The 71545-nt window shown below is 43.4% G+C and overlaps 3 protein-coding genes across 3 annotated transcripts; 2 read left to right on the top strand and 1 right to left on the bottom strand.

Annotated features, from left to right (window-relative positions):
- The first annotated feature begins 2491 nt into the window (after window positions 1-2491).
- On the top strand, window positions 2492-25735 carry ATP6AP2 (ATPase H+ transporting accessory protein 2). The gene is made up of 9 exons (XM_019417294.2): window positions 2492-2658; window positions 9658-9788; window positions 11444-11575; window positions 16999-17094; window positions 17724-17861; window positions 18722-18775; window positions 20222-20371; window positions 21163-21282; window positions 24664-25735. The coding sequence occupies exons 1-9, from the start codon at window positions 2619-2621 to the stop codon at window positions 24856-24858; spliced, it is 1056 nt and encodes a 351-aa protein (XP_019272839.1). The 5' UTR covers window positions 2492-2618; the 3' UTR covers window positions 24859-25735.
- A 21608-nt stretch (window positions 25736-47343) lies between these two features.
- Window positions 47344-49251, top strand: MPC1L (mitochondrial pyruvate carrier 1 like). Its single transcript, XM_019417295.2, has one exon. The coding sequence runs from the start codon at window positions 48401-48403 to the stop codon at window positions 49097-49099; it is 699 nt and encodes a 232-aa protein (XP_019272840.2). The 5' UTR covers window positions 47344-48400; the 3' UTR covers window positions 49100-49251.
- Window positions 49252-53362: 4111 nt separating this feature from the next.
- Window positions 53363-71235, bottom strand: CUNHXorf38 (chromosome unknown CXorf38 homolog). The gene is made up of 7 exons (XM_019417300.2): window positions 70985-71235; window positions 70680-70814; window positions 64808-64927; window positions 62790-62939; window positions 62089-62268; window positions 55429-55591; window positions 53363-54979 (listed from the first exon to the last, which is right to left on the bottom strand). The coding sequence occupies exons 1-6, from the start codon at window positions 71198-71200 to the stop codon at window positions 55430-55432; spliced, it is 963 nt and encodes a 320-aa protein (XP_019272845.1). The 5' UTR covers window positions 71201-71235; the 3' UTR covers window positions 53363-54979; window position 55429.
- Between the last annotated feature and the right edge of the window lie 310 nt (window positions 71236-71545).

Genomic DNA, 71545 nt, shown 5'->3' with positions numbered 1-71545 from the left:
CGCTTAACCGACTCAGCCACCCAGGTGCCCCTCCTTTTCCTGTTTCTTTAGGCTGGATGAAATGGGGGGAGTTCTCCACTTTTAGCTGATTATGCTCCTAAATAAGGTTTATTTTTTCTTTCAGGGCCTTTGGTTAAGAATGTGTTCTTGGGTATGAAGCAAGATGGACAAAGAATACAATTTTAGTTGATGCAAAGAGAAATGATTCCATCATGCGTAAAAATGAATTTTTAGGGGTGGCAAGGTGGCTCAGTTGGTTAAGTGTCTGACTCTCGGTTTCAGCTCAGGTCATGATCTCACGGTTTCATGAGTTTGAGCCCCGCATCGGGCTCTGTGCTGATGGTGTGGAGCCTGCTTGGGATTCTCTCTCTTTCTCTCTCTCTCTCTGCCTCTCCCTCTCTCTCAAAATAAATAAACTTAAAAAAATTTTTTAAATTAATTTTCAAAAAATGATTAAATTCTTATCGATCTTTTTTTTTTTTCCAAGCCAGTCATTTCAGAGTTGATGCTTTGGGAATTAGCTGCTTTAGACATTTTGAGGAATCTAGTAATTTCACATCCCTAATGGAAAAATTTCCCTTCCCCTTTCAGATTTCTTTAAAGTCACTTTTGTGTAAATTCTCCTCTGAAAGAATGCAAATTTGAGAGTCAAAAGTTTCCTGAAGTTGAACGAGGAGATTCAGATTCCATTCTATAAATTGAGAGTGGCTTTGGTGAGTATAGTGGGTTCCATAAATTGAAACCCAAGTATTTGGGTATTTGGGGAGTGTTCTGATTCCAGTTTTGAGTAGGGCAAGTTTTTCCTGGGGTAGGTCTGCTACCTGAACAACTCCTGGGATCACTGCTTCCAACTCACCTCTTTTTTTTTCCCCCTTCAATTAATCCCAAGAAGAAAATGGAAACGGGAAATGTAAACAGTGGGGTATTTTACCCCCAACAAGTCTGTCTTGTTTTTGTGCACTTTACAAAGCTCAAACACCTTCGATGGCTCCCCATTTCCTGCAGGTTGATGTGCAGTTCTTTTATTTAGCATTTAATATTCTCAATAAACAGGTGCGTAATTGAACATTTTAGCTCCATGTCCCCCCCCCCCCTTCCCCATATAATCTCTTCTTTCATTAAATCAAACGGTTAATGCTCAACCTGACAGGCTTTCTCCATGCTGCATCTCACGGTTTTTGCTACCTGACAGAACCTCTTCTTCTCCTGTACTTGCATATTGAAACCACAAACATTTTTCAAGGTCTTGGGCTGGGGCATCCTTTTCTGACCTTAGGTGTTAAACTGTGTCTCTTCCTGCAAAAAAAAAAAAAAACAAAAACAAAAAAAAACAAAAAAAAAACTAGGCAAAAAAAAAAAAAAACCCTGAAAAGGGGGAAGAATGGATGCAGGTATGATTAGTAGGTCTAGCCCTCACCTAACACTGAGCAAATGGATGAAGGAAATAATTAATATTCTTGTCCCATCACTCCTGGTGACAGGAGGGTCTTAGGAGATAGGGTTGCCAGATTTAGCAAATCAAAATACAGGATGCCCACTCATCTGTGAATTTCAGATAAACAACAACAACAAATTTTTTTAAGTAGGCTTCACGCCCCATTGCAGAATCCTAAGTGGGACTTAAACTCACCATCTGAGATCAAGACATGAGCTGATATCAAGAGTCAGAGGCTTAACCCCTGAGCCACCCAGGGTCCCCTATGAATACTTAATTTTTTTTAAGTTTATTTATTTTGAGAGAGAGAGCAAATGGGGGAGAGGCAGAGAGAGAATTTCAAGCAGGCTCCGCACGAGCCCAATGCCAGGCTCAAGCTCACAAAATCATGACTTCAGGACCTGAGCTGAAAGCAAGAGTCGGCACTTAACTGACTGAGCCACCCAAGCGCCCCCCAGTACATATATTTTTTTAAGTATAAGCATGTTCCATGAAATATTCATGACATTTATAATAAAAAGTATTCGCTGTTCATCTGAAATTCAAATTTAACTAGGCATCTTGTATTTTATCCGGTACTCCTACTTGGAGGGCCGGGGTTCCAAGGCGCCTGGCTTCCAGCAGGTGCTCAGCATCTGTGCAATTGTTAGAAGGAAATCCAAATCAGCCCGTAGCTTCCACAGCTGCACTCGTAGCGGGGCGGAGCCATGCGACCAGGAAAGACAGACACCCCGGTTGGAGACCGTCACCAGAGATCGGCCAAGGGGTCCGCACCTGGGAGCCAGTCCCACCCCGTGGGCACTCAGGATCCTTCGACTGGCTCCGTCATCCCCCACATCCCCGACCCCCTGCCCTACCCTCAATCTCGTGACTGGTGGTCACGGGCCGGGGGGCGGAGCTGCTCGACTCTTCAATCACTGCCTACCATTGGCAGGTCCTCCCATCCATCACGTTAGGCCCCGCCCAAGAGCCTGACGCTCCCCAGCCTACGTCTCTCCCGCAGGCCGCGACGTAGCTGGCGATTGGTGGAGAAGGCGCCAGCCGTCCCAGCGGAGGCGACGACGGGGCGGTCTCAGGCAGTCGGGACGAGCCAGAGAGCGTCACTCCCTCCCGCTGCGGTGGTCGCTCGCGTTCAGCCGGCCGGGTCCGTGCCGCCTTGCACTGCTGCGGCCGCCGCGGAACCATGGCTGTGCTCGTGGTGCTCCTGTCCTTGTTGGCGGCGGGTGAGGACCGGGGCGCGCTCGGGGTGTCCGTGAGCCTCGGGGGTCGGGGGCGGCCTCAGGTGGGCGGCAGCGGGGTGGGTGCCGCAGTGCGGGCAACCGGAGGCGGCCTCGCCCCAGCCGCCTCCCCCTCGACCTTCTCTTCGCACCGACCTGTGGCGGCGCAGTCTGGAGGGCCGCCGGGGCGGGGCCGGGCCGGGCCGTGTGGGGGGCACCTGAGCCGGCCTCCGCCCGCCGCCTCTTCCAGGAAGGCGCGTCCGCCGGTCCTGCCGCGGGTCTTTTCCGGCTCCGGAAGCACGGGGATGCATTTCCCAATTAACTGTGGAGCCGCAGCCCTCTGCGAGAAAGGGAAGGCAGACTTCTTAGCTGCCATCAGATGCTGCGTTTCTTGGCATTTTTCTGCTGTCTTCCTTTCTAGCGGTTGTCATCAGTAATTGATGAAATCCCCTCTCTTCCCTTAACGTGTTTCAGGATACAAAAGTTGGAGGTGGAGTAATTGTTTCTATAGGATTCTTTCTAAAGGCAAATTCAGAGTACCTCTCAATAGTTTGTCAGGGTTCTCCATTTTAAGGATTTGGAAACTAAGATGTGAGTCACGTTCTTAGGGTCACATGTCAGGTGAATGGTAGCTTTCAGGGTAGAACCGAGGTTCTCTTGTATTCAGCAAGTCAGCTAATGTTTGGCGTCTTTCTGTGTATCATGGAATTCATTTAATTTTATAGCAGTTCTTAAAGAGGACATCGTCCTCGCTTTACAGGGTGGTCAAGCCTAAATAAATTACCCAACACCATGCAAGTAGTAGGCAGCAAAGCTGGAACTGAACCCACGACAGCTGGCTTCAAAGTGTGGGTCTTTTCCATTATGTGTGTTGTGGTACAGGTAATGGAAATGCTGCTACTGCGTGGGAATGATGGGGCCTGGGGGCTCAGACAGTGGCGAACAAGAGGCCAAGTTGAGAACAACTTAGAGAAACGGGGCTCTGTTCCCCAGTGTGCCTAAAACCTGTAGGTTAAAAATCTTTGTGAGGTGCTGGGGTGACCCGACCCACTTTTGGAACGGTGGTTTAATTCTGCATGAGGGTATAGACCACTGATGTTCTTGAAATCTGTAGGTCTTGGCCATCCCTGGAGGTGTGCTCAGGGTGGTGTGTTGATGATAGCTATACTTATTTTCATACCCCCAAGTTTTAGGGTTGTCTTGTTCCTTTCGTTTCTGCTCCTGGCTCTGGAAAATTCATCCTGATCTATCTGTTACTTTTTTCTTAAGGGTTGTTTATTTCTTTTGAGAGAGAAAGAGTGCACGTGTGTGCACGAGCGGGAGAGAGGCAGAGAGAGGGAGAGAGAGAAGCCCAAGCAAGCTCTGTGCTGAGCCCAACACAGGGCTCAATCTCACGAACCATGAGGTCATGACCTGAACTGAAATCGAGTCAGACACTTAATTGACTGAGCCAGCCAGGCACTCCTAGTAAGTTACTTTGAGGGATGTTTTTAATTCAGTTTTTGAAATTTCTTCTTTAAAAAATTTTTTTTAATGTTTTAATTTACTTTTGAGAGAGGGCAAGCACGGGAGGGACAGAGAGAGAGTGAGACACAGAAACCGAAGCAGGCTCCAGGCTCTGATCAGTCAGCACAGAGCCGGACGTGGGGCTCGAACTCGGGAAGTGCAAGATCATGACCTGAGCTGAAGTCGGCTGCCCAACCGACTGAGCCACCCAGGCACCCACAGATTTTGAAATTTCAGAATCTTCCCTTTGATACTGGGATTTAACTGAGTATCTGTTGAAATTCCGTCTTTTTTTGTTTGTTTGTTTGTTTTTGTTTTTGTTTTTGTTTATTTTTGAGAGAAGAAGAGCATGAGTTGGAGAGGGGCAGAGAGAGAGGGAGACACAGAATCCGAAGCGGGCTCCAGGCTCCGAGCTGTCAGCCTGACGCGGGGCTCAGACCCACCAGCGGTGAGATCATGACCTGAGCCAAAGTCGGCGCTCAACCGTCTGAGCCATCCAGGCACCCCGAAATTCCATCTTTTAATGTTGTGACTGATACTATTTTGATTCAGTGAAGTTTAGGTGTTTTTTGTTTGTTTTTGGTCTGAGGCAAAGTAATTGCTTCTGTACATGGTTTGAACATGCTTTCCTAACTAGAATAGTCTAGTTCATACAGACTAAGAATCAGATCTTGTCAGCTCTGCATTGCTTGGTCTTGTCATGTGAGGTTAAATTACTATTTTCCACAATGACTAAATGTGATTTAGTGGAAAACATCTTTAAGAGATTGGGCTTCTCTATTTGAGAAAAAATAGAAGTCCTTTAAAATGGTGTTAACTAAACTGGAGAGAGACTAGAGGAAGGGAACTAGGGTTATCAATACCATGTCTTGAGGGGTGTTTGAAAAAATTCAGGTGTTTAGCCTGGAGAGGAAAGGCCAAGGGCAAACACGTGGAATTTGAAGGAGTGTCCTGTAGAAGAGGGGTGTGATGTGGTCAGTGATGCCCCAGAGGTCAAAAGTAGGACCTATGTATTATTTTTTTCTGAAAGTTTATTTACTTATTTTGAGGAGGGGAGAGAGCTCAGTTGGGAGAAGGGCAAAGAGAGGGGGAAAGCGAGAATACCAAGCAGGCTCTGCACTTTGAGAGTGGAGCCCGGTGCGGGGCTTGAACTCACGAACTGAGCCGAAACCAAGAGTCAGACGCTTAACTGAGCCACTCAGGGGCCCCTATTTATTTTTTCTCTTACTGATTCCTCCATCCACCGTTCATTGATCACAGCATAGTATGGTGGGAGTTCTAGAGGGAAGGATACTTAACCGTCTCTCCCAGAATGGGGAAGCTGAGGGAAATTTCCCTGGGGGGAGAGGGGGCAAATATGTGAAAGGTTGGGGTGGGGGCAAAAGGCAGTTTAGACAGAAAGGCATGTGTAAGCACAGAGATGTGAGTGCAAAAGAACCAGTAGTTTGGTGGGGCTTGAATGTATAAGAGTTAAGTTGGGGACATCCCAGAAGAAGTAAGTTTGGTGAAGTTCCTTGGGTGTTATGTTTTGGGTTGTTTCCAAAGCTCTGGGCAGCAAGTGAAGGTGATTAAACTGGTGGGTGAATGAGCACACCCTTATTTTGAAAAGGTTCTAGAAAGGCTGGCTCATAGAATGGTGTTACAGGTCATAAGGCGGCCAGTTCTAGCAAACCCGGTAAGGACCTGGAGGGGAAGGGATATATGAGATAAGAAGAAAAAAATCCACAGAATTTGGCAGTTGATTGGCTGTGGTGCTGAGGAAGGATTTAAAGACCTGTTTGAGCAGCTGCATGAAAGGTGGTGTCATCCTTTGAGATAGAGAATACTGAAGGAGCCTGTGAAAAGACGGTCAGTTCAGTTTGGAACCTGTTGAGTTTGAAGGGCCCGTGGGACTTAGAAGGAACTGCTCAGCTGACTGTTGGGTCTGTGGGTCTCAGGCTCAAGGGAAGAATCTGGGAGCCATCGGTGTTGTAGTGTTTGCAGCCTGAGGAGTAGCTGGGCTCAGCCAGGGACAGGGATATAGAATAGGAAAGCGGTGAGGGTCAAGAATGGAGCCCTCAGATCTCAAAAGAGGGGTCTCTTGGGATGCCAGAGGAGGGTACTAGAACGTCCATTTTAATCTCCTGTGTTGTTTTTTTTTTTTTTTTTTTAAGTATATCTATTTATTTTGAGAGAGACAGAGACAGCATGAGCTGGGGAGGGGGAAGAGAGAGAAAGAATCCCAAGCAGACTCTCTACTGTCAGAGTCCAGTGGGGGCTTGAACTCAGGATACCCGGAAATCATGAGGTGAGCTGAAATGGAGTTGGACACTTAACCAACTGAGCCACCTAGAGTCCCCGTTGTTGTTTTTTTTAATACTAACGGTCCAATATTTCATAGAATGTCCCTCCATTTGAGTTTGATGTTTTCTCATGGTTGAATTGGGAAGAATATTACACAGTTACCTCATCCTCTTAAAAAATTTTCTGTTTTGGGGGTACCTGGGTGGCTCAGTCGATGAAGTGTCCAACTCTTGATTTCGGCTCAGGACATGATCTCACAGTTTGTGAGATTGAGATTTGTGTCAGGCTGTGACCTGACAGTGTGGAGCCTGCTTGGGATTCTCTCTTTCTCCCTCCCTGCCCCTCCCCTGCTCCTGCTCTTTCTCTCTCTCAAATAAACATTTTAAAACATTTCTATTTTTGTGTGCTTTGTAATATATTATCAATGTATAGTCTGTCCTACACGTGTGTACTTTATGTGTATATTGGAGCTACTTTCAGATTTTGTACTGAAACAGTTGAAATCTAAAAAGTTGGGACATCACTGTTTTAAAGGATGGAAGAGAAAGAAACCAGGTCCCAGAAGGACTGGGGAAAAAAACAAACAGTAGCCCGGGCTTCATGAGGGTCAAGGCAGGAAGATTTTTAAGGAGGGAGTTGCTCAGTATCAGGTGCTTTGAGAAGTTAAATGAATTAAGGGCTGAGAATTGTCTTTTGGATTTGGTGAGTGGTTTCAGTGGCATGGGGGAGTTTAGGTAGTAATGTGAGATGAAGTAGAGAAGCAAATGGTGGTTAATTACTCTTCTAGGATTCTTCCTCTGAAGGGAAGCAGAGGCTGGTAGGCCCAAAGGAGGGTTTTTTGTGGTTGTAATTTTAGAATGGGAGCGCTCTAAGTGTATTTTTATGCTGAAATGAAAGAGCCAGTTGAAAAGGGGAAGTTGGTAGTGCAAGGTGTGGCTTTTATTCATTAACTCAGCAACTATTTCTTGAGCACCAATGTGTCCGGCACTGTTCTCCCGCTCTTGGGGATATTGTGTGAACAAGACAAAGTGAAATCCCTGCCCTCGTGGAGCTTATATTCAGCAGGGCCAGCTTTTTATGCTTACAACCACATAGCCGCCTGACTCCTGATCGGTTGTCTTCCCAGAATAGTGGCATAATAAACATTGAATGACTAATAGGTGAGCAGATGAAGGTCCCTAAGAAGGCTGAATGCCAGGATAATGTCAGACTCTTGGAGGGACGTCCCTGCCAACATCTGGAGGGAGAGGAGATAAGGCTAGGAGCTGGTGCAGATAAATTTGTGGTAGGGAGAGGAAGCAGGCAGTGGGAGGGATTCCTCAGTTTTCTCTTGAAACTGGAGGTGAGGTTATCTGTTAAGACTGAGTCGGGGTGATAAAGTAAGTTGCAAGAAGCTGGGAGGCTCATTTCAGTTCAGTACAAGGAAGGACTTTTCAGGGGACTGGAATGTTGGCACAGTGGAGATGACTGCTGGCAAATGTAGGGTTTGTAAGTTGAGGTGGTGTCCTCCCTCCCTGGTTATATTCTGGTAGAATTTCTCAGTCTGGGAGCCACAGCGTAAGGTTTTCTAAAGCTCAAGACTCCTGAAGGACTGTTGTACAGGCACAGAAGTGGGGGATCTGCCTACAGTGTTGGGGGCAGGGGCGCCTGGGTGGCTCAGTCGGTTAAGCGTCTGTCCGACTGCAGGTTGTGATCTCATGGTTCGTGAGTTCGAGCCCTGCATCGGGCTCTCTGCTGTCAGTACAGAGCCTGCTTTGGATCCTCTGTCTCCCTCTCTCTCTGCCCCCACCTCCCCCCTACCCTGGTTCTCGCTCTCTCTCAAAAATAAGTAAACATTAAAAAACAACAACAACAACAATGTTGAGGGGCAAAGTCATTCCGTATAGCTTTCTTTGCCAGGGTTGAGTGATTAGGGTCATATTGTAGAACAGGACTGTCTCCAGACCCAAATATGTGTATGGAACTTGGAAAGTATAGGTCTCTTGCTGCCCCATTTTCCTTAGTGTTTGCAGTAACCACTACTTGAGTGAACCAAGGTGTCCATCAGTTACAGACAGCCATCCCATTCTGCTAATTTTTTTTGCCTGCCTTCGGCTAGAACATTTTGGAAATTCCTGCTGTGGCGGCTGCGCTGAATTGAAACTCATAACTCTTCATGTTGTATCAGCACCATCCTGAGGCCTTTTATTTACTGTCAGTACTGCAACACCAAAACATTTATTGTTGCTTCCAACTTTATTCCCATACCCCATAAGTGATACTTTCCTGAGGTCAAGAGAATAACAGTGATGCTTTATTAAAGTCTAATTTTCTCATACGAGGTAAGCATGGCTAAGATTTGTTTTGGACTTGGAGCTAATCTTTTCATAGGAATCTGAAAGTTTCCATTAGTTACATGTTCTTGTGTAAGCTAGACATCATGGGTTAACACAAAATGGCTGAAGAGGCCAAAGACCTCATCCTCAGCCCCCGGAGGGCTTATCAAATAGTCCCTTTATTCTCATCCTTCGCCTGTTAATCCCAGGCTCCCTAGCTAGACTAGTGGGCTTTATTATTACAAAATACCTTTTCTCAGCCTCTTGATACACCCATTGGAAATACTATTTCTTAGACTACTTTGCTTCTGAAGTCTGACGTGTTCATATTCTGTCTGGTTCATATGACGTGTTCATATTCTGACTGCCTCTGCCCGGTGTCTGACAGTCCTTATTTGCTTATGGGATGTAAAGAAAGATCTTCATCCTAGGATAGGCGAACTTGCTAAAGTTTCAGAGTGGAAGACTAGGAATTTTATGAGTTTGCATTTTGAAGACAGGGTTGAGGGCAGACATAATATAGGGATTTCAAGTTTCTTCCTTTTTAGTCTGTGCCAGGGTTTTGTTTGCATTTTTAAATGCTGGAGAAATCCCATTGATTTCTAATTCTTGCTGAAGTACCACATGCCCCCCTGTTTAAGGGCCACCTGTAGGAAGACATGTAGATCATTAGGAGAATCCTGTTTCATAACTGTGCCTCTGTTAGAGCAGAATGTATCGACTTAGGTTCTGAGAGCAGTACTTTGAAAAATAATTTGATGTTTTTGATTCAGTATTTTGTCTAATAATATATAGTATGCTAAGTCAAGAATGGGGAAACGTTCTATATTTAATAATTTTCAACGTGGGTGCAAAAGATTTATGATGTTGATCACTCATTTATTAATCTGTTTTCTTCCAGGTGTTTTGGGGAATGAGTTTAGTATATTAAGATCACCAGGGTCTGTTGTTTTCCGAGACGGAAATTGGCCTATACCAGGAGAGCGAATCCCAGACGTGGCTGCATTGTCCATGGGCTTCTCTGTTAAAGAAGTATGTGTATTTAAAAAAAAGATATTGGGAGCTAATTCTGAAAGTATTTTTGCTGATTTCTGCTAATAGCCCAAGAAAGCAACAAGCAAACATAGGTATATTGGGTACAGATTAGAGAAGTAAAAAAGCTCATTTGTAGTTGGAGAGATTTAGAGATGTGCTATAAGCTTGCTTATGAAACCCAATCATCATAAGTCATCAACTATGTAATTTTTCAGAGTAGTGATGTTCTTTGTATATGAGAGAATGCCTCTGTCCAATTCATAGGATGTATAGTTGTACCTATTTTTCAGTACACGATATATTTTTTTATCTTAGTTCGGGCTATTATAAAATGCCATAGACTGGGTGGCGTATAGAAACAACAAACATTTATTTCTCACAGTTCTGAGGGCTAGAAGTCTAAGATCAGGGTGCCAGCCCGGTGGGATTCTTTGTGAGGGCCCTCTTCGAGTTTGCAGACCCCTGGCTTCTTTTCATGTCCTCAGATTGGCGGGGGGAGGGCTATAAGGCACTAATCCCACCCTGAGGGCTGCGTCCTCATGACCTAATCAGGTCCCTGAGGTCTGTCCCTAATACTACCACATTGGGGAATAGCTTTCAACCTGAATTTGTGTGTGTGTGTCAGGCGGGGTGGGGGGGTGGGGACACAAACGTTCAGCCTACTGCAGTTTATTATGAATGATAAAATGCATGTGCATCTTGCCTGAGTTTAAGAAGATAGTGCGGTCAGTAGCTGTGGGATAGCCTAGGACCTTGGTTTCCCACAATGAAGCCATAACCTGTTGAGTAACTGGCTGCTTACATGATGTAGTGGAGGGGGCCTAGATCCTGTCAGTGTGAGAGATCTGAAGTTAAGGGCTAGAAGATAGGAGATGCAGTTTGCTCTGTCTTGCTGTCATTATCTCTTCCCACTTCATAAATTTGGTGCTTTTGATGTGGCCTCTAGATACCATCAGTTACTCAAAGGAACTTTCCTCCTAGGTGCTGAGTGCCCTTGAAACCAGAAGCCACGCTTGGGAGCTACTCTCTACTGGGCCTGTGGGTGGAGCCCCTGAGCTCCCTGTGTGGCCGGGACTGGTTGTTTACGTATAAGGATGAACTTTGTACCTAATTCTTTACAAACTTAAAATCGACTACAATGGCTGTCAAAATAACCCTTAGAAATAATTATTAGTAAATTAATATGGGTTACTTCCAGCAGGAATTTTTTTTATGAAGAGCTTAGTCTATAGAGAAGACTTTTGTTGATAGTTTTGCTGCATCCCTGTGAAAGAGAAGCCATGCTGTAGATAAGGGCAAGTGATGATGTGGGGGAAGAAAACGTCCATGTTTATCTGAAGAAGGAATAGTTTGTAATCTGGAATTTGAAAAGTGCCTGCATTTTGTTTACTTGTCTGTTTTCTTCCACAAAAGGTGTGAGATGACTGACTTTGTCCTCTCAGATCCATAGAAGTGTACGAGCACGAAGGAGCTTGAAATCTGTATCCTCCATTAGATTACGAACAAAACCTTAAACGAAACCTTTGCTCTCCCTGTGAATTTTCATTGCCAGTGTCATCCCAGAACCCCTTGGCTCTGCTCAGTAGATGTTACTGAGGCAGTGGTTTCTGGACTTAATAATTAAGCACCGTTTCATGCTTTCCAATGTTTAGGACCTTTCTTGGCCAGGACTTGCGGTGGGTAACCTGTTCCATCGTCCTCGGGCTACTGTTATGGTGTTGGTGAAGGGAGTAGACAAACTCGCTCTACCCCCAGGCAGTGTCATTTCATACCCTCTGGAGAATGTGAGTATTTATTATAAAAAATTAAAGGCATGCATTTTTAATCTTGTCAGCTGTCGTTATGAATTGTGTTCTAAGCACACTTCTCTTGTCTACATTTTCTCGAGCATTATCTTGTCACTTTCCCTTCCGAATTTTACCTGATTTTTGTGTAAGAAGGAGACTGGAGGCTATTTTGCTGCTTCACTCTTTCCTTCATTGGCTCTTCAGGCAGTATGGCTGGCTGAGCTGTCGTGAGAGACCCTCCTTCCACTGCTGGCACGTAGAAGTCACCAAAATGCTTTTATGTGCGTAACTGAATTTTCAGACAAGGAAGAAATACACCCAGCTGCCAGATAGGAATGGGAAACTCAAACGCCACAGCGGTGAGCAAGAGCTGAAGCTGGAGTTATGTTCCTTGCAGAAAGCCAGGGGCTGTAGAGTGCTGTCTCGTCCTCAGAAGGAGGACTGCTAAAGCCCCAACTGCCCCAGGGCTGCCATAGAGGGGCTGGCTTACCGCTCTCGGCGGTGGGACCCAAAGAGTCTCCCAAGAGAAATCAGAACTACAGGCTTGTGCTGTGCAGAGTGCTGTGCTCCAAATTCCCATGACCCACCGCATATGGAACTTCCACAGCCCGGGGCTGGTTTGGTTAAAAAAAAAAAAAAAAAAAAAAAATTGAAAATGAGTTGAATTTACAAAGCCCTTGCAAGAAAAAAAAATGTCATGAGAGAGTCAGCAGGTGCCACAAACCAAATTAATCCCTAGAGCTACAGATAACTGACCAATCTCAAAGACATTTGAAAATACATACGTTAAAATTGTGATGGAGTTAAAGGAAGGGATACAAACTATGACACAGTTAGATGATGCTTTTGATAGGTGATGCATTCATTGATAATTCACTTCTAAATATTTCATAATTTATATTGTGATTTCTTTAACCCATGAGTTATTTAGAAGTGTTTAACGTGTGGGTTCTTTTCAAGTAATTTTTGATTTTTCAGTTTCTAATTTCATGGCATTGCAAGACTGGTCTGTATGATGGTTTGGGAGGAATTTTGCAGACTTTCTGTGGTCTAGTATTTCCAAAGCACACGTGACGTGATTACAAAAGGCCATGTACTAGACCACGAGGCAAATCTCAACAAGTAATAATTAGTATCAAACCACTCTCTCTGACCACAGTGCACTTAAATCTGAAAACCACAAAATGATACCTTAAAAATGTATTTGGAGGGCATCTGGGTGGCTCAGTCAGTTAAGCGTCCAGCTCTCGGTTTTGGATCAGGTCATGATCTCATGGTTCGTGAGTTTAAGCCCCGCATCAGGCTCCACGCTGGCAGTGTAGAGCCTGCTGGGGATTCTCTCTCTCGCCCTCTCTACCCCTCCCCCACTCATGCGCTCACTCGCTCTCTCTCTCAAAATACTTAAAAAAAATGTATTTGGAAGGGTAGGGGGGATGAAGGAAATAGGTAAAGGGGATGAAGAGGTACAAACTTACAGTTATGAAACAAGTCATGAGGATGTGAGGTAAAGCAGAGGGAATACAGTCAATAATATTGTAATAACTTTGGTGACAGATGGTAACTAGACTTGCCATAGTGATCGTTTCCTAATGCATATAAATGTCAAATCACTGTACACCTGCAAACGAGTATGGCGTGTCGACTACGGTTCAGTAAGAAATAATAAATAAATGAAAATGTATTTGGAAGTGGTAAAAGCAAAATAGATGACTCCTCAGGTTTAAAGCACACTGAAAATCATATAAGCTGTCACAGAAAAGACATTGTCATTACAAAGGAATGAGAGTAGAAAGATAGCAGATTTCCTATTGCCATTAGGGACTAGAAGAGCAAAACCGAAAAGCAGTAATTGTCTAGTATAAGGCTAGGCTGAGAATATTGTGTAATCATCATAATAATGAAATGATATGGATCCAGTGAAAGTTATGACTGTTGGGAGGGTGAAGATAGAGAAATGGAGTGCATGTATGGGGCTGTGTGGTTGGTGACGTGGGAGAGGTAAATCCTCATTTTCTTTCTTTTTTTTTATTTTATTTTATGTTTGAGAGAGAGAGAGAGAGAGAGAGAGAGACAGAGCATGAGCAGAGGAGGGGCCGAGAGAGGGAGACACAGAATCTGAAGCAGGATCCAGGCTCTGAGCTTTTAGCACAGAGCCCGAATCAGGCTTGAACTCACAAACCACAAGATAATGACCCGAACTGAAGTTGGACTCTTAACTGACTGAGCCACCCAGGCACCCCTGCCTTTTTTTAATAGGCTCCATGCCTAGTGTGGAGCCCAATGCGAGGCTCAAACTCACAGCCCTGAGATCAAGATCTGAGTGGAGATCAAGAGTTGGATGCTTAACCGACTGAGCCACCCAGGTGCCCCTAAATCTGCCTTTTGATTTTTATTGTTCCCTTTCTTCCGTTTGTTCTGAGATTCTTCTGGTTTCTTTAGCTCATTGATTTCCAATCGTTTAAACTAACATGTAGCATTTAAGGCTATAAATTTTCCTTATCACTTTAGCTGCACCCCACTATTTTTTAATATATGGTACATTCACTGGTATTTAGTTCCAAATAATTTCAAAACTCCCACTGTGATTCTCTCTTCAACTCATGAATTATTTGGGAGTACATCTATTCCAACTAACTTTTCCTGTTGACTTAAATTTTTTTTCAAGAGATGTATAGAAAACCATATACAAAGTTTAGGGGTGCCAGGGTGGCTCAGTCTGTTAAGTGTCCGACTTCAGCTCAGGTCATGATCTCATGGTTCGTGAGTTTGAGCCCTGCGTCGGGCTCTGTGCTGACAGCTGGGAGCCTGGGGCCTGCTCTCTCTGACCCCTCCCCATTCATGCCCTGTCTCTGTCTCTCTCTCTCAAAAATAAACATTAAAAAAGAGGCAGATTTTAAAAATGTTTTAATCATAGTAAGATTATTAAGTATGCAATTTCTGTGAAAATCATTGTGGAAGATCCTTTTAAAATAAATATATAGGGGTGCCTGGGTGGCTCAGTTGGTTGAGCATCCAACTTTTTATTTCAGCTCAGGTCATGATCTTCTTGTGGGAATCAAGCCCGCATTGGGCTCTGTGCTGACAGCATGGAGCCTGCTTGGGATTCTTACTTGCCCTCTCCCTCTCCCCCATCCCCCCATTCATACCTCTCTCTCTCTGTCTATCTCAAAGTAAATAAATGGTAAGACATTTTTTTTTTAATGTTTGTTTATTTTTGAGAGAAAGAGTGTGAGGGAGGGAGGGAGACACAGAATCCAAATCAGGCTCCAGGCTCCGAGCTGTCAGCACAGAGCCCAACACGGGCTTGAACTCACAAGTAGTGAGATCATGACCTGAGCTGAAGTCGAACACTTAACCAAGTGAGCCACCCAGGTGCCCCTAAATAAATAAACTTAAAAAAAATTATTAAATATCCAAAATGCTACTAAGAATTTAAATCACATACAATCCGAAACTCAACATTTTTAACCGACCAGCCTCATTTTACATGAGTAGAAGCTGTAAAAAGAGCTCATGTTATTGCTTGACCCTGACTGACTGCTCCTAATACTTTTCCTGGCAGTAGGTGGTGAATGAAATCCAAGGCTCAGAGGACAAAACCTACAAAAGCAGAATGTCTTAGAATTCCCCTTAATGAAGCTTCTATTTGATTAGCCAGCTGTTCTCATTAGAATGTCAAGTCTAAAGATACAGGAATTTCATTTTCTCCGGGACAAACACACACATCCTTCTAATACAGTGGAAGAAAACGAGCCAGATTTTAAGCAGCTGAGCCTTTTCCTTTCTGAGCTTAGTGGTCTGTGTGATTTTCCCTTTACAGTTTGGCTCTTATCTGACTCTAGCTTCTCCAATTTGATTGCTAAGGATATGTTACCTTTAATCTTGCACTTTCCTGACACAAGTGCCATTTGACAAGGGGGAATGAGGCTGGAGAGTGTGTCACGGCTCCTGTGTTCCCTCCAGAGCCTGAGGTGAACTGTGTGACTGCAAGAGGAGAGCACTCGGGGCCGCCTCGGGCACCATGACAGTGTGCATTTGCAAGTGTGACTCTTCCTCCTTCTTCAGTGTCTCCAGAACTTATTTTAAGAGAATTTTGCGAAGAATTAATACACAGCTGGAGTGAGAAAAAGTTGGTTTTATTTCACAGTGTCATGAAATTGATCGATTTCATTTTGATGCTGGGATTTCATCTAAGATTTATTAATCATATTTCTTTCTGCCTGTATACCATGTTAGCAAAGGGAATTACCGGAAAACAATCACTGTAAGGAATCTCCATTAAAAACAAAAATGCTATTATAGTGCTGTTTTACTATAGTAATACTGAGGATAGCATAATTTTTTGAGGGGAAATGTTACTGTAACTTATTTTTAAAAATAACGTGGGGTTGGGGCGCCTGGGTGGCTCAGTCGGTTAAGCGTCCAACTTCAGCTCAGGTCACGATCTCGCGGTCCGCGAGTTCGAGCCCCGCGTCGGGCTCTGGGCTGATGGCTCAGAGCCTGGAGCCTGCTTCTGATTCTGTGTCTCCCTCTCTCTCTGCCCCTCCCCCGTTCATGCTGTGTCTCTCTCTGTCTCAAAAATAAATAAATGTTAAAAAAAAAATTAAAAAAAAAAAATAACGTGGGGTTAAAAAATTTATGCGGATGGAAGTCAATTTTGGTTACCCTTGGGCGTGGAGAGAGTGGATGGGGAGCCTTCTAGGGCTCTGATAGTGTTCTCTCTTGATCTGCCTGGGCTTTATGAGCATATCCATTTGTAAATATTCCTCGAGCTGTTACCCCAAGATTTGTGCCCTATTATATGTATGTTATACTTTTAGTAAAAACAATTTCAAGAAAAAAGTAGATTTTGCTACAATTGGTTCTTTTAATTTGATGTGGTCCCAAGATAGAGGCTTCAAAATTCTTATGACATACTTTATGCCTTGTCTGAGTCTTCATTCTATCTGGAGATAAACCCTAAATTCAGCATTTTAAAAATTTTGAAATGGAAAATGAAGTCTAGTTCTCTTTCAATTAAATTCTTCTGACCTCCTCTTACATACAAGTTAATACCTTTTAGTAGAATATACATTCATTGTGACACACTTAATCCATATTGAAGCCAAATTACTTCCTGCTTAAAATACATGACCTATGACCAGAAAATGATGGTTTGTGCAAGAGTGTTGTGTCCTTCATGTTGGCAAGTTATTTCCCATTAAGGCTTATTGGGAGATACGTACTCCTGGCCCACTAAGGGCTGTTTTGTCTGCACCCTCAAAAGGCTGTTTATGTTTCGAAATGATGGGGGTCTTTTGAATTTACATAGGAAATGATGGGGTTTTTGTTTGTTTTCTTTTAAGGCTCTTTTGTTGCTGAATGATTTTTCTTACCCCTTGGGTTCCAATGATAATTGAGGTCTTACTCTTAAATTTCAGGCAGTTCCTTTTAGTCTTGACAGCGTTGCAAATTCCATTCACTCCTTATTTTCTGAAGAAACTCCGGTAGTTTTGCAGTTGGCTCCCAGTGAGGAGGTAAGTGATACAGTTTTTACTGAAGATGCTTTAAAAACTAAGCTTCCTTGGGGCGTCCGGATAGCTCAGCCGGTTAAGCCTCCAACTTTGGCTCAGATCGTGATCTCACAGTGCCGTGAGTTCAGGCCCTGCATCGGGCTCTGTGCTGACAGCTTAGAGCCTGGAGCCTTACTTCGGATTCTGTGTCTCCCTCTCTCTGCCCCTCCCCTGCTCGTACCTTGTCTCTCTCTCTCTCTCTCTTTCTCTCAAAAATAAATAAATGTTTAAAAAAATTATTTTAATAAGCTTCCTTATTTAATGAAAATTTAAAACTACTTTTATGGAGGTGCCTGGGTGGCCCAGTCGGTTTAGCGTCCATTTTGGTTCAAGTCACGATCTCACAATTCATGGGATCGAGCCCCGTGTTGGGTTCCATGCTGACAGTATAGAGCCTGCTTGAGATTCTCCCTCTCTCTGCCCCTCCCATACACACGCTTTCTAAATAAATTTTTAAAAACCTACTTTTATGAAAGATTGCATATGCTCTGTATATATATATAGTATATATAGCCTATATTGTATTTTGTATTTACTTTGTATATTAGAATTAATCTGCCGACTGTAAAAAAAAGTTTGGATTCTTCTTGCAGAGAGTGTATATGGTGGGGAAGGCGAACTCGGTTTTTGAAGACCTCTCAGTGACATTACGACAGCTCCGCAATCGCCTGTTTCAAGAAAACTCTGTTCTCAATTCACTTCCCCTCAATTCTCTGAGTAGGAACAATGAAGTAAGTGGTGCTGTCACTGAGTGAATAAATATCATTACTAATTTCCCATTCCTTATGCTCTCTGACATGAGAGCAAACTTGCAATTTTAGGAAATGACAAGTTTTACAAATTGACTGCTGGAGTAGATTCTTTTTTTCCTTTAGTGTAATTTTTAAATGAATCTCCTGACTAGACAGACTCTTTTTTGTGAGTTGAGCAAATGAGTATCGCGTTCTCGTGCGAGGGCTGCCACCAGTGAATGCAGACGGCCAGAAGTCACACAAACCACCCGATGGGTGGAGCTGTGTTGATCTGGTTACGTAGAGGCCGATACTCGTTACTCGCTGCCATTTCTGATGTGGTGCCTCCTCTTCCTGATTCTCAGCAATACGGTGGAGGGAGGCACTCACTCTTCACTCCCATCAGCCTCCGCACGCGGCATGCCACCTCTGGCAGCCTCCCCTCTTCACCTCCCGTGGCTGAGCAGGGCCACCATCTTTTCTGCTCTGCTGCGGAACATGTTCAAGGAAGGGGAGCAGGCGGGGCCGCTGGCGGGATCTCACTGCAGTGTGTCAGAGTTCTGTGATGCCCTGAGGGAAGGCCCCTTGAGACTTTGGATGCTTTATCGTGCCTTTATCAGAAACACAGCTGTTGAGTGGTAGTCCCCGTGCTGGGAACGACCATCACCTTTTTGTTAGGAAATAATGTTTTTATGTGCATTTTCAATTGAAGTGAACCTGCCAAATGGAGGACATTTGTTGCATGAAGTCACTTACTGTGCTTAACATTTGTAGTATCTTGTTCCTTACGTGATAAATGGCAAAACGCAGATCTCTGGTGCAGATTTAAAATAATGCTTATTTCCTTTGGTTCTCTGCAGGTTGATCTGCTCTTTCTTTCTGAATTGCAAGTGCTACACGATATTTCAAGTTTGGTAAGTAGGCTACTCTCGTGTTTCAGTTTCATTTATTTTGGTTCCAAAAGACATTTCCTGAGAATCCTTGAATGATAGTGAAACCAACTGAAGTTTGATTAAGTATGCCCTAGAGTTATGATAGCACTAAAATTGAGAAATCAGTGGTGTTGGGAATTTTGAACTCCTCTCTTGTTACAGTGAAATTATTTTGCATTTTTGCTTTTGGGAGAGACAGGGAGTATATCTTCTAAGGACACAGGCCTGGGAGTAAGGCCACCCTCACTGTAGTCCTGACTTGGCCGTTGATTTCTTGAGAGACATTAAGACCCGATTCCTCTATCTTTATCTTTGGGTCCAAATAGAAATAACAGGGGTGCCTGGATGACTCCGTTGTTGAGCATCTGACTCTTGATTTTGGCTCGGGTCATGATCTCACGATCATGGGGTTGGGCTCTGCACTGAGCGTGGAGCTTGCTTAGGAATCTCTCCCCGCTCTCTTGCTCGTGCATGCACGTGCTTTATCTAAAATAAAATTTAAAAAACAAAATAGAAATAACAGTTTGGACTAATAAAGCTGTCACAAGGAAGGAAATAAATATCCCTGCAGTATATTGTGTGTGTGTGTGTGTGATTTTTTTTTTAAATACTTTTGAAATTTATTTATTTTGAGAGAGTGAGCGAGCAGGGGAGGGGCAAAGAGAGAGAATCCCAAGCAGGCTCTGCACTGCTAGCGCAGAGCCCGATGAGGGGCTCAGACTCAACGAATTGTAAAATCACGACCTGAACCAAAATCAAGAGCTGGATGCTTAACTGAGCCACCCAGGCTCCCCTGTGTGAATAATTTCGAAAAGATCCTCCTGTTACTGAAATAAGAAAACTTACCTGTATACTGTCTTCTGAATTTATTGCCCAAAGTTTTCAGCAGGTTGGTTTGGGGAGTCTAGAGATGTATTGCTAGGGGTCAGCCCAGGTGGTCTAGGAGGGCATCTGGGAGGTATCTGCCCTCTGAGCACTGATGGCTCATGCTCTCTTGGGATCGAACTGGTCCAACTGTCTGTTCTTTCATACACCGGCTCATATCTAAGGTTTTTTTATTTCGAGTTAGCTCTGCATAGGCCTGACGTGGGGCTCCAACTCCCAACCCTGCGATCAAGCACTGCATGCTTTACTGACTGAGCTAGCCAGACATTCCCTCCTATCTGAGGTTTTTTAACTAAGGAGTTTTTTAAAGAGCTTTTATTAAATGTTCAAGGAGTCTTAAAACTGCTCTTAAAAATGAGATTTGTGTTGGGTTTCTCGGAAACTCCCATTTCAACTGATTCTGTCTGCCACCATTTTAGTAGACTGTTTGTATGTTGTGGCACACTGGTATGGTTCTGTTCAGCCTAGTCTAGTTAGGTATAAAACTTCAAGTGGCTGTGTCTGACATTACTTTATCCACTTCCTTTTGTTTGTTCTCCTAAGTTGTCTCGACATAAGCATCTAGCCAAGGATCATTCTCCTGATTTATATTCGCTGGAGCTGGCAGGTCTGGATGAAATTGGGAAACATTATGGGGAAGACTCTGAACAATTCAGAGATGCTTCGAAGATTCTTGTCGATGCTCTGCAAAAGGTAAGTTACTGAGCAGTTAGAATGTAACCATTTCACTTTTAGCCTCTCAATGGAAAAATCCATTTAGTGAAGTACCATTGATTGAAGTTTCCCCTTCTTGGAGGACCTCTCATTTTCATGTCCCAGGGTAGAGTGGGTCAGAGGTGTGTGCCAGGAGGTCTCTCTCTAATGTTGGCAGATCACTAACTCCAGCACAGTACTTTTTTCTTTTTTTATTGTGGTGAAATACACACAAGACTTGCCATTTTGACCATTTTTAAGTGTCCATTTCTGTAGCATTAAATACATTTACATTTTTGTGCAACTGTTACCACTGTCCATTGCCAGAACTTTCTTCTTCCCTAACTGCAACTCTGTCCCCATTAGCCCTATGGAAATCATCGAAGGAGAACACTTAGCACAGTCCCAGACACTGAGTAGATGTGTGGTACATGTGTAATAAATGCTAGTTTTTCTCTGCCCTTGGAGTCGCTCCCCTGCAAGTCTTCGGTGAGTTAAACTTTCTAGGTGTTTGTGATGAACCAGAGACCACTTAGGAAGATTTTCATTTCCCTTTCCCACTTCCCTTCCCCCAATTTACATGCCAACAACTTGTCTCTTCTTAATTTCATTTTGAACATTTGAATATATGTTGAAGGTGAACTTTTCTGAATATTTTAACATAATCAAACCTTTAAGACATAGTGTATTTCATTAGCCAATAGGCAGGTGTTCTTGTAGGTGCACAGGGCTTTAAAATTATTTTAATAAATACATGTTTGTGATTCATAGTGATGGCAGTACCTCTTCAGTTTGCAGATGACATGTATAACCTTTACGGTGGGAATGCTGTGGTAGAGTTGGTGACTGTCAGATCATTTGACACATCTCTTGTGAGGAAGACAAGGACTATTCTTGAGGCAAAACAAGAGGTGAGTACATTTTTAGGTCCTGTTTTAAAACTATAAAGTTAAGAAAACCCACAAAGTCCTAGATCACCTGTGGGAGACGTGGAAGAACAGTCAGGAAATCTGAAAAACGATTTAAATGAAAACACAGGTTGCTTATTCACATAGACATATGTGTTTTGCCAGGATTTGGGGGTTGTAATCAGATAAAGCAAGAATTTGAGTTCGGGATAAATGTGTCAAAGCCGGTAAGAGAATTCAAATATTGCTGTCGCAAGGAGTGGTAGGATTCAGCACGTGGAGTCTGCTTTTCCAGGAGGTATGCCATCTGTGTGGCATAGTCCCTCATTTGCTACGATCTGCTCTGTATACTCCTGATAATGTACCACAAGTTTTTGGCCTGGATCTTGCTTTAAGCGTTTAGAGGGTCCTGGGCAAGAGTGCCAGCCATAGCAAAACGTGCTTTACGTGTTATACATGCACCTATACGAGAGTAGCATCGCGGATACTCCCAAACGTCGTGTGGCCAACGTTATTAACGGTTGGCTTCATAGCGTGGAGCAGTTAGCTACCCCGTCATTTGTAGACACTCCCTTTTGGACCCATTTGCAGCCGCCACCGTGCTCAGTTTTACTGAGCGCGGTGTGGCACTTAAAGATGGTCAGAGGTAATGCCTGTTCAAGGTAAGCTAGAGGTGCCTGGTTTGAGGTGGTTTCATTCTGTAATTGGAGTTGGAGGACCTGATTTAAGACAGCATGGCAAGCTAGACAATCCAACAATTTTTCCACTGCAGAGCACTTAGAAATACTCATAAAACATAAACAGCTTTTTGAGTGCACAGCTTAGCTCTCAAGACAGGGAAATTCTTAAGGAGCAAATAAAGAAGAGGTACTTGGAAACTAGTAAGCAGGCTACCCTAGGCACATTTCCAGTTGGGCTACCAGGAGACCGGAAACAAGGCCCTTGGCTCCCTGAAAGGGTGGGGCTTGAAACCGACCCCTCCATATAAAACTGTGAGACTCTGTCAGGGCTCTGCCCTTAGGGAGAGGGTAGACCAGAAAACCGTCATCTGCCCACCAGCAGGAGACAGAAGGGCAGCTTGGGCCCTATGTAGTCGGGGTATATGTTGGGGATGGAAATGTCTCTTAGGGAATTCTTAACCACAGGACCACCTTCCTGTTGGTGTGCGGCTCAAATTTCTATTACCTGCAAGTTCCAGAAAGCCCCGGGCCAAGAAATTAATACAAACCCTGGTCCCAGGCTGGTAAAGACCCGCGGTGCCCAGCAGGAGTCTGTGTAAAACCTCCAGTAGGACATTCCCTCCCCACGAGCCACAGTGGAGGGGGCATCCCCAGATGTGAACGCAGAACACCGTAAAGCAGGGGGAGCCAGTCCACCGTGAGTGCAAGGTAGCTACCAAAGCGTCCGTTAGACCACCAAAAACCTCAGAAGAATATGGGTATAGGCTACAAAACAATTTAAAGAAATAAAGGAGTCAAGAAAAAAGAACTTTAAGTTTGTTTATTTTTAGAGAGAGAGGGAGAGAGAGAATCCCAAGCAGGCTCCACACTGCAGAGCCCGATGTGGGGCTCAAACTCACAAACTGTGAGATCATGACCCGAGCCACCCAGGCAGCCCACAGGACACTGTTTTTAAAGGAAGATTTGAATGTAACCAGAGACTTTAAATACTAGATTCTTTCAACATTGTCCACGTTAGGCCCGCTAGTTTTATGTGAAACAGTTCCAAAGACAAGTGTGCCAGTTTGAAGAAGGTACCCTTGTTTAGGGAGTTTGACAAACCAGTTTTGTAGAGGTGAATTGGCTCTGAGGTGTTAGGCTGAATTTATAATGGATAAAGTGGGTTTATTAGGAAGTAGTTTCTGAAATTATTATGCACGTGGTGAGGAGCAAGAACCAGGTGGTGGTTGTTGGATTTTCTTTACCTACAAGGTTGTGAATTAACATTTTACATATGTAATCTGAATTTTTAAAGTTTCCTATCTGTTAATACTAATAGACGAAACCACTTGGAGATGGGAGACTGGTACCAAACATTCCTGGGAATAAATACCATTCTGCCCAGACCCGTGGTCTGTGTCCAGCGTCTGCCCCTCAACTCTGTGCTGACAGTCTTGCCAACCTCACTGGAAATGAGGCCTTGAGCTTGAGGCTCTTTTTACGGTCATGGGAACGTTCTACAATTCGATTGTGGTGATGACTGTGCGTGATGACCTCTGTGAATATATGAAGATGCAGGGAGATGTACACAGGGATAGGGAACCCATTTACCCCGAAAAAAGAAAGGTCTTCGAGGGTGAAACCCCTTAACGTTTGCCTCCTCTCTAGGCTCCCCCCATGTGTGTGTACCCACCCTCTCTCTCCCAACGGAAATCACTAGCTTTCTTTCTTAGTTTGAAGTGTTTAAGGAAACGTTTGCGTGCTTACAGCACGCCAGGTGCTGGGGCTGTGGGGCTACAATCTCTTCTCTCTTAAGACAAACCTGGTCCTGTCACTCACTTCCTGCTTGAAACGGGTCAGTGCCTCTTCTTTGCCCATAGGCTCCGGGCCAGATTCTCCATACTTTCCCTCGAGCCACATCTGCGGTTTCCCTCCTTTTGTTCTCTAGTCAGAATGAACTGTTTCCCAAACGGTGCCTTTGCACGGGCCTGGAATAGAGTCCACCTCCACCAAGCCCCAGCTGGATGAACATGCGCACAAACATGTGATGTGTGTGGTACTAGTTAAGGAAAAACATTTTAATACTGTATAAAGCGGAAGGGAATATTTGTTCCTAGGAACCTCGTCTTCTCTCTCTACCTTCCCCATCTACAGGTAATTGCTGCCCTGATATGTTAATCATGCCCTTGTTTCTTTACGGTTTGACCACTTAATGGATTTATCCTTAAGCAGTGTTGTTTGGTTTTGCCTGTATTTGAATTTTACATAAATGGAATCACACTATCTGTATTTTTCTGTATCGTTTGCTGCTCATTCTTGTTTCCAAGGGTCACACAGGCTGTAGTTCAGTCTTCCCTGCTGTGGGTTCCGTCGTGTGGATGTGCCGCATTTTCCGTGCTGTTAACGGATGTCCTTGTGCGTGTCTCTTGGTACACACAGCAGTGGTTCTTAGGGTGTGGACTGGCCAGATCATGGGATATTCACACTTTCAACGTTACTGGTGTTGCCCCATTTTCTCAAGCAGTTGGACTGGTTTATACTTCCACTGACCGTGTGCTTACCTTTTCTGGGAAAGCTCCCCTTCTTGGTTCCTCCTAGTATAAGCATGTCTTGATTCCACCTAGAAATAAGTGATCGTCAGATAAATGAATCATAGCTACCAAACTGGGATGATTTCCTATCTTAAAATTCTTCCCTTTTGATATCTTTCTTTTCTTCATTGTAGAGGAACCCACCAAGCCCCTATAATCTTGCATATAAGTATAACCTTGAGTATTCAGTGGTTTTCAACATGGTACTTTGGATAATGATCGCCTTGGCCTTGGCTGTGATTGTCACCTCTTACAATATCTGGAACATGGATCCTGGATATGACAGCATTATTTATAGGATGACAAACCAGAAGATTCGAATGGATTGAACTTTCCTTATGCCAGACTTAGAAAAGGGGTTTGGAAATTGGCTGTTTTGTTAAATCTTTTAGTGTAGTTGAAAGTAGATGGTATACTTTAAATTTATAAAAAAGAAAAAAAATTTTTGTTCTGTGTGCCTGTGATGTTCTTTTAAAGTGAATTATATTGATGTGAACTGATTTGTGTGATTAGATTCCATAATATGCTCAAATATGATATAACCATTTAATATAATTTCATTCCATTTAACATTTGGAAATGTGCACTGAAATAAATGTAAAACATTTAGAATAGCTTGTGTTATTTATGTTGGGAAAATGCACTGAATTAGAGAAACTTATGAGTGTTTAATAACTTCCTTACACAGGATAGGTGAAAATATTTCAGTTGTTACATCCTATGAACTATGTGTAAATGTCTTAATTTGATGTAAATATCTCTGCAACAAGATAGAAACTTTTTAACTTCAAGTAGCCCTAAACTATAAGAGTGCTTCTTACACAGTTACTTAGATTGGGCGCTGCATCTGATGGACAGAGGATAGCTGTTTTTTAACCTCTCCTGAAAGTTGGGTGATGCAGGTCATGGTGTGGGTGTTAAAAAATACTACACTGATCTAAAAAGAAACTAGCTTTGTGCAGTTATAGATACCTATAATTATACCCACAAAAACCAATATTTGGGGGACATCTTGGGGCTTGAATATAAAATCTTTTAGTAACTTTTCCCCCTGTGTAAGTTACTATTAATGGTTTGTGGTACAACGTCATTCTCTGGAATATTAAGTGGAAGGAGATGCTCCCTACTTTTCATGCAGAAGTGGACCAATGTCTATAAAGAGTGACAAATAAAGTTAATAATGATTCCAAATTTGTGTCATTTCAATACTAAATCTATTTTGTATTGTAAAAACCTAACTAAACAGGGTTTTATTTAATCAGAATTGGCAGTTTTGTTATACAAACGGTTTCGTGGTTTTTGTTTTTTTTTTTACATTTGTTTATTCTCGCTGCCTCTGAGATTCGGTATCAAGACAAGGAAGACATCTGAATTACCATTCTTGTTACTGAATTTATACAGAATATGTGGTGAATTCATACTAGAGGTAGGAAAAGCTTAAATTTCCCTATGGTATTTAAAAGACGAATAAGTAATCGGTCAAAATAGGAAGGACTAAGATAAAGTCTTAAAGGTTATAATTTTATTTCTTAAAAGACTTAATAGAATTTCGAATTTCATGATTATGTAGCAAGATTACTTGAGTCGGAGAGTTATGCTGCCCTGCCCCTGGGAACCCTACTTGGATTTAGTGTGAAACGTTTCTGTGCCTCTTCTTCGGAAAGATCATCAAATCATTTCTAAGTAACACTGAAGTTGGCAGGTTGGAAAAGATGGAGTCTAGTTAGTGTGTTTTCTACCACCTAATGCAAGACGCCTTTAACAGTTACAGCGTTAAATGTCCATAGAGGAAGGTTTTCTTCTTGCCTCTCATTTAACCATAAACAGTCAAGCTGATAACTTCACCAAGAAAAGAAACGACACTGTTCTAAAATCACATGTGTACTCTCCACTGTTACTCCCTGGCAAGTTTATGGGGGTGAAGGTGTTTTCAGCTGCTTAGCCCCAGAACACTGACCTCCACAGAACTCAACAGGGCCTGTGTTTGGGGAGCCAGGAATGTATAATGCTACAGAGTAGTTAAAATCCACGTTTCTTTCACAAGTTTCTTATATAAACATTGCCATAGAAGATTACGATTTTATAATGAGGTAAACCAATGCCTTTGTAATTTAAAACTGATGAGACTAAGTTCTAGGGGAGAAAAAAAATTACATGACCGCACTAATCCTTATAGGGTAGACGGCATCAGCACCCTTCTGTCTGTTAGGCAGAAAGCAATTAATTAAAATAAATGTTCTGCCAAGATTATTATACCTGTTGCTGATGATCTGCTCTTAAATTAAGTCTAATTTGTTCAGGAACATAAATCACAGTGTCGAGATTTGTGTGAGAGGCAGGAAAGCTAGACTCGTGACAGACTATCTACTGACAGATGGAAAAAAAAAACCCAATCACCTTTTATGTAATTAGAATATTCCAGGTTTATAAAATATCTGAGATTCTACATGTGTTAGGTACTGCTTAAGGCCTAATTCTATTAGGAATGATATAGAACTGATTTTTATTTTCTTTCGCTATGCTGTTTGGAAGTAATGGTAATCTGAATACATTTTCATTGATACCAAATAATGGAGAAGCCATGAACTTACTTTTTAATGGATGATCAAACCAACAATTTGCAAAGGACATAGGAACTGGGGTCAGTGAGCAGGCCTTCTAACCTTAGGCTCAGGCAAAGTGTCTAGCCTTTTTGTGACGGAATGACTATGCAATGGTTTCTTGGAACAACAGAGTTGTTGGAGAAGGCCGTTAGTAAGAAGTACTGTGATTAAAATGCATCAAGGGTCCTACAGATGAATTCAGTTTGCCATGTCACCATTTAATTGCTGAACGATCTTGGGCAAATCCCTCAATCTCTGAATTAGTTTTAAATCTACATCATGGGGATGGTAATACTCCAAGTTTGTGGGAATGAGCATTCAGTACACTATCATGTTCTAAGGGTTGTGAATGCTTTCTAAAATAACAGTGCTAAATCCCAGGAACTCTGCTTGGGCCTATGGTTGTACCTTTGATGTGTCCTCGCCAGTTTCTTGGTTGCAAACAATGGTAACAGTGGTTTGGTTAAATTACACCAACTGTCCTACTAAGAGCCTTCTATTGGCTCAGAATCCAATTCAGGAGCACACAATGCATTTAGCTCTCCTGTTTGCATAGGCTCCGTTAATCTGGAACAGTTTGTTTTTGAAGTGTAATGGACAGTTATTTTATAGAATGTCCCTCAGCTTGAGTTTGATATTTGCTCATGATGAAATTCAGGTTATATGTTTTCAGAAAGAATACCACAGAAGTGGTGGGTCCATCTCCGCCTGTCCCTGTCAGGAGGCGCATGGATGTCAATGTCTCATTTCTGGTGACATTAGGTTTGTTTAAGGTGGTATCTGCCAGTTTTTTCCCCTAAACAGTTGTTTATTTTTTCTTTTGTAATTAGACACGTTAAGACTATTATTTAGAGGCACCTGGCTGGCTCAGTTGGTGGAGCGTGTGACTCTTGATCTCAGGGTCGTGCATTCAAGTCCCACGATGGGTGCAGAGATTAAAAAAATTATTTTTAACATTTATTTTTGAGAGAGAGAGTGAGCGAGCAGGGCAGGGGCAGAGATGGAGACACAGAATCCAAAGCAGGCTCCAAGCTAGCAGCACAAAACCCAACACGGGGCTCGAACTCAAGGACCACGAGATCATGACCTGAGCCAAAGTCGGACACTCAACCGACCAAGCCACCCAAGTGCCCTGAGCTTAAAAAAAAAAAAAAAAAAAAAAAAAAAAAAATAGGTGTATATCTCATTATTCATTTTACTGTCACCCGTTCTAGCATCCATTGATTCTTGCCTGAAAGAATTATTACTGTGGTATTTACCAAATAATGCTTTTATTATTTTTATTTTAGTGAGTGCATGCAAGCAGGGGAAAGGGGCAGAGAGAGAGAATATCTCAAGCAGGCTCCATGTTCAGCATGGAGCCTGACACAGGCCAGCCTGGAATCATGACCTGAGCCAAAATCAAGAGTCAGATGCTCAACCAACTGACCCACCCAGGCGCCCCCAAATGATGTTTTATTTCCATCATTCCTTTTTTTTTTTTAATGTTTATTTTTCAGAGAGTACAAGCGGGAGAGGGACAGAGGGGGGGAACAGAGGGTCCGAAGTGGGCTCCGCACTGACAGTAGAGAACCCCAATGTGGAGCTTGAACTCACAAACTGCAAGATCATGACCTGATCTGAAATAGGATGCTCAGCCAACTGAGCCACCCAGGGGCCCCTTCATCGTTCCTTCTTACTTATTAACTGGAATTCTATAAAGAAGAGCTTTCCCTTCTCCCCATTTATTTATTCCATTATTTATACCAGCACGAACTCATGGATATTTTAGGTTCTGTGTTACTATTATTTATTTTGTTCCGTTGTCCTAGATTTGGCCATTGGGAGACCCTTGAGTTGGTTCTTACGTCCTTTTGACATGTCCCCATCATTTTTTGGGCACTTGTTTACTTTCTGGCACCACATATTTATGAACTAAATTTTCAAGTTCACCACCACCAGCATACCTTTATGTGACGGGGAGAAAGATGGGTGGGGAGAGGCGCAAGTAAGGAAAGAAGCGGTACCAGTTGGAATATGTAAACACATACATAACAAAATGAGGAATTAGGAGAAAGGGAAGTGGGACTCACCCAGGGCTCACGTTTTCACCCAAAGTGGGGCTAGAACTCACATGACATGGGATCTGAGAATCATGACCTGAGCCGAAGTCGAATGCTTAATGACTAAGCCAGGTGCGTTTTGTTTTATTTTTAAGCACTCTCTACACCCAACGTGGGGCTTGAACTCACAACCCTGATATCGAGGGTGGCATGCCCTTCTGAGCCAGCCAGGCACCCTAGGCAGATGTCCTTATAAGAACAGTCATATTGGATGAAGGGCCCGCTCGACTCCAGTATGATCTCATCTTCACTAATTACATCTGCAATGACCCTATTCCCAAATGAGGTCACTTCTGTGGTACCAGGGGTTAGAACTTCAACATCTATCTTTTTGGTGGACAAAATCCAACCCATAACAGGATCATAAAAATGTCAGCTCTCTCCAAGTTAATTTAATGCCATCCCAATGAAAATAAAAATGTTTTGGGGGAGCCTGGGTCGTTCAGTTGGTTAAGCATCCAACTCTTGGTTTCGGCTCAGGTCACGATCTCACAGTTCATGGGCTCAAGCCCTGCAAACCATGGGATTTTCTCTCCCTCTCTCTGCCCCTCCTCTGCTTGCACTCTCTTTCTCAAAATAAATAAACTTAAAAAAATGTTTTTATGGAACTAGACAAGTAGATCCTAAAGTTTATGGAAAACAGAAAACACCAAAAAGAGGGGTTATAAGGCTGAACTAGTGCTACCAGATATTAAAACCAGAAGCCTCTATCATAGAAACAGTATGGTACCAGTCCATTAACAGGCAAACCAATGGAATAGAATAGAAAGTCTAGAAATAGAAATTTAGTATATGATAAAGGTAGCATCTCAAATCACTGGGCAAAGGTAGACTTTTTGATAAAAGGTGTTGGGGCAACCCAACCCATTTGAGAAAAGAAATTACATCCATATCTCCTAGCACATATAAGAATAAACTCCAAATGGATTAAAGATCTAAACTTTATTTAGGGCCACCTAGGTGGCTCAGTTGGTTAGGCGTCCGACTTCGGCTCAGGTCATGATCTCGCAGACTGTATGAGCCCTGTGTTGGGCCCTGTGCTGACAACTAGGAACCTGGAGCCTGCTTCAGATTCTGTGTCTCCCTCTCTCTCTGCCCCTCCCCAACTCACTCTTTCTCTCTCTAAAAAATAAACATTGAAAAAAATAAAATTTTTATTTATTTTTAAAGACCTAAATTTTAAAGAGAGAAACCACATAAGTACTAGAAGAAAACACGGTTAATTATTTTATAGCTCAAGTGTAGGAAACAACTTTTCTGTTGGTATTGAATCAAAATCCAGATGCAATAAAAAAAAATGTTGATAAACTTGGAGATCTAAAAATTTGAATTTTAAAAATTTTACTGAGGCATATATGAGATACCACATATCTATTTCAAGTATATAATTTAATGCTTTTGTAAATTTATCAAGTTGTACATCACTATAAATCAGTTTAGAACATTCTCATCAACCCAATAAGATCCCTCATATACAGTTACTGTTAATCCTATCCCTGCCCCCCTCATCCCTACAACCACTAAACTACTTTCCATTCTACAGATTTGCCTTTTATGGACATTTTATATAAGACATCATATGATATGTGGTCTCTTGTGTCTGGCTTCTTCCACTGGGCATAATGTTGCTTTTTTAAATGTTTATTTATTTATTTAGAGAGCACAAGCATGCATGTGTGAGGTAGGGAGTGACAGAAAGAGGGAATCCCAAAATGCAGGGCTCCAACTCATGAACCGTGAGATCATGACCTGAGTGGAAATTGAGTCAGGCACTTTTTTTTTTCCGGGAGAAGCCAAGGTGGCAGAACAGCATGGAAGGTTTTTTTTGCACCTCGTGTCCATGAAATACAGCCAGATCAACACCAAACCATCCTGCACACCTAGAATACTGATTTGAGGATTAACACAACAATCTGCACAACCTGAACCACAGAACTCAGCAGGTACTCAGCGTGGAGAGGTGAACTGGGGGAGAGAGAAGCCACGGAGGGCAGGGAGCTGTTTTTGCGGAGAGAGGAAGGAGATTGGGGGGTGGGGGGCAGGGAGAGTATGGGAAAAGCACCCAACCCAAAAAGCGGCTGGAGAGAAAGTGGAAAAGTGGAAACAGCTGCAGGGATTGAACAAAAAAGGGAGAAAGGAGAAAAGAGAGAGTTTAAATTCCATTAAGACTATATAAACAGGGGGAGTGCAGAGTCTGAAACTCCGCAGATCGATACCTGGCTGTGCTTTGCTGGGAAGGGCAAAACCCCAGGAGCAGAGTGAAGTCTGGGGGTTGCTCAGGCCACATGGGGAGAGGCGGCTCCCCTGCTGGAAGGACATTTGGTAGAGACTATGCAGCCACCCAAGCAGACCCCAGAGAACAACCACATTTGCTGGTACTGGAACAAGGTCGTTAAGGTGAAGCCTGGTGCCAGATGTGTGGTGTGATTTTCCATAATCTCTGAAATGCTCCTGCTGCACGATCGCACAAACTTTTTCTGGGGCAGGCTGGCACCCAGCCACAGTCTCTGGGTATCAGCAGCAGCACGATCCCGTGAACGTTCCTGGGTGAGGCCGATACCCAGCCATTGCTCAGTGAGACCCTCCTGCAGAGGGTCAGAATGGATCAAAACCGCAGTCCCTCAGAAGTGAGGGGTCGGGAAACACAGCCCCATCTGAGAGAAAACTCAGGAGGGTGGTGCTGCCTGGCAACCTGACGACTTGGTCACGGACAGCGTAAAAGCGGGGAATGGACAGAAGCTGGAGACAAAGAACGGGTGCACAACTGTTGATCAGGGAGAACAGAGTTCTGATACTAGAGACTGGGTAGCTGGGTGATGCCATTTTCACCCCTCCCACGCGTGCGCATACACACCTACAAGTGCCACAACAATCCACACCAGTAAGCTAAGCAGCGCCATCTAGTGGAGAATGGAGCCGTTACACTAAGCCCCACCCAACTGGGCCAACCTCACTCTTCAGGAACACCACCAGTCTCTCCGCCTGCTTACTTTACGGCCTATAAAGTGCTTCACAGTCTGACTTCTAGGGGAAAACAATGTAATTTCAATTGTATTTTAGTCCGTTCATTGGTCCATCTATTCAATTTTCTTTTTTTTTTTCATTTTCGCTTCTTTTTCTTGAATACAGAAAGAAAAAATTTATTTTTAATTTTTATTTAAAATATTTTTAATTTTTTTCTACTATATTTTTTACTTTTTTGTAAATTTTTCAAATTCTATTTTACTTTAATCATTTCATTTTATTCTATTTCATTGTATTCATTTTTTCAAATTTTCAAATTTTTTTTTTTTGCCCTTTTTTCTCTAATCTATCAAGCCCCTTTCAACACCCAGACCAAAACACATCTAGGATCTAGCATCATTTATTTGATTCTGTGTGTGTGTGTTGTTTTTAATTTTTTAATTTTTTTATTTCTTGCCTTATCAATTCCTTTTCTTTCTTCAAAATGATGAAATGAAAGAATTCACCCCAAAAGAAAGGGCAGGAAGAAATGACAGCCAGGGACTTAACACAGATACAATCAAGATGTCTGAACCAGAATTTAGAATCATGATAATAAGTATACAAGCTGGGGTCGAAAATAGATTAGAATCCCTTTCTGTGGAGATAAAAGAAGTAAAAGCTAGTCAGGATGAAATAAAAAATGCTATAACTGAGCTGCAACCTGGAATGCATGCCATGGCGGCAAGGATGGATGAGGCAGAGCAGTGAATCGGCGATACAGAGGACAAACTTATGGAAAATAATGAAGCAGAAAAAAAGAGGGAGACTAAGGCAAAAGAGCAAAATTTAAGAATTAGAGAAATCAGTGACTCATTAAAAAGGAACAACATCAGAATCATAGGGGTCCCAGAAAAGGAAGAGAGACAAAAAAGGGGTAGAAGGGTGTATGTGAGCAAATCATAGCAGAAAACTTTCCTAACCAGGGGAAAGACACAGACATCAAAATCCAGGAAGCACAGAGGACCCCCATTAGATTCAACAAAAACTGACCATCAACAAGGCATATCATAGTCAAATTCACAATATACTCAGGCAAGGAGAGAATCATGAAAGCAGCAAGGGAAAAAAAAATCCTTAACCTACAAGGGAAAGCAGATCAGGTTTGCAGCAGACCCACCCACAGAAACTTGGCAGGCCAGAAAGGAGTGGCAGGATATATTCAATGTGCTGAATCAGAAAAATATGCAGCCGAGAATTCTTTATCCAGCAAGGCTGTCATTCAAAATAGGAGGAGAGATGAAAAGTTTCCCAAACAAAAATTAAAGGAGTTCATGACCACGAGACCAGCCCTGCAAGAAATTTTAAGGGGGACTTTGAGGGGAGAAAAGATGAGGGGGGGAAAAAAAAGACGAAAAGCACCAAACACTAGAAAGGACGAGAGAACACCACGAGAAACTCCAACTCTACAAGCAACATAATAGCAATCAATTCACATCTTTCAGTACTCACTCTAAACGTCAATGGACTAAATGCTCCAATCAAAAGACAGAGGGTAACGGAATGGATAAGAAAACAAGATCCATCTATATGCTGTTTACAAGAGACCCACTTTGGACCTAAAGACACCTTCAGATTGAAAGTAAGGGGATGGAAAACCATCTATCATGCTAATGGTCAACAAAAGAAAGCCAGAGTAGCCATACCTATATCAGACAATCTAGACTTTAAAATAAAGACTGTAACGAGATGAAGAAGGGCATTATATCATAATTAAGGGGTCTATCCACCAAGAAGACCTAACAGTTGTAAACATTTAGGCCACAAATGTGGGAGCACCCAACTATACAAATCAATTAATCACAAATGTAAAGAAACTCATTGATAATAATACCATAATAGTAGGGGACTTCAACACCCCACTTACAGCAATGGACAGATCATCTGAACAGAAAACCAACAAGGAAACAATGGCTTTGAATGACACACTGGACCAGATGGACTTAACATATATTCAGAACATTTCATCCTAAAGCAGCGGAATATACATTCTTCTCCAGGGCACATGGAATGTTCTCCAGAATAGATCACAACTGGGACACAAATCAGCCCTCAACAAGTACAAAAAGATCGAGATCATACTGTGCATATTTTCAGACCACAATGCTATGAAACTTGAAATCAACCACAAGAAAAAATTTGGAAAGGTAACAAATACTTGGAGACTAAAGAACATCCTACTAAATAATGAATGGACTAGCCACGAAGTTAAAGAGGAAATTAAAAAGTACATGGAAGCCAGTGAAAATGGTAACACCACAGCCCAAAACCTCTGGGACGCAGCAAAAGGCGGTCCTAAGAGGGAAGTATATAGCAATCCAGGCCTTCCTAAAGAAGGAAGAAAGGTCTCAGATATGCAACTTAACCCTACACCTTAAAGAGCTGGGAAAAAAAAAAACAAAACAAAAACCAGCAAATAAAATCCCAAACCAGCAGAAGACAGGAAATAATAAAGATTAGAGCAGAAATCAATGCTATTGAAACAAAAAAAAAAAAAAAAAAAAAAACAGTAGAACAGATCAATGAAGCCAGAAGCTTGTTCTCTGAAAGAATTAACAAAACTGATGAACCACTAGCCAGTTTGATCAAAAAAGGATCCAAATAAATAAAATCAAGAATGAAAGAGGAGAAATCACAACAAACACAGCAGAAATAAAAACAATAATAAGAGAATATTATGTGCAATTATACACCAATAAAATGGGCAATCTGGAAGGAATGGAAAAATTCCTAGAAAAATATAAAATACCAAAACTGAAACAGGAAGGAATAGAAAATTTGAACAGACCTATAACCAGTAAGGAAATCGAATTGGCAATCAAAAATCTCCCAAGAAACAAGAGTCCAGGGCCAGATGGCTTTCCAGGGGAATTCTACCAAACATTTAAGGAAGAGTTACCACCTATTCTCTTGAAGCTGTTCCAAAAAATAGAAATGGAAGAAAAACTTCCAAACTCTTTCTATGAAGCCAGCATTACCTTGATTCCAAAACCAGACAAAGACCCCACTAAAAAGGAGAACTATAGACCAATTTCCCTGATGAACATGGATGCGAAAATCCTCAACAAGATATTAGCCAACCAGATCCAACAATACATTAAAAAAAATATTCACCATGACCAAGTGGGATTTATACCTGGGATGCAGGGCTGGTTCAATATCCACAAAACAATCAATGTGATTCATCACATCAATAAAAGAAAGGACAAGAACCACATGATCCTCTGAATAGATGCAGAGAAAGCATTTGACATAATATAGATCCGTTCTTGATAAAAAACCCTCAAGAAAGTAGGGACAGAAGGATCACACCTCACACCTTGAGATCATAAAAGCCATATATGAAAGACCCAACACTAATATCATCCCCCATGGGGAAAAACTGAGAGCTTTCCCCCTAAGGTCAGGAACGAGACAGGGATGTCCCCTCTCGCCACTGTTATTCAACATAGTATTGGAAGTCTTTGCCTCAGCAATCAGACAACACAAAGAAATAAAACGCATCCAAATCGGCCAGGAGGAGGTCAAACTTTCACTCTTTGCAGATGACATGATACTCTATATGGAAAACCCAAAAGATTCTACCAAAAAACTGCTAGAACTGATGCATGAATTAAGCAAAGTTACAGGATATAAAACCAATGCACAGAAATTGGTTGCATGCCTATATACTAACAATGAAGCAACAGAAAGAGAAATCAAGGAATCGATCCCATTTACAATTGCACCAAAAACCATAAAATATCTAGGAATAAATCTAACCAAAGAGGTGAAAAACCTATATACTGAAAACTATAGAAAGCTTATGAAAGAAATTGAAGACAACACAAAAAAATGGAAAATGATTCCATGCTCCTGGATAGGAAGAACAAATATTGTTAAACTGTTGATACTACCCAAAGCAATCTACATATTCAATGCAATCCCTATCAAAATAACACCAGCATTCTTCACAGAGCTAGAACAAATAATCCTAAAATTTGTATGGAACCAGAAAAGACCCCGAATAGCCAAAGCAATCTTGAAAAAGAAAACTAACGCAGGAGGCATCACAATCCTGGACCTCAAGCTGTATTACAAAGCTGTAATCATCAAAACAGTATGGTACTGGCACAAAAACAGATCAATGGAACAGAATAGAGAACCCAGAACTGGACCCACAAACATATGGCCAACTAATCTTTGACAAAGCAGGGAAGAATATCCAATGGAATAAAGACAGTCTCTTCAGCAAGTAGTGCTGAGAAAACTGGACAACGACATGCAGAAAAATGAATCTGCACCACTTTCTTATACCATACACAAAAATAAACTCAAAATGGATGAAAGACCTAAATTTAAGACAGGAAGCCATCAAAATGCTTGACGTTGGCCACAGCAACTTCTTACTCAACACATCTCTGGAGGCAAGAGAAACAAAAGCAAAACTGAACTATTGGAACCTTGTCAAAATAAAAAGCTTCTGCACAGTGAAGGAAACAATCAGCAAAACTAAAAGGCAACTGATGGAATCGGAGAAGATATTTGCAAATGACGTATCAGATAAAGGGTTAGTATCCAAAGTCTATAAAGAACTTATCAAACTCAACACCAGAAAAACAAATAATCCAGTGAAGAAATGGGCAAAAGACATGAATAGACACTTCTCCAAAGAAGACATCCAGATGGCCAAGTGACACATCACAAAATGCTCAACATCACTCATCATCAGGGAAATACAAATCAAAATCACAATGATATACCACCTCACACCTGTCAGAATGGCTAACATTAACAACTCAGGGAACAGCAGATGTTGGCGAGGATGTGGAGAAAGAGGAACCCTTTTGCTCTGTTGGTGGCAATGCAAGCTGGTGCAGCCACTCTGGAAAACAGTATGGAGGTTCCCAAAAAACTAAAAATAGAAATACCCTACGACCCACCAATTGCACTACTAGACATTTATCCAAGGGATACAAGTATGCTGTTTCGAAGGGGCACATGCACCCCAATGTTTATAGCAGCGCTATCAACAATAGCCAAAGTATGGAAAGAGCCCAAATGTCCACTGATGGATGAATGGATAAAGAAGATGTGGTATATATATACAATGGAGCATTACCTGGCAATCAAAAAGAATGAAATCTTGCCATTTGCAACTATGTGGATGGAACTAGAGGGTATTATGCTAAGCAAAATTAGAGAAAGACAAGTATCATATGAGTTCACTCATATGAAGACTTTAAGATACAAAACGTGAACATAAGGGAAGGGAAGCAAAAAAAATATAAAAACAGGGAGGGAAACAAAACATAAGAGACTCATAAATATGGAGAACAGAGGGTTACTGGAGGGGGTGTGGGAGGGGGGATGGGCTAAATTGGGGAAGGGGCATTAAGGAATCTACTCCTGAAATCATTGTTGCACTATATGCTAACTTGGATGTAAATTAAAAAAATAAAATAAACACTTCAACAAAAAAAAAAAGAAGAAAAAAGAGTCAGATGCTTAACTGACTGAGCCACCCAGGGGCCCCTGGGCATGTTTTTGAGGTTCATTTATGTCATAGCATGTGTCCACGGTTTGTTATTTTTTACTGATGAATAATATCCCTTGTATGGATATACCACATTGTGTCTATCCATTCACAATTTGGGGCTATTATGAACAATGCTGCCAAAAACACCATAAAAAAGTCAAAAGACAAATGATAAACAAGGAGAAAATACTTGCAACATACACCACAAAGTACTAATATGTCTAATACATAAAAAAAACTTTCCAAATTTGAGGGGAAAGTCCAAAATTCCGATTTAGAAATGAGCCAAAGACATGAATAGACAATTCACCTAAAAAGATACTAAAATGACCCTTAAACATATGAAAAGAAATTCACTCATACTAAGAGTGCAAATTACAAATGTTATCGAGAACAGTGACTAGGATGGGCATGAAAAAAGGCAGGTAATTACAAGTGTTGGCAGGGATGTGCAGAAACGAACCCTTGTGCGCTGCTGGCAGGACTGTAAAATGTGGCAGCCTGTTTGGAAGACAGTCTAGCAGTTCCTCAAAAAATTAAACAGAGTTACCATATGATCCAGCAATTCCACTCCTAGGTATCCAACCACGAGACACGAAAACACACACCCACACAAAAACTTGTACGTAAATGTTCACAGTGGCATTATTCACAACAGCCAAAAGTAGAAACAGCCCAAACGTCCATCCCCCGATGAATGGATAAACAAAATGTGGTCGATGCACCTAGTGGAACGGTCTTCTGGCACAAAAAGGAATGGAGTATCACTACATGCCACAACATGGATGAACCAAAACAATATGCTAAGTGAAAGAAGCCAGACATAAAAGCCACACTGTATGCTTCCATTTATACAAAATGTCCAGAATAGGCAACTTCTTAGAGTCATAAAGTTTACAGGCTGTCAGGGGCTTCAGGGAAGGAAGAATGAGGGGTGACTTACTACTAGGTACAGGGTTACCTTTTGGGGTGATGAAAATGTTCTAGAATTGATTGTGGTGATGGAGGCACAGCTCTGTGAATATTCTAGGAACCACTGAATTGTGCACCCTAAATGGGTGGATTATACAGTATGTGAGATATGCCTCAATACGGCTGTTATATATAAAAAAAAAAAGAAACTACCGGAAAATACCATTTCTCTACTGTCACAGCAGCAAACACTCTAAAGCTTGATAATATACTCTGTTGACAATGCCGTGGGGTAACAGACACTCCTGTACATTGTGAGAATGCAAAATGGAAAGCAAATTTGATCATATCTAACAAAATTAAATTTATATTTACCCTCTGATCCAGCACCAACAGTTATAGGGCCTTGCTCTTTTTTTAAGGTTAGTTTATATATGTATGTATGTATGTATGTATATAATCTCTACACCCAATGTGGGGCTCAAACTCATGACCCCAAGCTCAAGAGTTGCATGCTCTTCCAACTGAGCCAGCCAGGTGCCCCTCTGGGGCCTTACTCTTAAAATACACCTGTAACAACAAGAAAATACACAAGCATATTCATGATTACTCACACCTGCAAAACAGTAGAAACTACCTAATCATCTAAATGAAGGATACTGGCTACATAAACTATGACACATCCACATAATGGAGTACTTTGTAGCTGGAAACAAAACAAAAAAGATGTTGGGGGGCACCTGGGTGGCTTAGTTGCTTAAGCATCCAACTTTGACTCAGGTCACGATCTCATGGTTCACATGTTTGGGCCACACATCGGGCTCTGTGCTGACATCTCAGAGCCTGGAGCCTGCTTCAGATTCTGTGTCTCCTCCTCTCCCTTCCCCTCCCCCACTCACGCTCTCTCTCTCGCTCTCTCAAAAATAAACACTAAAAAAATTTTTTTTTTTTAAAGATGTTGGAAGATCTCTAGAGGATGATATGGTCATTTCCAAGAAAAATTGTAAAGTGAAAAAGAATATAAATAGTCTGTTCCCATTTGTGTAAGAAAGGGGAAATAAGTAAAAATCCACTTTATCTCCTTATTTTTGCAAAAGGAAACACAGGAAGGATGAACCAGAAAAAAAAAAATGAAAGTAGTTACCTATAAGTAGTGTGTGTGTGTGTGTGTGTGTGTGTGTGTGTGTGTGTGGTGGGGTGGACAGCATGAAATAAATCGGGGAGGGAACAGCCTTTGTAGGGTATATCATTTTGTGTAGTTTAATGCTGGGGTCAGAGGGGACAGCTTCGAAGGGCTGCCACTATCCAAATATGGACCAACTGGAGCATCAAAATTAAGATGACAGTAAAGGATTCTAATCACTGAATAAAACAGGAATCTCGGAGACCAATTTAGTAATAAACAGGTAAGTATATACATGGGGGGAGACGGGAGGTTCTTCCTTACAGTAATGCTGACATATATATGGAAGGACTGGTAGGATTGGAAAATCTTCACCTTGCTTCCATCGTAGTAAATATTGACTTGGAGGAGACTCATCCATGGATGCTAAATCTCTGGGAGAGAAAGTCTGATAAGGAGCAGGATATTTATATAGTTTTGAAGTATCTATTGACCACTTATTAGCTCCAAGGGGCAAAATTGTAACTACAGTGGGGAACCTGGCCAGTGCTTTGACCAGCTGATCAAAATGAACATTACAACCATGGGCAGGTGCACACATGCTTCTGGATGCAATCATCGCGGAAGGACACAGATCACTGATAGTATTTTGGCTGAGAAAGTATAATCTTTCTGAATCTGTGAGGAAACATCAGGCAAGCTCCGACTGAGGAACAGTTCTATAAAATATCTGGCCTGTGCTCTTCAAAAATACCCATGTCATAAAAAGTGACCAAAGGCGAAGGAACTGTTCCAGATAAAAGAGGAATATGAAATGCCCTGCATGACACTGGACAGGATCCTGCATTGAAGGAAAAAATGCTATAAAGGACATTATTGGGACAGTTGACAAAACTGAAATATGGACTAAAATCATATAAAGCATTGTATACAGTGTTACATCAATGAGTACTGTGGTTACATGAGAGAATCTATTTGTTCTTCTCTCAAATGGCTCAGACAAAATACACAGTAATGTATGCTTGGACATACATATGTAATCTAACACACACACACACACACACACACACACACACACACGCCTAGAAAGAAATGATAAAACAAACATGGAAAAACTTTTTTTCTTTAACATTTCATTTTTAAGTAATCTCTACACCCATCATGGGACTTGAACCTACAGCCCTGAGATCACGAGTTGCACACTCCACTGACCAAGCCAGCCAGGTGCCCCAAACATGGAAAAGTTTGTAATTGGCTGGAATGGTCTGTACTGTGTCAACCTGGTTAAGCCAGAACCCTGTTTCCCAGTCACCTTTCCCATATGTTTCCATGTCTGAGACTGGACATACAGAAGTAAAACACGACTCTCCAAACACATTCGGGGTTAAATGCAGTGCAAGAGGCAGAGGTGTTGGCAGATTCCAGCTTGTTCTATTCTCTGCTCCATGGCCAGCTCTTCTTCCTAACTGCAGGTCTTACTGACCAACAGTGCCGCCCTCCCCAGGTCCATCACCGGACTCTTGGCTGTAGCACCTCAGAGGCAAGAGTCCCCCAGGCCTGTCTGCCAGCCTCCCTTTCAGTGCCCCAGGCCCTGCTTTGGCAGCTGAATGGGCCAGAGTCTTCACGATGACCTGACCAGTTGGTGACTCCTCACCCTCCAAGTTCCCCTTTCAGACACAGTCACATCCCAGCTCCTCCCACGGCTCTGTTCTTTTCCCTATAATAAATCCCTTCTCACTCACAGTGGCCCTGCCTCCCTGACAGAACCCTGCCATTGGTGAATCTGAGTAAAGGGTATATGAGAGTTTTTTGTATTCTTAAAACGTTTTGGTAAACGTGAAATACTTTGAGAACAAAGTTTTCAAAATTCAAAGTTCTATTTTGGTAAAATTTTAAATATTGGATGATCCATTCACTAAAAGGTTAAAAAAAAAAAGGTTTTTCGTTTCTGGCGCCAAGACTATGTAGAAGTAGGCACAGCTATTTCTGATGACAGGTTCCTCCAACGAGGCCCTGGCAAGAGAGTGGGTGGAGGGTGGCTTTGCAGCCTCCTGCTCTGTTCTCCACAGACTTGATGGCAGGACACGTGAATAAGGCAGACATCACAAAAGATTGTAAGCAGTTCGCTGGAGGCTGGACCCTGGACCCAACCTACCCCCTTCCAGCGACGTGATTGCACCGAGGTACCCAGACCAGGCTATGACATGCTTTACAGCTGGAGAAAGGGGGACACAGCACACTTAACTGGTGTCCTCATGCTACTGAAAGATGCACCCACCCAGCCTTCAGCCACTGTATTCACATAAGGAAAAAAGAGCACACAGAAAGGCAAAAGATTAGAATCAGGGTCACAGATGGCTCTAACATTACTTTCAGCAGTAACTGAAAATAGCGGAGTCAATATATCCACCTACTGTTTTATTCATCTAGTTTTAAAAAAAATTTTTTAAGTTTATTTATTTTGGGGAGAGAGAGAGAGAGAGAGCGAGCGAGCGCACATGCAGGGAGGGGCAGAGAGAGAGGGAGACACAGAATCTGAAGCAGGCTGTGCTGACAGCACAGAGCCTGATGCGGGGCTCGAACTCACAGACCGTGAGATCATGACCTGAGCCGAAGTCGGACGCCCAACCAACTGAGCCACCCAGGCACCCCTTTTTAAATTTTTTTTAATGTTTATTTAGTTTTGAGAGAGAGAGCGCACGCAAGCACAGCTTCTTTTGAGGCACTATGCTATTTATTCCCTTTGGTAGAATTTAAGAGCAAATACTCCAAGGAGATCAGCATAGATGTGGCAAAAAAAATTTTTTTTCATAAAATACCCAAGTCCTAAATGTTCGGTTTTCGTAGCCATAACTCAGGAATAGTCCTATGTTTTGTAAATGTTGGCCAGCATTCCAGGACAACTTTAATGAAATACATTTCTGACTTTTGTTTTAAACCAGAAGACTAAAATTGTTTTAAAAAAAAGAATGCTGCCATCTTTAGAGTAATACTGAATTCAGGCAAGAATCGGCAATGGGTGCTAAAATTAGTAGCTTAAGTATTTGATGAGAAAATAGATATTTACATAGTCTCAAAGTACCTCCCCACAAATTACTTATTACAAAGGGGAAAATACTGACTTTACAGTGATGAAACCTGGCAAAGACTGCCTTACTATTACTAATAACCAGACACAGATATCACATGCCTGCCTCCTCATGTGACGCACTGGTGACAAAACATCCCCTTCGTGGGGTTCCTGCCCAAAATGAACACCCTGAAGATGGGCATGAAGAAACATCAAATAAACCCATAATGACAGACATTCTATCAAATATCTGGCCCGTACTCTTCTAAAATGTCAAGGTCATGAATGGCAAAGAAAGGCAGAGGAAGGTGGAACTGTTCTAGGTGAAAGGAGGTAAAAGAGACACCACGATGAAATGCACTGTATCATCCTGGTCTGGATCCGGGACTAGGAAAACGAAATTGTGAGCAGGACATTACTGGGACAATGAACAAAGTGTGAATAAGGACCACAGATTATGGTATTATATTGTTAAACGTCTTGATTTTGATGGGTGTATTGTGCTAATGCAAAACAAAGTCATGGGTGTCCATGTGCTGAGGAAATACACACTGACATTCTTAAGAAATACCCTTAGAGGTAGAGAAAACTTTACAGGGACTGTTGCAAAATGTTAGAGTTGGTAAACCTGGGTGAAGGATAGGAGGGTGTTCTTTTGACACTTCTTGCTTTGTTACACTTGCTTTAAGCTGTTTTAACTTTTCTGTGAGTTTGAAATTATTACAAACTAAAAAGTTAAAAAGAACAGGTAAAATAAAAAGGCATGCTCTCTATGGTCCACTGCATTGGAACTCACTGAAGGGTTGTGTACTGCGAGAATTGTTAACATCAGGCAGATTTCACAGGACCTTGTGAGCTGGCATCTTGGTTAGAGGAGAGGACTGGGCAAAGGTCTGAACCCACCTTTGTATTTGGTTGTCTTCTCCCATCGTTTTCCTCTGAAAGAGGATAGTGAACTGACTGATCAAGTTCACATAAGTGTCTCCAAGCTGAGTCACACAGTAGACCCTGACAGCTTTATGCTGGGAGAGGCAGCACGGTGGGGAGAAACACCACTTCCAATAATATTAATGGTAAAGAGATAGTACTTAAAATAATGATAAACCTTCAGCTGTTTAGTCCCAGCTGTTAAAACACACTGGGATACACAGCAGGGCTCACTTACCTGTGGGGAAAGGTAGTCATTGGCCAACATTAACTGTAATAGCACCCGGCTGGTCTTAAGGGTTAACCTGCTTTCAAGTTAACACACTCCTCTCTTGCTGACCTAAGGCCTTTGATCTGTAACAGAATTGATTTGCTTTCTTTGAGATATGCAGACCACTGGCCTTGGGAAATGAAGGACCAGAACTTTCCCAGGCCATAGAGGCCAGCAAGTGTGTTTGAGGCTGCGTCAGCTTTCCGATTAGCCCAGCAATTTTTTAGCAAAATGTTTTCTTTTTTTAAGGTCACATAAATGACTTTACTGACCTCCCTTTGTGCATCTGTAGACCTTGCCCTCCTATGCAGAAAGAACAGGATATTCTTGCACAAGATCCTGAGTACCAAGGAACCAGATCTTCTTCCACAACCATCCCCGCATACCAAGGAACCAGAACTTCTTGCACAACCCGCCCTCCTGCCTCCCGGGCACCAAGGAACTAGAACTTCTTGCACAACCTTCAAACACCAAGATAACTCTGTAGCTGGCATCATCGAGGTGCACATAATCAAGGAATGCCACAGACCACCTCACTCCCTTAACTGATTGAACTCCTTTAAAAATTTCTAGGCCAGGCAGAAACCTTGGAGTTGGCTTTTGGACAAGAGTCCACCTTCTCCCCAGGTGGCAGGCCATGTGAATACAGCTATTCCTTTCCAATCAACGCTTGCCTCTTGAGTATTGGCCTTTCAAGCGGCAGGCAGCCAAACTTGGGCCTGGTAACATCACTTATGTTCTCTAATCCTAAGATTGTTTTGTCACCATCTTTGCTTCAGCCAGGAAGAAGTCTCTGTAGCTGTGCTCACTCCTAGCCCTGTATCTTTCTCCAGTTTCCCTTCAAGTGCTGGCCAAGCTCCATTACTATGTCTTACCCTCCGCCTGGGCCACTCTCATAACTGTACCAACCAACACGTATCTACCAGGCACAAACCTTATACAAAGACATTATTTAGCCTGCATCTACCAGCCTGGAATCTACCAGGAAAGCCACACATTGCGTGTACCTCCATTTCTCTAGCTGTAAAATGCTCCACTGAAAGGCAGACCCTGTCTTGTTCAATTTGTTTTGGGCCATATCCAGTCCGCCTATTAAAAGGGCTCACGGGGAGAAGGAACAGTTTCTTTGGTGATGTTTTCCCTGGTCTGAGGGAACTCACAACATGGTAGGAAAGACAGAAACACATCAGATGTTAAAGTGATTTGTGCAGAGGACTGATGTGGTCTATTGCAAACTCACTGTATCACCATGGCAAATGACATGATCTCTTAAGGCTTCATGCCTCATTTGTAAAATGAGGGGGTTACAGTGGATGATAAAAAGGTAACAGAAATTCACTGAACACTTGTTATATACCAGATCCTATACTAAGCCCTGAACAAGGATTATCACATTGAAATCTCACAATACTGCTGTGAGGTAGGTACCACTGTCCACATTTTACAGATAAACTGTGAGATCCTTTCAACTCCAATGTTCTATAATTCTGTGATTACAAGTAACATGGTAAACTCTGTTTTCCAAAGGCGGCCACAGTATTTCCCATCCCACATGCTCTTTTTTAAGTTTATTTATTTTGAGAGAGAACCAGCAGGGGAGGGGTAGAGAGAGAGGGAGAGAGACAGAATCCCAAGCAGGCTCTGTGATGTCAGTGCAGAGCTCAACGTAGGGCTTGAACTCACGAACCGTGAGATCATGACCTGAGCCCAAACCAAGAGTTGGATGCTTAACCGACTGAGCCACCCAGGTGTCCCTCACATACTCTTCTTAAAGTATGACTTTGGCACTCACACTCCTGCCTTTGCGAGGTGGGTCTGTGTCCTCTCTCATTGAATTTGGGTGGGCTTATGATTGGAGAAAGCGATGTTATGTGACTTTAGAGACTAGATCACAAAAGCCAATATAGCTTATATTAGTTTTCCATTGTGGCACAACAGATTACCACAAACTTAGTGGCTTAAAACAATACCCACTTATTATCTGGGTCTGTAGGTCAGAATTCTAGGCACAGCATGGCTGGCTTCTCTGCTCAGGGTCTCACAAAGCTGAACTGAAGGTGTTGGCTGGACTGAGTTCTCACAGGGTCTAGGGGGAAATCCACTTCCAGGCTCACTCACATTGTTGATAGAATTCAATTCTTTGTGAGGACAGAGGTCTGCCCCTCTTTGCTGGCTGTCAGCTGGGGCTGCACTCAGCTCCTAAAGGCTACCCAAATTCCTTGCTAATATGGCCACCTCCACCCTCAAAGCCAGCTGCAGATAATCTCCCTCACGTCAAATCCCTCCCACACTTCAAATCCCTTGATATCCTCTATCTCTGGCTTCTAGAATGGACCCAGATTTAAATGGCTCAAGTGATTACTTGAGGCCCACTTGTAGAATCTCCCTAACTTAAGGTCAATTGATTTGGGACCTTACTTACACCTGCAAAATCCCTTCTGTCATATAACCATGGGAGTGAAATCTAATCATATTCATAGATTCCACCCATCCCAATGGGAGATGCCAGGGCAAGGGTCATTGGGGGTAAAATTCTGCCTACCACAGGGCTTCTATTTGATTCTCCTGTTACGCTTATTTTTGAAGCACAGCCACCATACTGTGAGGAAGTACAAGCAGCTTGTGGGAAGGAACCGAGGCCTTCCAGCCAATGATCCCAGTGGAGCTCCCAGCCAACAACCGGTATCAACTTGCCAGTCATGTTAGTGAGCCACTTTGAAAGTGGATCTTCCAGCCCCAAACTGAGCTGCCCCAGCTAGTGATGCTTGGAGCAGTAAGCAGTCCTTATGGAGTCCCACCCAAACTGCAAATCTGTGAGTAAAATAAAGGACTGCTGTTGTTCTAAGCCACTAAGTTCTGGGGTGATTTATCACACAGCAAGAGTTAATCAAGAACGAAGTAACAACCCAAGTTTAGATGATCTACAAGTACTGAAAGTTTTTTTATGGACAAGGAGTGGTAGCTTACATTTCTTTCAGGACACTGGAGCATCTGACGGTGTAGGCCTAGAATGTCACTCAATTCATGGTTGCTGATGTGTTAATTCAAACTAGTGCTGAACCAATTTAGTATTCCAGTCATCCATATTTGGAAGCCCAACATTTTAAAAAGGTTATCTAAAAATGATGCCGTTTTCCTTTTGAGCAATGGCTATATTATATACTTGAAGCTATATCTGCAAAATATTTGGGGTGTAAATAAACATAATTAATGTACTAATTTTTAAAGCTACCATGGTCTTGTTTATAAATCACTAAAGTATTAATATTTCAATGTATATTTAATTTTCACGTTATTTTTAACTGGAAAAATAGGAAACACTTGTAAGATAATTATCAGTTGTGTCATTAAGAATTTTCATCAATATATATTAACTATTAGGTGAAAGACTGTTGAAACAGAATTTCCGTACACTCTCAGAGAGGCTCCCCCTGTATTATTTTGTTGATTACAGAGGGGGAGACACCTGGCAGATAACCCCTTAACCAGATAATCAAACTTAATATCACCAATGATGGAACAATGGGATATCATGTGCCTTCCACTGTGATGCACTAAGGAGACAACATCACATGTGTAGCATTCTTGACCCAAAATGTTTAACCTAAATCGAATTATGAGAAATCGTATAAATCCAAATTAAGGATATTCTGAAAAACCCCTGACTTGTACTCTTCAAAAATATCAATGTCACGAAAGACAAAAAACGCTGAGGAACTCCTCTATACTAAGGGAGATTAATCTAAAAGACGTAACTAAATGTGAATCTTAACTGGATCCTGGATCCCCCTTCTCCAACGTGAAAGAAAAAAAAAAAACAGCCCAAAACTATAAAACTTAAATATGCACTGCATATTAAACAGTACTGTATCTATTAAATAGTACTGTATCTAATGTTAAGTATCTGAATGGATTATTGTACTGTGGTTAAGTAGGAGAATGTCCTTGTTAAGATCCAGATGCTGAAAGATTTAGGGGTGAAATGTCACAGTATCTGCAATGCTCAGGCAAACTGTATAAGGACTAAAATTGTGTACTTGGTTGAAGGATTCTGTATCAACATCTAGTCAACACTGTCCACAGACTGGGCAGAACAAGCTAAGTTTTCCCCTGGATAGTTGAAGAGAAGCACACAGCTGGACGGACACTCACCTCCCTGCGTGCCACGTAGAGCCCTGAGAGTTCTACGATGGCCACACCCCAATGGCGAGTGAAGACGAGGCTGCGGTCTCACCTTTGTTAGAGGAACGAACACACACACACACACACACACACACACACACACACACACACACACACGAGCACGCACGCTCTGCATCCTTTCTGGCAGCGCTGCTTACGGATGATGGCGAGGCTACGCCTTCCATCTCCAAACGCAACGGAACCTCGTTACGTGCTTGCCAGATACACTTTACGGCCGTCACGTGAAGACGGAAGGGCGTGGCCGCACCTCCTGCACTTAAAGGCACGTGCGACAGAGGCATGCGCTGTGTGGAGCACTTTATGGCAGCCACGCGAAGGCGCGAGGCCAGCGGCCGATGCTGCGTGGGGCGGGGTCTGCGTCCACGTCTTTGGAGGCTGGCTGTTATTCCGTTGGTGCTCCCACCGCTCGGCGATCATGGCGACGGTGGCAGCACTGTGGCGGAGAGCGAGGGACTACATGAAGACCAAGGAGTTCCGGGAATACCTGACCAGCGTGCACTTCTGGGGTCCTGTGGCCAACTGGGGCCTGCCGCTGGCCGCCTTTAAGGATATGAGGGCACCGCCCGACATCATCAGTGGCTGCATGACGACGGCGCTCATCTTCTCGTTGGCCTTCATGCGTTTCGCCTATCGCGTACAGCCTCGAAACTTGCTGCTGTTGGCGTGCCACACCACCAACGTCATGGCGCAGTGTGTGCAGGCGGGCCGCTTCGTAATCCACCACTACGGCGGCACCGCCACCACCACCGCTGCCACCACCACCACCAACGACCCCACCATGGTTCCCAGCAGCGACCGTGTGTGTGCTAGCCACTTTGAGGATGACGACTCCTGCTAGGCAGCCGCCAGCTCCAACCCGTCGTCCTCCAAACCTGGCTGAGCGGGCCCGATTGAGTTTTTGCAGCTTGCAAGCACTGAACTGTTATTCTTCCTGAAGAAAAGGCCAGTGAAAAGTTTGGTTTTGACTCAAATAAAACAGTTCGAATCTGATTTAAACCTGCAGTTTGGTTAATAAAAAAAATAGAAAGTAGCAAAGAACGGAAGCTGCAGAGTGTTTATTTCGTGCTCTGAAAATACAGTGTTGTTTAGGGGAGGGTAGATTGGCTGGTCTTTCTCTTCACGGGACCTGCACACACCTCGAGGGGTAGTTTTTACAGGGGAGGAAGACTGAATGAAAGCTCTTTTGGGATGTTCTGTTACTTGTTTTGGGGTGTCCAGGCCAAGTAACGGTGCCTAATAGCATTCATGATTTTTAAAACTTGGTACAGGCATTAATCTCTTACAGCAAAAATAACTCGGGGGCTATGTCTACCAAGGGAAATACTTCGAAGTGGGTTTAAATGAGTTCAGTGAAACCCAGTTTGGACTTTTAAAAGGGGTACTTATTAAGAGAACCTAAAATCTCTTGGTGGCTGGAGAGCAATGACAGACTCTACCATAGAAACAAGATAAACAACTCTGAGGTCTGTTGCTGTCAACCCTGGATTTTAGGTAACTAGAGAATAAGAACGACAAAATCCTAACCCTTTCCTCTTTTCTTCATGCCTAGAAATGGGGGCGGGGAATGGCAGCTGGTAAAACTGGTAAGCCTATTGCCCTGTATTAAATGCTAGCTAGGGGTGGGGGTGGGGGTCAGTGGTCAACAGTATTAGCCCCGTGTTCCCCTAGGAATCCCATGGGTACTAAGAACTTGTCAAACCAGGTTGCATGAAGTGGGGAAAGAGAAGGGTGGGGATGTGGATGTGAGGCCACTACCTCTGCAGCAGAGGCTACCCTCTAGGATTTGACCCTGAATCTCTGGCCTCTGGAAGATGCAGGAAGTTCCAGAGTGGTCTGCTGGGTGAAGACTACTTAAACCTTACTTTGGTTAAAGATTTCAAATGTAAAGAAACTGAAGACAACTCACTCAAAGGTTCTGAAGACATCAGGTCTTGGACAAGACAGGCACAACATTGGTGGGACTCTGGAAGATTCCCCTTTATCTTCTTTTTTAAAAATCATTATTTTTTTATTTTAGAGAGTGCAAGCTGGGGAGAGGGGCAGAGGGAGAGAGAGAGTCTTAAGCAGGCTCTACGCTCAGCACGGAGCCCGACACAGGGCTCAATCCCATGACCCCGGGATCACGACTTGAGCTGAGATCAAAGAGTCTGATGCTCAACTGACTGAGGCACCCAGGCGCCCCCACCCCCCCTTTATCTTCTGTGGCATCTAAGCAGTAGTCCTTTTTGTAGGCAGTTTCTGCATTTCACACTCTGCATTCAGGGGGAGAACAAACTCTGGAAAACTATTGTGTATCAGTAACAAATCACCCAAAACTTAGCTTAAAACAACAAATACTACCTCACGATTTCTGAGGGTCGGGAATCTGGGAGTGGCTTAGCTGCGTGTTTCCGGCTCAGGATCTCTCAGTTGTCGGCTGGGGCTGCAGTCTCTGGACTTGCCTTGGGCTGGCGGATCCATTTCCAAGCTCACTCACGCAGTTGTTTGCAGGTTTCATTCAGTTCCTTGGCATGGGGGCCACAGGGCTGCTCATGACAGGGCTTCCCTCCACGTATTCCAAGAGAGAGAAAGCCCAAGATAGCCATGGTCTTTTGTAGCGTAATCTGGGAAGTGACACACAATCACTTCAGCTGTGTCCTGTTGGCCCATTTCTGGTACACTGTGGGAGGAAAATACAAGGGTGGGAATACCAGGAGGCAGGGATCTTTGGGGACCATCTTGGAGGCTAGCTACCACATATGGTTCTGAAATAAAAATCCTCACGCCTTTCTGAAAGTCAGTGGAAGGTAATAAAGCATGTCAGGTCAGCACCCACCTTCCCCCAAAGATGTCACAAAATGCTCAGTTTACAGTTTTGTGGTTGTAACTAACATGCACATATCAGAGAGCATGGGTTTGAGAATCAGGAAAGAAGTCTCTGGAAGATAGTATTTTAGATAGTTCAGACTATAATGTAATAATAGAAACCAGTTCTGAAAGTTTTGAAGTGGGTCATAACCTTCTTTCAAGATTTTTATTAAAACTTTAAAGGAATTTTCCCCTTCACTAATGTCTGAGTAGGAATTAATATATTTTTAGATCTGTCTTACAACATGTATTTTGTAATTTGAGTATATTCCAATAAAAGGCAGGTAGGTTTCTAATTAACCTGGTAAGAGAAAAGTAGGTAATAATCCTTACTGATAATTTCCTATCACTTTACAGCGTTTATAATTTAGAGGGCAAAATGATTAGAGAAAAAATCCAAAAGATTGCAACGCCTCCTACTCTAAGGCAATGCTCCACTTACAGGATCTAATTTGCAGTATGCCCACCCAACACGTAACCCTTTGTTGCCTAAGATATTCATGTTTCAAGCCATATTAAGTGACTAACACTTTAATAGAAATGAGCATTTCAGGGCGCCTGGGTGGCTCAGTTGGTTGAGTGTCCAATTCTTGATCTCAGCTCAGATCTTGATCTCAGGGTTGTGAGTTCAAACCCCACATTGAGCTCCAGGCTGGGCATGAAGCCTACTTAAAAAAAAATAAAAAATAAATTTTTAAACCTTAGGGTAACAATCATTTCATAATCTTCCCCAAACTCTCAAACAATCCTTTCTGGCCCTGGCAATTTAACCTGTCTACAGATCTCTTCCACTACTTATGAAGCCATTAACATTTTCTGAATTGGCAGAGCTATTTTTCCAGAAGTTTTTGTTACGGACACACTTTGGTTATTTCCCAGAATTCGTGTTTTATACTGAGTTTAATAAGTAATGTCTTTCCCCTTAGGTCCTCTGAGCTCCCTGGCAAAAAAACGGGCTAAAATCCAAAGAACTACCTCACCTTTGCAACCATAATGCCGAAATGATTTCTCTCCTCTGATTCTTTCCACATATCGTGTCCCAGGGAGAGGCTGAGAGAGTAAATCATATTGCTGGATGAAAACCAGGCACTCCGAGATGAAACAGCCCTGTGTGGAAAGGAGACCACTTCCTGGGCTTCTCTGGACCCTGATGCCTCACAAGTGCCCCTGGAGGTGAAGCTGACCCCCACAAAAATGGAGGCTACAACATATTCCGGGAAACGTAACACATAAGTCATGGCAGTTTGAATTTATATTGTTTACGCCTCTTTATTGTCTTGAAATGAAAAACTGTACTTAAAAACTTTCAAAATACCAGGAGTCCATGTTTGTTGCAAAAATTTCATGCAGGGGTATGCGAAGAGCAGGAAAGCCAGATTTCTAACTACCCCACTCAACCCCAGTTCCTTTCACAGAGCTAACACTGCAAAAGAGCTTGGGAAAAGCACACAACTTTCAAGACCTTTTGTTGAAAGATACAAATAGTTTAACAGCATGCCACGCATTGTTAAACATTCTGCTTTTCTATTTAGTAGGTGTTCGAGAGCATTCCATGTTACTGCATTGCAGCATTAGTTTATACTTCTTAGCAACTGCATAATGCTCTGTAGCATGGATGTGCTGGGATTTAACCCGTCATCTCGATGGCTGGCTGCCAACGCCGCTGTGAGCGCCCTTTTGTGCACATCCTGTGCCGCGCGCACAGATCCGTAGAGAGGCCCACAGGTTGATGTCCCTGTACACGCTACATTTGCTTTAAAGCTCTCTCTGGGCATGTCTTCCTTTCTTCAATTTCAGTGTAATTAAACGTTGCCAGCATAATGTTTTTCTGAACAGTATCTTGAATTTATCAGAGCAGACAATAAATCCAGAGAGGACAGCATGTATACCATTGTCCACACCCTATGAATCCTCACATTTGCATCTATTCCAGGGCCTGACCCGTGGCTGACACGTGATAAATGTTGGAGAGAGAAGGAAAAGCTAACTAGATACAAGGGGCATGAAATGAAAGTGTTCATAACCCTAAGTTCCTAAAGTTAGAAATCAGGTCTTAAATTGGTTAGGGACTCAAAATTTAATTTGATCCCAACTCTTGTACCTTGTATCTAGAAGCTAGGAAATGTTTCAGCAAACTTCTTAGTTTGGGGATAGTTGTGAGATGAATGAAAATTCTTACTTTACTGTTGATGTCTTCTAAAGGAGCTGCATGAAATGAAGGGAGAAAGAAAATGTATGATTCAAGACCAAATAGTTAAGTTACAGGCACGTTTGTATTTATCCAGGGTTTACAGCATTATATTACACTCATTTTAATATAAAAATATACCAAATACACCTCACCCTCTCCCCATTCTCTAGAGACCACATCCTTTTTTTTTTTTTTTTTTTAATGTTTATTTATTTATTTTGAGACAGCGTGCACTAGCAAGGAAGGGGGGAGAGAGAATTGTAAGCAGGCTCCACACTATCAGTTGTCAGTGTGGGGCCCAGTGTGGGGCTCCAACCCACGAACCACAAGATCATGACCTGAGTCAAAATCAAGAGTCGGACACTTAACTGACTGAGCCACCCAGGTGCCCCTACAGGGTCACGTCCTTGATGGGCAGCTCAGTAAGCAAAGGAGGATGGCTTCATTTGGGGTTGGAGTGGAAGCATCTCCTCCAGGAAGCAGGGAATGAGGCAATTCTGTTCCTGAAGGTCCAGAGGTGACATGGCCCAGTTAGGCACTGCTGGCTTTGAACAGGAGCAGAGGTAGGGAAGGGTGAGGCTGATCCCCCGGACCACTGCATATGACTGGACAGTGGTTTTGCAGTTTAGGAAACAGACAGGATAAAGTCAGAAGTAGATGACTTTTGGGGATAGAGGAAGTACAAATGAATCTGTCAATCTGCTGAAAGAAAAATGATGCCTTTGAATTTCTAAAAGAATGTTGGTATTTCACCCTTAAATCTCATAACAAAGGACCAGGTTGGTTTAGTTAATGGTCTAACATTCATGTGTATGAATAAGCGATCTGTGGATCCTTTGGTCAACAAATATTCATGGAGCACATGAGGGCTAGGCCCTGTGCACTCAGGATATTAATGAGCGGAAAGAGGGGATTGCCACGGGAGTTGACTTTTCCCAGGAGTACCACAAACAGGTCAGTAACTGTGAAGCTATCCCCGACATTCCCGTTTGTGAGACTGGCATGGACCTTCTGCCTGCTTTGGTCAATCAAGTCACTGTGTTCTCTGGTCCCCACTGACCAGCCTGGGCCCACCTCCTTGCCCTAGTGCCCGGGGCTACCAGAAATAGGTAGCAACAGTTCTGTACTAAATTGGAAATGGCTAGAAAACGGGCAATCTCTTTTCTTGCCTTCTTTCAAAAAGGAAGGATTTACATCACAGCCTGCCCCTTGGGCACCCCTCGTAAGCGAGACTTTTTTTAGGAAGGGGGTAGGGATAGGGCTTGTGTGCCAGCTGGCAGAGAACTCTTTGTGACTCTTCGCCCAGGGCTGGCCAAATAGCCTTTACTGTGTTAAGCAGCTTAAGTTTAGGATCAGAAGAATAGCAAAAACCTTCCCGCAAAACCAATAAACCAAAAAAAACAAAAGAAAAAAAAAAAAAAACCCTGGGTGACAGCAAGTTTTGGCACAACAGTATCTAACATTTTTTAGTGGGTTACAGATAACACAACACCAAGCTTACGAATATTAAAAAAAATATTCCCAAAGAGTCAAAGGAAAGTCCAAGAAAAGACAACAAAAATTCCTTTTTGTTTGGGTGGTGCACTCTGTTAAGTTTTTCCTTTTGCACAGAAAAGAAGGGCTGAGATTGAAGCCATGCCGACCTTCACATAACATGCCTGGGTTTTGTCAAAGGGCAGCCTAAAACAAGAGAAAATGTTTAATTTTCTTTATTTGAAAGGAAAAATGTAAAACACCAAAGACAGTTATTTTAACAAGTTTTTCTTATGGAAATTAACAAGTTGCTAGTAATGCCACAGGGAAGAGCTAGGGATCCCTGGTGTCATTTTAGGGCTGATGTGCTTTTGGATTATGTTAGAAAGTTGATTTACTTCAGACTAGACCAATGACGTCAGGTATATTTGACTAAACACAGCTGACAGGCAGATTATGTTGAATTACTTCACAGATGTGAGAACCATCAATTAGAAAGAGTGCAGGGCTCAGTGTCCTTTCTTTCAAATAATAAGGACACAGAAAAACTTCAGGTTAGACTAAATTGTGAGTTCATTATGGCCTTACATAAGAGAACAGGCATCAGAGAGATGAGGTTATTCTATCCTTACTTAACCTCATAGGTCTAAACTCACCTCAGGCCTTCCCTTCAGGTGTCTGTGCCCCAGGTTCCTTTGAACCTGGTTTTTGATGCTGTAGATGGAGGCTGTCTAGCTTCTGTATATCTTCAGTAAGACCATTTCTAAGATCCTCATTGTTTCTCAGAAATTCTTTCACTACTTCCAGTCGATTTAAGATCTGCAAGAGGAAACCACACAATGTATGGCTTAGAAAATTTTATAGCAGGCTTATAATTCTGATGAAAAACTTACTAGCTTCAAGACTGTCTCTTGCTCATGTGTCCACCAGTAGCTGGTTCTGGGGCTACACAAAGGGGTGTCTGCTTGTCTCAAGTTTTTTGTTTTTTTTTTTTGCTTTTAGGGGCCAACATCCAAAATATATAAAGAACTCGTACAACTCAGGTACAACAGGTACATGAAAAGGTGCTCAACATCACTAATCATCAGGGAAATGCAAAACAAAACCACAATGAAATCTCACCATGTGCCTGTCAGAGTGGCCATCATCAAAAAGACAATAGGTAATAGATGCTGGTGAAGATGTGGTCAAAAGGGACCCCCTGTGCACTGCTGATGGGAATGTAAACTGGTGTAGCCACTATGGAGAACAGTATGGAGGTTCCTCAAAAAAATTAAACAGAATTACCATGAGATCCAGCAATTCTACTTCTAGGAATATATCTGAAGGAAATGAAAACACCATGTGGAAGAGATATCTGCAGCCCCATGTTCATGAGCAGCATTATTAACAACAGCCAAGATGTGGAAACAGCCTAAGTATCCATCGATAGATGAATGGATAAATAAGTTGTGGTAGATATATATACCATGGGATATTATTCAGCCATAAAAAAAAGGAGGAAATCCTGCATTTGTGACAACGTGGATGGACCTTCAGGGCATTATGCTAAGTGAAAGAAGTCAGAGAAAGACAAATACTGTATGATTTATACGTGGAATCTTAAAAAAAAAAAAAAAAAAAAAAAAGCCCCCAAAAGCAAACTCCAAGACCAAGAGATCAGAATTGTAGTAACTAGAAGGGGGGATGGGGTGGGGCAGAGAGGGAATGGGAGGGAGGGGATCAAAATGTAACAAACTTTAGTTATAAGATAAAAAAGTACTAGGGATGGAATGTACAACACGATGATTACAGTGAACACTGCTGTGTGATATACAGGACATTTGTTACAAGAGTAAATCCTAAGCGTTAGCATCACCAGGAAAAGTTTTTTTCTTATTTTTTGTTTGTATCTGTATGAGCAGATGGATATTAACTAAACTTACCGTGGTAACCATTTTACAGTATATGTAGGTCAAATCATCATGTATGCCTTAAGCTGCATGTCAATTACATCTCATAAAAATGGGGAAAATATTTTTAATTCTTTTTGCTTTAAAACTTCCTGCATTTGAAAAAAAAAAAAAAACTTCCTGCATTTGTAGGAAAGGGCTATATATCTGTCTCTATATGTGTATGTACACACACACACACACACACACACACACACACACGGGCACACATGTATGCACACATATATATGTATACTGTAATATTAAAACAAAATGATGCCCTTTCATTTGGAATTTAGAGCTGCACATTTATTACTATTGAATATGTGTATATTAAATACTTATAAAATATATGTATGTTTAATAGTAATAAATGTACATGTACAGAATTCAAAATGAACACAGGGGAACAAGGTAAAAAGTCAGTCTTCTTCCCCACCCTGTCCCCAGTCACCCAGCTCCTATCTTCAGAGGGGACCACAACAAAGTTTCTTGTGTTTCTTCCAGAGACTTACATGTGAGCACACATATATACATGTATACGTACACATTTAAAAGTTTTTTCACAATAACTATGACTGACACATACACATTTTAAAAAACACAAATGGCAGCATACTAGACGCTGTCCCTCAACCGAGTTTTTTTTCTGTGACAGATTAGAAAGAGTGGCCTCATTTTTTTTAATGACTATATAGTATTTCAGTTATGGATGCTTCACATTTTAACATATTATTTCAAGTCTTCTGTTAGGAGCAATAATGCTGGAGTAACCAGAGAATTCATAATTGATTCTGATGCAGTAGATGTGGGGCGTAAGCTAAGCACACACTCAGGTTATTGTGATGTAGGCACATGAAACAGCCAGATGCTGGATGATGGCGGGATGGGAGGGAGGGAGAAGACTGGCTGTGGCTTGTGGCTAGGACAAACAGGGATCCGGGAGGGCCAGCGAGGAGCTAAAGACTGCCAGAGATCTCCAGACAGGTTAGTTAAGTAGAGGGGAACAGGCTGTTTATTACACAGCTGGAAACAAGTCTACTGCTCCTCAAAGTTACCTGGGCTTTAAATAATAAATCTGGAAACCATAAAAATGTGAAAGATCACACTGACGACATTACCCCCAGCACACGTTGGTAACTGTGGATACTGCACTGTTAGCGCTTATGCCTGTGCTTGGTACTGGGTTCCCATCAGATGCCCATGACACCGCTGGCTGGGTCTGCGAACTGCACACACTCCAAGATGGAGTGGGGGCCTTCCTCCCCCTCTCCAGAGACCTTCTCATTGGATGACTTGGGCACTGTGATTCTTTTGCTGTGACCTCTTGATCCTCTGTGCCCTCGAAATGTGCTTAAGAGGGGTGATTATTTTAGTTTGGTGGGGTGGCGGGGGCGGTGCAGAAACACAGTCAAAAATTTTTTTAAATTAAGAATAGGAAGACTTCTGCACGTATATATGTAAAGGGAGAAGAGAAAATAGAGATGGAAAAACTGAAAGTACTAGAAAAATCACGGAATGTAGTCAGACAGACTTGGATTTTGAAGCCCAGCTTTACCACTTAACCAGCTGTGTAAGTTTGGGTAAGACACTTGACCTCTCTGATCTCACTTCCACATATGCCAATGAAAGATGAGGCTACCAACACCACCTAGGATTCTTGTGAGCACTAGAAATAATCTACTCCGGGGCGCCTGGGTGGCTCAGTTGGTGAAGCATCCAAGTGCGGCTCAGGTCATGATCTCGAGGTTCATGAGTTCAAGCCCCACATCAGGCTCTGTGCTGACAGCTCAGAGCCTGGACCCTGCTTCGGATTCTGTGTCTCCCTCTCTCTCTGCCCCTCCCCTGCTCATGCTCCGTGTCTCTCAAAAATAAACAAACATTAAATACAATTTTTTTTAATAAAAAAAGAAATAATCTACTCCAAGAACGTAGCCTTGTGTCTGGTACATTCATTCCACAAATACTTATCAAGAGCCAGTCTACTATGTGCCATGTGCTGCTCTAGGCAAAACATGCTTAGCATCCCCATTCTTCTACTTAATCCCAAACCCTTGGACTTGTCTTTGACGTCTCTACGTGCCCCCATGTGCGCACCTTCTCACCATACCATGTCTACACTTCTGTCCTGGTCTGAACCTGGTAAGTGCAGGAGCCTCCTTGTGTGTCTCCCTGCTCCTGTCCCACAGCTGCCATCGCAGAAGTAAGAGCCTACGTCCTTCTGATGGCTCACGGGCCAATATGACCTGCTTCCTTCGCCTTACTTTCTCTTACCTCCTCACATGCTTTTCTTTCTCTATCCGCACCCCAGCCATCCTGCTCACATCGCTGTCCCCCCTGCCTGAAGGCTCTCCCTGCACATGTGCACATGGCTAATCCTCACCTTTTCCAGGGGGCCAACCTGACCACCCGGTTGCAACCTGATACTCGTCCCCACTCTGCTACTCCTCGTCCCCCATTCTGTGCTTGACACAGTACTTCTTCTAAAGCTGAGAAGCGCCGTTTGCTTACTACATTGACTGTTTACTGTCTCCCCCTACGGGGATCTTTGTTTTGGTCACTGATGCACACCAAGCTTCTAGAACTGTGCCTGGCACATAGTAGGTACATGCTCCGTAAGTATTTTCTGGAATATAATAAATGAAGGGTCATTTCAATCCTTTTTCTGACTGAGTCAGGTACATCTGACACTGCCCCTTCTGCTTATGTCTCCCCAGGGGTCTCTGTGGAGATGGTCCCTTCACCAGGGTTTAAGATATCAGGAATGGTTTTAAAGAATGCACAAATTCCTTACATGTTTTTTAGCCACTTACTGCGCTTGACATGCTTTAGCTGAATTAAAAAAAAAATTTTTTTTAACATTTATTCATTTTTGAGAGAGGGAGGGAGAGGGGCAGAGAGAGGGACACAGAGGATCTGAAGCAGGCTCCGTGCTGTGAGCGCAGAGCCTGATGTGGGGCTCAAACCCATGAACCGCGAGATCATGACCTCAGCTGAAATTAACAGTCAGCCGCAGTTGATGACATTTTCAATTCACTGTCATTTGGCTTAGCAAATCTTCAGACTTTGGAGGCTCACCCTAAAGAATGTGGATAACCATGTATGGTGTGGAACTTTCAAAAGAGATCAGTTCCACGCATCATGGAAAGCCAACCTTCAAATTCTTTGAGATAATGTGCCAATCAATCCTAACTTACATTTTGATCAATTGAAATATCAAGAGAAATGCCATGGTCTACTGAACAAAAAGCAGGAAAAATGCAAATTTATCAATTCTATATAGAGGCTTTGGGATGCAGAGGACAGGCCACCCAACCCCAGTTTCCTCTCTGTAAAGCAGAGGTAATGAGGGTTCAGAATTGACAGCTGCCAGCACCTCAGTGATATGAGATCTGCAGTGCCGCATGTGGAAAGGCACAGGACCAGAGGAGGGAGACCCCTGCGCCAACCCTCACACTCATCTGTTCCTGCCTGCTCCTTGGGGTTGCTGCCTGGCATGTAAAGCAGGGGATACGGTGACCGCCAGGTTCCCTTCCAGCTTCTAAATTACACAGACTCCTGGCTTGAGTGTGCTCCTGTACAGATGCATTTTGCTGTGTGTTACACAGACAGAAAAAAAAAAAAGAACCACAGATCTCTCAAGAGAGAAGACAGAGCTAGTGACCACTCAAGGAGCTTGAGTCTGACCCCTCCTCTCCAACCCCATTGTTGTCTTGTTCCGTTCTACACTGCTTCTAACAAAAGCAGCAGAAAGAAAATTGGGGCTGGTTCTAATGGTATTTTATTTTATTTTTTTATGTTTATTTATTTTGAGAGAGAGAGAGAGAGAGAGAGAGAGGGCAAGCACACAAATGAGGGAGGAACAGAGAGAGATGGAGAGAGAGGATCCCAAGGAGGCTCCAAACTGTCAGTGCAGAGCCCAACACAGGGCTCGATCCCACGAACCTTGAGATCATGACCTGAACCGAAATCGAGAGTTGGGTGCTGAACCAACTGAGCCACCCAGATGCCCCTGGTTCTAATGTTATTTTAAAATAAAGTAAGGTAAAACACCCGGGTTTAGAAAATACAAGACTTAACTGTCCTCTTCATCATTGTAAACACCTATGATGTGCTGGGGTGGGAGCATCCAGAAACCAGTGGTACCTGGTCCCGCTGCTAAATTAGGAGCTCACCAGGCTGAATGAATCATCTAGGTCAAGGTCAGAATGATTAACATATGCATATGGACCAGTAAGGAGCACGGCTTAATGAATGAAATACTTTATAGTAAATAAACACTCTGTGTTTAAAGAGGCAACCAGCAAAACTACTTTGCTTGGATAAGGTACAATGGAGAGGAAAAATGATTTGTCCAAGATTTCCTGGTGATGTAAAATTCCAATCCGGCAAGTACTGGAATACGTCTGAATTTTACCAGAACACTGTTTGCTTTTTTATACCTTGCATGTAACAAAGGGGATTCATTTCTCCTGTATTCCCTATCAGGACTTACGGCCATCATTAGCCTGCAGGGGCCTAAGCTGGAAACCTTGTTGATCCTTTGACCCCCTCCTTCCCCACCTCCTTCCAGCCCCATGCCACACTCCAAGTAATATAAGCATCCACTAAGAGCCATCAGCTCTACCCAAGCAATGCCTCCAGAATGCGGCCCCTCCACCGCACCTCTAGTTTCTGTCCTTTCTCCAACCTCGCATGGCTGTGACACCATCCTGCAAGTCTCCAACCTCCAACTACCATGAGTTAACTTTCTAAAAGCCATACTGGATCCATTTGATTAACTCTTTCTGGCCTAAAAACACCCATTGGCTCCCTACTGCTTTTTAGGAATAAGGTCCAAGCCCCTTGGAACAGCACGACGAACCTTTCAAAATACGGCTTCAAGCTACCTGACTGCCCTCGCATCTGACATCTTCTATGCTGGCCTTACCACTGCTCAGGCCCAAGTTATTCTTCTATACCTCTGCAAGTGCTGTTCCTCCTGCCAAGAACACCCTTCCACTCATGCCAGTTTGCCAAACTCTTACGTGATCCTCCTAGTCCTGGCTCAACAGCATCTTCTTAGCAAAGTCTTTTTTTGCAATCCCCTCTCGACCTGCAGAGAATCCCCAGAGCCTTTTGTTCAGAAACCTGTTGGAGCCCTTACCGTGTTGTGCCACTCTGTGCACACATTAGGCACTCAGATGTCTGCTGATTGAGGGAAAATATTTGTTTAAAGGTTGTGTTAGTCTGTGTCAAAAGAACATGCATTTCTGGAAATGATCGGACTTATAAATCAGAAACATAACTGGCAATATGTTGAAACAAGGTACTCTTCCTCCCTGGTGCCTTTCTTTGGTCTACTCGCACAGAGAATAGAATACTTTTTTTTTTTTTTTTTTTTACCTCTTCAGGCAACACGTCTTGTTCTTGTGCTTGAAGATAGATCTCTTGAAGTTTCTCCTTTAGTAATTCCATTTCTATTTCATTTACTTGGCTCTCACTCAGGTAAACTCCTGTTTCATATTCACATCCATCTAGCTGATCTTCTGCAGGGATGTGAACAGCCCAGTCAGATGTCAACAGCTGTTTGAATCATCGAACAAATATATGAATAATGGAATGGAAAAGATGTTTCACTGGATTGCTCAAAGAATTTATAACTAAACCTCTTTGACTGTGTCCATTTTAGTAATATCTTGTGACCACAGAAAAGCTTCTTAAGCCCAGCACAATTCCGCATTTCGTATCAACATTTTTCCCCCTGCTTACATTCTAAAATTTCATTTAAATCTAACAAACTTCAAATTCTAAATGAGTGACTGGAGTTGCTTTTTTCCCTTAGTTTTTTTTTTTTTTAATGTTCATTTATTTGTTTTGAGAGAGAGAGAGACTGTGCATGCACGGGGGAGGGGCAGAGACAAGGGGAGAGACAATCCCAAGCAGGCTCCACGCTATAGCATGGAGCCTGACGTGGGGTTCGATGCCACCAACCTCAAGATCATGACCTGAGTGGAAATCAAGAGTCAGACACTTAAACCAACTTAGCCACCCAGGTGCCCCTCTCCTTAGTTCTTTATGCCAGAACTGTTAAATCTGATTTTTACCTGTTCTATTCTGGCATAGGCTGCCACAATCTCTGGAATATTCTTGAATTCATTCAGAAAATTTTGGATCTTCATCTGAAAATCTCGAAGCCACAGAGAAGACACTTTCATCTCTGAAGAATGCATGATCTCATTACGACATCTAATCACCTACAGAAAGGCAAAAAAAGAAGGTTTCAAAGTCAAATGATGGGGTAAATGGAAATTCTGGACTTCCCAAGAAAAACTGCAGAAAGGCTTTGTTAATTACGAAATCCACAAGGCTTGAGGGGGATGTTTGACCGCCTGCTACTTGGAGTAACGAGTGAGAAATACAAACAGGCCTACAACTATTGTCGGCTCTTGAAATCTTGTGACTGGCTGGTTATCTCTTACACAACCTCCCAAATCTCTAAACTTAAAACCACCTGCCAAGGGTGCCTGGGTGGCTCAGTCACTTGAGCAGCCGACTTGGGCTCAGGTTGTGATCTCGTGGTTTGTGAGTTCAAGCCCCACATTTGGCTCACTGCTGTCGGCGCAGAGCCCACTTCGGATCCTGTCTCCCTCTCTCTCTGCCTTTCTACTCTCTCGCTCTCTCTCAAAAACAAACAAATAATTAAAAAAAAAAAAAAGACCACTCTCATCAAAAACAAACAAACAAACAAACAAACAAACAAACAAGAAAAACCACCTGCCAAAGACAAGAGAATTGGTTACTGGCTCTACGTATACCCAAAGGCTGAAGCAGACAATGCAAAAAACTCTTTTAAATATTGTTGGAGCTCCAGGAAGGTGGGCGAAGGGGGTGTTTTGATGTGGCAAGTCTGATGAAAACAAAATCAACTTTTGCCTATATTGTATAACAAATGCTTCTGTCTCATTGTGTATTAGTATACAATTCACATAAAGTCTTCCACGTTCTTAGCTAAAAGATATGAAGAGGTCGACTTCGTACTGTGACAGTTTTTGTCTGCTGATATTATGAAAGATTCTCAGTTCTTCCAGCTGCTAGCATGCCAGCAAAATACACGTGCATTTTCTCTATATGTTATATATAATCCAGGTACGTTGTATACTCTTTTCGACAACCCTCAGACTAATCAATGTGCGAGAGCTGTTCTCTGGTGAAACAGAGAAAGTCTAAATCCCCCAGAGGAAATCTGACAAGCATAGTGATCTATTCGGAGACTGCTTGTCTGTTAGGGTTAGCCAAAGAGATTCAGAAGGGCAGGATTCAAATGCTGGCACATGACCGACAGAGTGATGCACTCCTGTTTTATTATTTTTTATTTTTTAAACGTTTTATTTTTTTAAGTAATCTTTACACCCAACGTGTGGCTCGAACCTACAACCTCGAGATCAAGAGTCACATGCTCCACCGAGTGAGCTGGCCAGGCGCCCCTATTTTTTTTTTTTAATATGGAAAATCACCTGACTTCTGTTTATGGCAGACCAGGGGAGAGAAATTGGTGGCTCATCTATTTTAGTAGTGAACAGAAGATCAAGGTGTTGGGAAACTTCAGTGAGGGAGAACTCAGAGGCCAGTCTCCTACCTACATTCTCATAGGGGTTCTTGGACACACAGAAGGTGCATGCGATGTGAGCCCCACTAGCCCGCTTAGTGTTGCCAACCTTGAGCAAAGTCTAACTTTGCCTGCACGACACTGTTCTGGGGAGAGACCGTCTGCTACGTGGGTGTGCGCACAGCTGCTTGAGCACCACAGGGTGTCTTTCTCAGCTGCCCTTCACAGCACCGACCCGACTACTCTCACTGGATGATTTTATTTTTATTATTATTTTTTAATGTTTATTTATTTGAGTGAGAGAGAGGGAGAAAGAATGAGTGGGGAAGGCGCAGAGAGAGGGGGGGATAGAGGATCTGAAGCAGGCTCCAGGATCTGACCTGTCAGCATCTGAGCATGATGTGGGGCTCGAACCCACAAACTGTGAGATCAGGACCTGAGCCGAAGTTGGACGCTTAACCAACTGAGCCACCCAGGGGCCCCTCACTGGATGGTTTTACATGTGACAGCTCTTACCTCTGTGACTTTCTTTCGATCAATCATGAAGTGATCACAGGAGTTGATGAGGCTTAAAAGGGCAACGGCATCACATTCCTCAGGGCCTGTTTTGTCTGCCAGTCCTCGGGGCATGAAGGCCTAGAGTAGGGGAGGCACAAGGGACACCTGAGTCTCCTCCAACCCTAGGAACCGGTGGGCAAATGTTACTTGCCTGTTTCCCAAATGCTGATTGGAATGTTCTTACTGCGGTTTCAAGGTAGAGCCTTGTGAGTCCAAAACACAGGTTGGGAAAGAGTGTCAGAGCTAAGGCTTGGCCAAGTGTGATAACCGAAGGGTTGCTCTATCTATCCCTCTGCTATCAGAAATACTTCAACACTTGGCATAACTGTCCTTTCCTAATGGTGGACAAGCAGGAAGCATAGGTAGAAAGCAGCCCTTTTTTCCCCCCTTTTCCTTCCTGAGGTTTCAGTGGCTGAATTGTTAAAGAAGATTTAAAATTTAAGTGATAGTTACTCCCAAGTGAGCCTGGGCTTTGGAGTGTGATAGAGCCAGGTTCACATCCCACCTCAGCCACCTGCCAACTTGGGTGACCCTGGGCGAGTTACTTACCCTCAGAGTCCTCATTGGTAAGTAGGGGATAACTGTGCTCGTCTACTTCGAAGGATGTTGTGAGAATTACATGAGTTAATGCAGGTGAAGGACGGTGTCCGGCGCACGGTAAACCAACAGGCCATAAATGTTGGCAATTACCGTGCTGATAGTGCAACGTGAGCATGACCTACCTAAGAGTTGCAGATGGGATCCTAGGGTTTGAGATACTAGATATATCAGAAGGGCCTCGTTCTAGTGTGATCTTGCCTTCTGTAGGATTTTATGGCACAGACCCCCAAAATGGTGTCACAGCAAGGCTTGGGCATATTTCTCTCCTGCAACAGTTCCAAATTTACATCTGAATGCAATAATTTTACCAAGCTCAGCAGCTCAAGAGTACATTCCTGCCAAGGAACTAGAAACGATGACATAAGCAAAATTACTTGCAATAAGAACTCTAAATAAAGAGACCTATTTTCCTGAAAACAGACACATTTCAGTAGGCAGGCAACCACATTTCCTATAGTGCTGCTCATAACGGTATTACAGAAAGGGCTTGTGGTCGGTGCCAACACACCCCAAGGAAAGTCATGGCTATGTTCCTGATGGTGGTAGAATCCTCCACTGGAGCCTCACACAATTAAGAACTTTGGGGGACGCCTGGCTGGCTCAGTCGGTTAAGCATCGGACTTTGGCTCAGGTCACGATCTCACAGTTTGTGAGTTCGAGCCCCGTGTGCTATGTTGAGAGCTCAGAGCCTGGAGCCTGCTTCAGATTCTGTTTCTTCCCCCCCCCCCCCCTTCTCTCTGCCCCTCCGCTCATGCTCGCTCTCTCTCTCTCAAAAATGAATAAACATTAAAAAAAAAAAAGATACAGTAGCCAGTACCACTGTCTTTTCATGTCTTAACAGCCACTGACTTGCTGATCCTCTGAAAGTCTATAGTGGATGCTACAATGTTTACAAAGAAGTTAACTTATCACAGCCAAAGCAGGGCAGTAAAACTGGAAAAAAAACCCAAAAAACCCACCACCATCATCAACAAAAAACACTTCAGCTCCTGCTGGGAGGATAATCCCAAAGTTAAGAAGGGGTCTTAGGTGCCTCAAAACCAGGCATAGTTTTTCTTTTCTATTACAAAGAATGTCCCAGCTGGCATTTTCTTGCCAGTATAAAACTGTCTTTCCCACGTTAACGTTTTATTCTAGGACTTATTCCCTTTCTTCAGAACTAGAAGCCGACAGCGAGGCTTTGCTGCCTCCTTGCCACTGAAAGGAGTTTCTTAAAATGGTGTTGCATGCCACCGTGTTCCAGATGTCAAAGGCACGTGGTGGGAAACACCGGTTACTTGCCTCTCACTATCCTCTACTGCGTGTTCAGTGAGTAGGGGGAGATGAAGTTGGAGAAACAAACAGGGGCCAGATTGTGCTCGGCTTTACTGGCTCTGGAAAGGGGTTTGGAAGTTTATTCGAAGGGTATCAGGAAGCCATGTGAGGGTTTTAGGCAAGGGAAGAAAATAAGCCAATTTACCCCTGAACACCACACATCCTGCAGTGTGGAGAATGGACCAGAGGTGACCACACATGACCAGAGCAGCAAAGGTGACTGGGATGGAGGCTGCAGCCAGAGGCCAGGCAGGAGAGGTGAGAGTTGTGACGTGGAGATGGAGCGAAGCATCCAAAACTATTGTGCAGGTGTAAACAAGGGGGTGGAGAGGGAGAGATGAATCGAGGGTGGTTGTAGGTAGTTGCTGCTGGAGTGTGGCCGTGGGTTTGGTGGTGGGGGTGGTAGAGATGAAGAATCCTGCTCGAGGAGTAAATACAAAGTCCCCAGGAAGGAATAAGGAGAGGGGTCGAGCACGCACTTGCATATGGGAAGGGCCAGGGGTACGAAATGGGGAGCCATTAGCATAAGGGTAGTCTTTAATGGTGAACTCCATGGCCGGGGTGATATCACCAGCAGAGGGGGAGGGGGACAGAAGAGGCCTGAGAAATGTCCACCGAGGACCAGGAGGAGGCCGAGGAGGAGGAAGAGCCAGAGAGAGATCAGGAAACCTGTGGGGGAGAATGATGTCACAGAGCCACAACTGTTTCAAGAGTGGCCAGGGGAGCCAAATGTCTGAGAGGTAAGAAAGATGAGGCTGGAGAACTGGAGGTCAAGTGTGCCGACAAAATAGATGCAGTGTGCTGGGAGGGGCAGAAGCCACGGTGGAATGGGTTGAGGAGTGACCGGGAGCTGAGGGAAAGACAACAGGCATAAAACCCTTTCTGAGACGCTCTGCTGGGCATGCACATGGGAGGCAGGCAGAGAGATGGGGAGAGTGCTAGAGGGAATGGCTCAAGGGAAGCATTTCTTTCTTTTAAAATTTTATTTTCCAAGTATCTATTCAAGCTTTTTTTTTTAAACGGCTTTATTGAGATATAATCCACATACCATACAATTCACCAGTTCAAAGCATACAGTCCTTTCCAACAATGTGAATGGATCTTGAGGGCCTTATGCTGAGTGAAATAAGTCAGAGAAAGACAAATATTGTGTGATCCCACTTCTATGTGGAATCTAAACCAAACCAAAGCAAAAACCCAAGCTCAGCGATACAGAGAACAGATCCAGAGAACAGATCGGTGGTTTTCAGAGGTGGGGGGTGGGAACGGGCAAAATAGGTGAAGGGGGTCGAAGGGAACTGACTTCCAGTTATAAAATACATACGTCCTGGGGATGTATTGTACTGCATGGTGCCTGCAGTTAATAATACTGTGTTGTATTTGAAAGTAGCTGAAACAGCAGATCTTAGAAGTTCTCATCACAAGAAAATAAACTTTTTGTAACTATGTATGGTGATGTGGCCAATCACTCCATACTCCTATCAAACCCTTCTGTTGCACATCTAAAACTGATACAATGTCATATGTCAGTTACACCATGATACAAAAAAGGTACAGTCCAGTGGTTTTTGGTATATTCACACGGTTGTGCAACCATCACCAGTTCGTTTTAGAACATTTTCATCACCCCAAGAAGAAGCCCTCTACCTCCATTCGCTATCACTTCCCTCTTACCCCCAGGCCCTGGCAACCACTAACCTTTTATCTCTACAGATCTGCCCATTCTGGACATTTCATATAATATATGCCTGGCTTCTTTCACTTGGCATAATGTTCTCAAGGTTCAACCAACTTCATTCCTTTTATGGCTAAGTAACACCTCATTATATGGACAGGCCACATTTTGCTTATCCATTCATCAGCTGATGGACATTTGTGTTGTTTCCACATTTCGGCTATCGTGCGCTATTAGGAACACTCACACACAAATGTGTGTGGTTTTTGTGTGGATGTATATTTCTAAATTCATTCAGTATAAACCTAGAAGTGGAATTGCTAGGTCATGTGGTAACCCTATGTTTAATCTTTTCTTTCTTTTTCAAAAAAAAATTAAATAAACTGAGGCAACGTTAAAGCTATTTGTATGGTGATGGGACTAAGCTGACAGGGAGAAAGAGTGGATACTTGAAGACTGAAAGTCTGTGGGTAGGTGGGAGGGAACGTGGTCTGACACACAAGTGGAGAGCCAAGGCGGTAAGAGATGCCCTTCCAACTCTAGCAGAAGGAAGACGGTGCACATGGAGATAGGCTGATAGGTCTGGCAAAAAGATGCAGAAGCATGTATCTGAGGGCATGCATCAACTCCAGGAAAAAAGTCAGCAGCTGGGGGTGAGGGTGGAGGAGTGGAAGCTTACAGAAGGAAAGGCAGCAACAGCTGTCTCCAGAAACAGGAGCCCTATACACAGGCGAGGCCAGAGCGTTGGGACTCGTGATCAAGAACTAAAAGGGATACCAGTCAGCTAACCTTGGGGTGCCTGGGTGGCTCAATGGGTTAAGCGTCTGACTTCTGATTTCTGTTCAGGTCATGATCTCATGGTTTGTGAGTTTGAGCCCTCTGCCCTTCCCATACGCTCTTTCTCTCAAACTAAATAAATAAACTCAAAAAAAAAAAAGAAAGAAAGAAAGAAAGAAAAAAAAAGCCTGGGTGGCTCAGTTGGTTAAGGGTCTGACTTCCACTCAGGTCATGATCTTGCATTGACTTTGGACCCTGTGTTGAGCTCTGTGCTGACAGCTTGGAGCCTGGAGCCCACTTCGGATTCTGTGTCTCCTTCTCTCTGTCCCTCCCCCGTTCACACTCTTTCTCTCGGTTTCTCTCAAAAATAAATAAACATTAAAAAAAAAAAAAGAAAGAAAGAAAGAAAGAAAGAAAGAAACCAGTCAGCTCCCTCAACAGATTCTTCCCCTGAGCACAAACAGATTATAGTGTTATCAGGGTTGGGGGTGGGTCATGCAAGTTCAGAGAGGAGAAAAGAGGAGGGTGTGGCTGGGAAGAGAATATAAATACTCTGGTAGGACTGGAAGGTCTTTTGGTGACAGCAACAGAAAGGGGCATGAACAGGTGGCAAGGGCTTCAAGAGGATTCCAAGGGTATGAAAGCAGCAACAAAGACCAAACAGGTAAGGGACAGTCACAGTCAAGGGTAGAATTTTGGGTTTCTTTCTTTTCTGGGTAAAAGTTGGCAAGTCTATGGTGGCAACAACAAGAAGAAAAAAAAAAAAAAAATGGGGAAGAGGGTGTAGATGTGGTGGGTTTATGGGTCCACAATAGCCACCAGCCTGGTGGCCACTGATCAAGTCCAACTTCCTCATTTTTGAGGTTAGGGTACAGAGGCTGGGCTACTGTCACACAGCAGCAGCTGAACTGGGACTCTGATCCCTGCTTTCCAGGCACCAAGCCTGTGCCTGGCTGCTAATTAGTATGTAGATTGACTGCAAAAATTAATTTGTGTTAGGAAGTGACTTTGCCCCTCCCCACTCCCTACAGGGCTTCTGGCAAGCATCAAAAAGTTCTTAAAAATTCCCCAATTGTCTCAGCTAGTAAGTCATAGTGCAAAGATCTGAAAACAGGCCTAATAGTCTTCTATCTGGCTGCACACTTCACCGCGACCTCCTCAAAGTTTTACTCCTTAGCTGGGCCTGTGCTCATGATGCTCACTCTACATCTGGTGTCGGCATCTCTTGTCGAAATTTTCCTTATAGCGAGTAGCAAACTCAACTGCCTTGTTAGCAGAAAGGTAGAAGAAAGCTTCTACTTCCCTAACCTAGGTTAGATCCAGTACAACAGCCCTGAACCTCGTAAACACTAGACCCTATATCAAACACCCTTTCCTCTCTCCTGCATCTGTTTATGAGGCTCTGGGCTTCAAGTGACCAGTTACCTGGTGGGTCACCTCCTATCCTCCCGAGCAGGTGCTTACCTTGGCCACCTCCCAGGCGTCGACGGGCCACCGGCCCGGTCGGCAGTTTCCCCAGTGGACGTCTCCATTCCTGTTGGTGTGGTGTTTCAAAATCTCCTGTTTCCACTCTGCGCATACCTGACACTGAGGCTGAAACTACAGGGGGCGGCGGTGAGAAGGGGTCCCGGGCGGAGGGGTGCTGTTTTGGGCAAGTGAACGAGGAGCGTTGCGGTCGGCCCCGCCCCAGGGAGGGCTCGGGACACCGCGCTCGGGGACCAGGACAGGGGATAGGGTGCGGCGGTCAAGGTCCCCGGCCCGGGCCTCACCTGGCGAGCGCGCGGGCTGCACCGAGAGCCGCTGCAGCAGGTGGCGCGGGGGCCCAGGTTGGGGGCGGCGGCGAGCAGGCCGCGGTGGAAGGCGACCACCTCGCGGGCGACGAAACCCTGCAGACAGCCGCGCAGGAGCAGCAGGCAGTGGCCCGCCTTCACCCAGTTCTTGTACTCGGCGCAGTTGAGGCGCGCTGCCAGCTCAGACAGCACCATGTCCCGCTCGAGCCCAGGAGGCAGCGGGGCGAGGGGCGGGGCGGGCGGCAGTGCGCAGGCGCGGAAGCCTGGGAAGACGCCGGCGGCGGCGGCTGCGCAGTGGGCGGCGGCTGCGCAGTCGGCCTGGCCCCGCCTGGAGGCAGGCCCCATGTGCACGGCGGAGGGAGGGGGTTGAGCTCCTCGCGCAGCCTCCTTGATCCCTGGGCGGAGCCTTCTGGCTTAACCGGTAAGTGCACCACCCCAGCGTTAGGGGACCGCAGACGCCTAATTCCTTTATCAAGTGCTTGCCCAGAGAGCCTGTACCTGAAATTCTTCCGCCCTCTAGTCTATTTCCCCAAACTGAAA

This window comes from Panthera pardus, unplaced genomic scaffold (assembly GCF_024362965.1).
Source record: "Panthera pardus isolate Hobbes unplaced genomic scaffold, ASM2436296v1 HiC_scaffold_27, whole genome shotgun sequence".
Taxonomy (NCBI): domain Eukaryota; kingdom Metazoa; phylum Chordata; class Mammalia; order Carnivora; family Felidae; genus Panthera; species Panthera pardus.
The sequence above is the reverse complement of the archived record's forward strand: the minus strand, read 5'-3'. Positions and strand labels throughout refer to the sequence as shown.

Coding starts and splice junctions, on each gene's coding strand:
- MPC1L (XM_019417295.2), top strand. CDS start 48,401: ATGATGGCGAGGCTACGCCTTCCATCTCCAAACGCAACGGAACCTCGT.
- CUNHXorf38 (XM_019417300.2), bottom strand. CDS start 71,200: ATGGTGCTGTCTGAGCTGGCAGCGCGCCTCAACTGCGCCGAGTACAAG. Junction 70,815..70,984: donor GCAGCCCGCGCGCTCGCCAG/GTGAGGCCCGGG, acceptor CGCCCCCTGTAG/TTTCAGCCTCAGTGTCAGGT. Junction 55,592..62,088: donor AAGACGTGTTGCCTGAAGAG/GTAAAAAAAAAA, acceptor TTCCTCTTGCAG/ATCTTAAATCGACTGGAAGT.
- ATP6AP2 (XM_019417294.2), top strand. CDS start 2,619: ATGGCTGTGCTCGTGGTGCTCCTGTCCTTGTTGGCGGCGG. Junction 9,789..11,443: donor TGGGCTTCTCTGTTAAAGAA/GTATGTGTATTT, acceptor TCCAATGTTTAG/GACCTTTCTTGGCCAGGACT. Junction 20,372..21,162: donor TTGTCGATGCTCTGCAAAAG/GTAAGTTACTGA, acceptor GTACCTCTTCAG/TTTGCAGATGACATGTATAA.